Raw genomic sequence first — 72,089 nt, forward strand, 5'->3', positions numbered from 1 at the left:
TTGACAGGGTAAAACGACCAATATCATAATATAGACATTTAATATTCTACATTTAACATAGGTAGAATTATCATGATGCTACCAACCATACATCTGACACACGTGCATACACAACATATGTATGATCGACATAATCCTCCGATTAGTACACACCAAAAATACTCACATCATAGGTATAAATCACCGTGATACCTCCAACAATGCATACCGAACCCGTGTACACATATCAATATAGGTATAATCGACAATACACCTCAAACAACACTCACCTGACATATATACACATATGCCAAGAGTATAATCAACATATATTTCCAATAAGGCATAACAAAACCCAGGTGCATTCACAAATCACACATAATCAACAAGATACCTCAGATACCACACCAAACTCATATGTATATATCACAACACTGATGTAGTCAACAAGATACTTCCAACATGACACTCACACCCATGTGCACATACCACGACACAGATTTAAATCGATAAGAAACCTCCAATATGTCAATCAGGCACGTACAGCTAACTAAATAGCTATAATCCACAAGGAACCTACAATAACCATATCTAGATAGGAATCCCCACACTATTTACAAATGAACTATCCATCATAGAACTTCTTCAACTCATATCAATCATATGTACACTTCATATATATGCATAATCAGCATATTTTAAATCCAATCTACCACACAAACCCTATGTCATCTTCTAAGTTATCCAATTAAGTACATACATTCTAAAATTACAGTACCCATGGAATAGGATACATCGATCCTCTATCAACTGACCAAACCGACAATAGTATATGGCTAATTCAGTCCTTTCCCCGTCAGTACAAGTCATGTACCCAATATACTCAAGATATCCAACTAAACACGAATCACCCAAAGATCAGCATTTTTTTTTTATAAAATAGCGTAAGTCGATCCCCTACTGATCGGACCAACCAAAACAATGAATCAGTAATCGACTATCCAAATCTAACCAGTGTCCGCTAATCTCGGCAATCACTAAGGTATATCCATCCCCGACTACCCAAGTCGACAAACATCAATCTATCTTCTACTGACCGATTTAACAAGAATAAATCAATTATCTACGGATGAAATTAACTAAGATAACATGTTATAATACTGGCTAGGTCAACATAATGATATAGATTATATCCACTACCCAGCTAATAAAAGCAAAGGCTGGTATGTGCCTCAATCTGCTAACCAACTAGTAATAACAGAAGCTAAATACTACTGGTGTATGATACAATAAATCACCAGAAACTGAAACCCTTAATCTCTATCAAGGTCGACCATCATCAGGGTTTTACCTAATACATAAAATATATGCTATATCAACTAGACAGGTACCAGTAAAGAGTGCTAATACAGGTCATAAACAGAAATAGTCAACAGTGCATATACTAACAAAAATGTAGGATAACAGTATACCAACATACCTCCTATAGCTTGGAGATGTCCTGCTGCTGCTAGGTCCCAAAACCCGAAAAGTCACATCGAGAAGACCAAAACAGAAAATCTGAAACACCGGAAAAATAAGACACGTAAGTCGATCTCTGATACCAAATAAATTGATATCAGATAAATCTCGAAAATCCAGAACACATAGCAAGTATCGTATACCTGCTCTGATACCACTAAATTGTCACGCCCCAGAGGAGTGCCTGTCCGAAGAAATTTCGGCAGCACCTCCCCTGTACGGCAGACAATCTGAAACTTTCTACATACACAATATACATCAGCCACAGGCGGCTGGAATATACACACAACCACGCAGTTATATATATATCATCAGCCCACTCGGCTGGAACAAAACCAAAACACAAAGACTGCTAGCCGGCTAGGCTTATACCACCAATAACAAATACAAAATACCACATATCAACATCAACACTCCAAAAATAAAACCGGAGTACAGAGCTAAACAAACTGATACATAAACAAACAAAACATACGTGAAACCGATAAGTTCTCTGATGTGACGTGGGAACCAGCAGACAGGATACTCCAAGCGACACCAAAACCAACCTGGTACCTGAAAAGATAGTATCAACGGGGGTGAGTTCAACAACTCAGCGAATACCAATGGACATGAGTAGTAAGATATATCTAACAGCAACAAACATGGAATACAGCTTCCTAATCCTATATAGGGAATACGCAAAAACTGAAAGGTAACTGAGGAAGCTGTACTCACCAGGAACTCCTATCCGGACAAAAGGGTCGTCAAACCGAAAGTGTCAAAAATCCTGTATGCAGGTCAAAAGTATGTATCCAACCAAAATGCAACAATCAAATGCAGCAAACACAATCATAAAAATATAAATGCATCAATGCATATGATGCTAATGATGCGTCCTGGTCACCCCTGACGCCAGTCAGTCATCTCACACACAAATGGTGAGACCGAGTGGGTAGGGTTGTGACAACCGTGCACTCTGTCGTCACTACTCCTGATGAGTGACCGAGTGGACGGGATGCTGTCGGAGTACTCCTGTCCTGTGACCCCAAATCATAAATGGGGGAGCTCAATGCTCTCATCTCCCGGTACACGATGACGGGGAGGTATCTCTGCCGGCTACCACGCTGAGTCACCTGACCAACGGAGCCAAACAGAGTCCACCGTTTGCCGGTTACTACGCTGCTACACTAAATGCCAGCGGAGCCAAACAGAGCGGAACTGACTGCCGGCTACCACGCTGAGTCCTCAAACCAACGGAGCCAAACAGTAGAGCCGCCACACACCTGTCTGATATACCACTAATCCATGAGTGGTGGTGTGTGCAGTACATGTAACTGGCGATGTGCTCAACCCTAGTAGAGCCGACAATCGCGCAGCATGCAATCATGATGCATGACACTAAGCATGGTCATAAACTTATCAACATAACCATATCCATATGTATAAAATTAGTACGGTAAAATCGATGGTCACATACCAAGATCTAGAGTACACAAGTCAGATAGAATATCAAAAACCTATGTCCTGAACAAAATAAGTATGGAATGTCCTGATCAACATAAAGAAAAATCCATATATACATAATATGGGTACCACAGTATCAGTATGTCAAATCCACGGATCCATGGTATACTGGTCCTCTATGGTATAACAACCTAGATCCTAAACATATCCCCCTTCCATAGCATATGTACCTACAATATGCACAGATCAAAACCACAAGATCTAGGTACACGAATCATATATGATATACCAATAGAAATACACAATCCAAGCATGACATAAAAACCTAAGTATCAGATACTTTGGATATACATGTCAGAAACAAAAATCCAAAGTCTAACCCTAACCTCAGTAAAGCATGGTATGCCACTATAGAAACTAAGATACTCATGGCAATAAGGTACTCATGACAACAAATCACGAGATATAAGTACGGATACTTCACAGGTGACAAATCTAACATGCTATGGATATCAAACAGTGACATACCAAAGGCAAACATATTCATTGCTTGTAGTTATAAAATACTATGCATATCCAATGACAATATCATAAAAGATAAGTCAAGAGGTACCCGCCTCAAATAACAGGTTCAATCCAGTCCAGTCCAACGTCGAGATGCTCGTCTCGAATCAACGTCCTATATCCGTGTACTTGCTGTTAACTCACCGACAAAACACCCACTGCTAGAAAAATATGATCAGAGCTAAAATATCCCATAGTCTCCAAATCTAGCACACTAAATCACAAATCAACACCTCCCCTTTGAGCATCAACCAAATCACTACTCAAATAATATTTTTAAACAACAAATCTTACCTATATCTATGCCAACATATTTCGGTTCATGTGAAGAACCCATCACTGGTAGCTAGGCAGCAAATCTGTGTCACCTTCTCCGTAATGAAGCCATCCAACAACCTAACCATCTCAGGGATGACGTTCTACTGTGAAAGGAAATCTGGAATCCAAGAGGCACTGATCTGGTGATGAACTACAGCAGAAATCAAACAAGAACATAGCACAAGATCAAGAACTAAACCCTCACCTGTCAATCACAATGCCAGATCAATACTGTTCTGAGGAGACAAGGTACGGGAAAGGGACGGCGACAACTAGCCGAAAAGGGAGGAGTAGTGTCGCTGGTGCTTGTGGTGATCCGACTACACTGTGTGGCGTGGCATGGTCGAGGACACGTCGCACCGGTGTTGCGGTGAGGAACCGGAGCTAGGGCTCGGGCAGAGGTTGGATTTGCCCAATCCATTGGTCGGCAGAGGCGCAGAGGGAAAAAAGGAGAGTGGCAGTGACGAAGAGGAGACCGGCTGCCATCTCTCGATCGCTGATCAGTGCCGAGAAGAACATGGAGGAAGAGGAATCGCGGTATCAGTGTTGTTGCCAAACATCAGCAGAGGGGCGGCCGGCGCTAGGGCACAGGCATCGGCGGCGCGTGGTCGGCCTGGTGGCAGTGGCCGGTGGCGATGTCCAACGATCGGCCACGGAGGTTGGCTATGCTCGGCCGGAAGAGAGGAAGAGGGCGTCGTCTGCCGGCTCTAGGGCAGAGGCAGAAGCGCCGGAACGGCTCGTGTCGGCGCGTAGAGGAGAAGAGAAAGGAAGAGTAGAGGGAAAATGGTCGGCCAGAGGAGAGGAAGGTAAGAATCAACGGAGGAAGAGAGGAAAGAAGAGTGATCGACGCCGATTGGGAAGGAAAGTTAGGGCACAAATGAGGGTGAAGAAGAGGCGCGTCGGGTTCGGCGGTGAGGGAGTGAAAACGGCGTTTAGGGGGAGAAAGAAAAGAAAAGAAAAAGAATATAAATAAATAAACTTTTCCTCTCTTTAATGGGGTAGCCTAAACAGGCTTTTCCGGACCCCGTTTTTGTCCCCGTTAACTCGTCCATACGAGCTCCGAAAAATTCTCGAAAAATTTCCAAAAATTCCGGAAAATTCCCTTATTAATATTCGCCTATTTTCCGGTATTTTACATGTTGAGTCGTAGTTGCCGATCCGGTTGACTTCTTATGACGGAAGGACGCTCAACAGATGGAACTCTGCTTTGCCATTTGCTACGTCGGCCTGCTCCTTTTTCGTCCACTGTATTTTTCATTACCCTCCGTGCTATAAAACCGAATTCTATTATTAGAAGTAAATCAAAATCAGTTTTAAAAAAAATACCTACATTCGCTTTTTCCAGCTAGCGAACTCTCCCTTGAACTTTGGCGGGTATATGCTTGGTCCGACCATCGTCTTTGCTTCGATCGACGGTGAGTCCTCCTGAAGCGTCCTTGCTCTGATATCACTTGTTGGGACCGTTGATGGTCGGCTATCGGAGGGTTGAATAGCCCTGCACAATATAAACCAAAATTTCCTTCTCAAACTTTTAAAAGAACACTTACGTAAATTAAATAAAGAAAGAAACTAAAAAGATGAAGCTCACGAATTTGTCTTGGTTACAATCGGGGAGGTTGTTAATCTAATGAATGGATCGCACTAAGTATTTCCTTCAGGCGGAAAAACCTCTTACAGCAGTGAAAGCACAGAAATGAGAAGCTAAACTAAAAAAAGAGCGCATAAGTGTTGAATATCAAATTACTTGTCTGATTGAAAATCTTCTGGACCAAGGCTATATTTATAGCCTTGGTCGGGGCACTTGGAGGGTTCTAGGCGTTGTAAGGGGATAAAACTTTATCCCCTTTGCAACGGATCACGGTCAAACGTGATCTGGTCAAAGTCAGGTTCCGGGCGCTCGGACCACTAAATTCAACACAGTTGACTTTTTTCGGTCCGGACCCTTGCTCCGGTGCTGCTCGCCTCGGTCTGGGTATTTCACTCCGGCTCCACTCGCTTGGGTAATTTCGGCCAACCGAAATAAGGCTCACCCGAACCCAATTTCAGCCTTCTCGAGCAACCTTCTGCTCCGGCTTCTCGTCCTTCGGAAACGCCGGGCACTTCCTTCTCGTCCGCCCGCGTACTCTTCCGCAGCACCTCGTCCCTCGGACGCACCGAGCCCGTTGACTCTTTCCTGTGTCGTCCTTCTCGCTAGCTGCGTCTTTTGCTCGACTTCTTGTGTTCCTAAGCTTCTACACATTTAGACACAAGGTTAAAACACCACAAGACCTAACTTAACTTGGTTGATCATATCAAAATAACTTTAGGATTCCAACAATTAATGTACCTATGGTCCCTTGGAATAAGAAGCTAAGGCTCAATAAGCATAAGTAATAACTCTATTATTTTATAGGCTAGTACCAGTTCGTTTAAAAATTTATCTTGTTAATCATTTTGTCATCATAAAGAATAATAAGATTAGACTCAAATTGTACAATCTATCTTCTTTTTCAAAAACAAATCACAATTACCTTAGATCATCAACATTAAAAATTCACATAATTAAATTTTACATAAGAAAAATATAATTAAACAAATAAAAAAAACTCAATGCATATACTAACCTCTACAATATAACTAATGGCCCTAAAATGTCAATATAACCTCTACATTACGACTTAGGATACATTATGATTTTTCTTTTTTAAAGGATTATTACGTTGTATGAGAAATTTCTATTGCTTTACAATGTACAGTTATTCAATAAATAAATAACTTGATAGCAACTACAAAATTGCTTTACAATGTATAGTCATTCAATAAATAAATAACTTGCTTTACAATGTATAGTTATTCATAAACCATTTTGTCAACTACAAAATTGGAGGTCTTTGTCCTAACTAGTTTCTTATTCTTTTAGAAGGAAGTTGGGATTGAAAGTGCCTTTGACACCACTCAATAGGATCGGAGAACACTTTAGCACCGTTGTAGATTTCATCGTCTCAAATCACACATTTATAAGCTCAAATCCGATGTACAATCCACAAGGCCTTCGGTGGGATCTTCATCTCACTTGGTAGCATAGCACAAACACGCACACATAATAAGGCAAATTAATTTGACAGGGTTTCAAATTTAAGTCCATAATATATCGAGAATAGCATGATTTTTCATTTAAAGAAAAAAAGCTTCCTTTTCCCTTAGCTGATTTTTCTTTGAACCATCCAACCAAAGGTCAAGCAACACTCATATTGGAGGAAAAAGAATATATCCATTGGTTCCCTTCTTTTGTTTCAAATAGGTCGAGTGCTTTTTTGTCTTGAAAAATTATGTAGTTACCTCATGGTTTTATCATTGCTCATGTCAATAACATTTTGAATGGTTTTAATTATATATTACAGCATATGTTGTCTTTCTTGTTGCCAACTCCATCCGTTGGTTCTCCAAGGAACAACACTTTGTTATACGCTCCTCCACAGAAGTTGAATACTGAGCTATAGCTGCCACAATTACTCGGTTGGATTCAAAACTTGCTATAAGAGCTTCTCACATGCATACAAAGCGAACGATGCCACCAAAGCGAACGATGCCACCAAAGAAACAAAATTTGTGTACTTCTTGAGCTGTTTTTCCATTGCTCTCCAAGAAAATAAACCAAACATGGTGTGTTCTTTTTTGGTTTTTGTTTTTGTTTTTTTCTCTCTTGATGTTGTCTTAGTCCAATTTCTTTGTCTTGCATATGTATAGATGATCATCTATGATAGTATAGAAACGATAACACAAGTGCTCACTTGCCACGCGTAATTTATTAACATAGTTAATTTGTAATTCATTAATATATGTAATTGTAAATGCCAAGTATTTGATCATTTTTCTATCTAATACCAATAGTGGATATTATTCATGTGTTTTACTCAATTAATATCTAATTGAATCACTGTAATTCTATAATTCAACTAATGTTCATTGTTAAGGATTAATTAATGTTTAGGATTACGGTTAACTTAACTTCGGCAAACTTTTTTTTTCTTCCACAATTTCTATCTCATATTAAAACTCTTCTTGTTTTATCCAAAATTATAATAATTTTAAAATCACAAATTCAAAAGGTTCATTACAATTAAATTTTAATTATGTCAACTTAATGCTAAATATTAGAGCCTACATTATTTTACAAATCAATCTATGCACCATAAACTTCATGTCTTTACACGTTGTGTGTTGAAATTAAACATGTAAAACACTTATATTTTCTTAAAAAAATGTGCTTTAAAACTTGAAGACCAAGAATTTTCCTTATGCTCCAAAGCATTATTAGAATGTGGGTGCATGCCTTAATGTTTTACTCTCGAATCAATATCATCATCACCTATCCCGTCAAATATATATCATAAGACTCTATATGTAATAATAATAATAATAATAATAATAATAATTATTATTATTATTATTATTATTGATCCTGTTCGAGAGTCGAATCGACGGACACTGGGGAGATGATACTCACGTTGACTGAATGTAGACTGAAGATGACGTGGACCTACAATGAGCTAAGCCTGCAACCACAAGTCATTAGTGCCGAGCCAGGGAGGGGTTCCCCGACGATGGCCCTCCGACGTTCAAGTCAATCACCGGCGGCAAACGAATGAAGTGGAGAAGAGAAAAGAGCAACAGCGTAACTGTGGCTACAGTAGTCATGAACATTCCTCCGTTGAAACCTAGGGGTCCTTATTAGGGGTGGGCATAATTCGGTTCAAACCGGAAAAACCGACCGAACCGAAAAATTTTGGTTTTTTTTGTTCGGTTTTTTCGGTGTTTCGGCCGATTTCGGTTTAAGTTTTTTAAAATTCGGTTATTCGGTTCGGTTTCCGGTTTTGACTCTCAAAAAACCGAAAAAACCGAACCGGCCGTATTATACTTAAAACATTATTTTTATAGATATTTGATCATACAAGTGGATTAATTTCTAATTATTTATAATATAATAGCATAATCAAATTATATATTTATATTTACTTATTGTTATTGGATAACAAAATTTTAATATTACTTTAAATTCATAATTATTTTAATAAATTGATACTTTTTCTTTGTCTCTAAACTAATATTTGTAGTAGTACAAAATCAATTTAATTCATTGTATAAACCGTATATAACCGACCGTATAAACTGTACCGTATTACATAAAAACCGAACCGAACCGTAATAAAATGGTTTGGTTTTGGATCAAAAATCTTTAAAACCGAAACCGAAAAAATAAAACCGTAGTAGGGTAAAACCGGACCAAACCGGCCGATGCCCACCCCTAGTCCTTATATAGGGCTCCCGGGAGGTGCGTGCATGTTTTCCCAGGCGTGCACGTTTCTCAAAGCATATCTGGAAAGACTGTGTCAGAAAAGCGTGTCTGACGCGATACCCTAATAGACCGAGCATATCCTTGACGCGACAGTGGAAACTTCCACTGTACGATTCTCCGTCTGACCATACCGCCAACCATGCCGCCTGTCGGTGACACTGGTCCCTAGGAAGATATCGCCAACTGCTCCTTTTGTCCATTATTGGGCCAAGCGGCCGAGCCGCTCAGCCAATCTGTCGTCCGGGTGACATCATGTCTGGGCCGAGCAGGAGAGTTCGCTCGGCCAATGGTCCGCTATCTCGACTCCATCCTGTCAAGCGAAGGAGCCGTGCTTGCTTGGTCGGGGTTGCGCCCATTGTTCAACCGAGCCGGATAGCCGCTCGGCCTTCATTCTTCCATGCTTGAGCTTTTTGAGAGTTGGAAGCTCGGTATTTGGTCGAGCTGTCGTAGTGTCGGATCGATTACTCTTCATGTCGACCGGGAAAGTGGTTCGCCCAATTGGACGCTTGCCTAGGATGTTGACCACTTTACCTATGATCCTCCACATGACGATGACCTCCTACTAGGTGGGTCCCATTCTTACCACTGGATCAATAATAATAGTAGAATGACCATTTATATTTGAATGATCTCTTTCTCATTTTCAAAATAATAGGATAGGAGTACTTATATGTACAAAGAAAAATCTTAAAAAAATATTTTGAGATAGATACATAAATTCATGGTCCGTTGTTTAATTTTTTATGATTCCCATTATTTTCTATGTCTATTCAATTTTCTCCATGTACATATTATTTTTCTAAGAATTGATTAGTAATTTAATATTCAATAAATACTAAACGCATTCATTAACTAATAATGCGCTTCCCAGTTTTTAAGATATTAAGAATAAATAAATAAATAAATAAATTTTCTCTAATAAAAGGCTCATCGAAAAATATTGTGTTGAAGAACTGTCTATTGACTTCTCAATTAATTTTGTTAGTCGGTGGAAAATTCACGTGGGACTAAATTGCTCACTAAGATTAATCAATTTAATGATTTTATTTTGTGTAAATTTGAATAAGAATTTCTATCAGAAATTATCTGAAGCCCAATCAAACTTCAATAACTCTTCATTTAAGTCCCCGGCTACAATGCAAAGCGTTCGTATAATCTAGTCACGATTCAATTTCAATTTTATAGGATATTTTTCTTAGTAAAATGATAAATCTAATATATTAAATTTTGCTTGGTTGTCCGTTGTTAATATTTTTTAATTTATTCAGATGGTAAGTAATAAATTTTTTTAGACCTGATCGACCGGCTAGAATTAAATTTATCCTAAAGATTAAATATTTGTCGCTAGTTTAAAAAATAAATAACTCTTCATTTTAGAAATTTCACAAATTTTATACGGTAAATTTTACTAACCAAAATTTGACCAGCTTAAAAATTAAGGGCGCGTTTGATTTAGGAGAATAAGAGTAGGGAATAGAAATGAGAATCATTGATTGTCATTGTTAATGTTTGGATTATAGGAATAGGAATACAAATAAGGGAATGAATCCTTGAAATTGGGTAATAACTTATTCCCATGTACCTCCCCTTCAATGAGTCATTACCCTATTTTCATCAATCAAAATATTCCCTTATTCCAAAAATACCCTTGACATAAAACTTAAATTTTTTCCCTTAATATTAAATATCAAAATATATATATTTATTTTTTCTTTCATATCACTTCTCTCTCCTTGTTCTCTCTCATCATTTTATCACACACTTTCTCTCTCCTTAATCTCTCCTATCACATTCTCTTTCCTCTTTTTTCTCATTACACTTTCTCTCTCATCATACTTTCTCTCTCCTCAATCTCTTCCATCACACTCTCTTCCTTCTTTTTTCTCATCATACTTTCTCTCTCATCAATCTCTATCATCATACACTCTTTTATCTTTTTTTCTCATCATACTTTCGCTCTCATCACACTTTCTCTCTCCTCAATCTCTCTTGTCACACTCTTTTTTTTTCCTCAACACACTTTCTCTCTCATCATACATTCTCTTTCCTCAATTTCTCCCATCACACTCATTGTTCTCTTTTTTTTGCTCATCACATTTTCTCTCTCATCATACTTTCTCTCTCCTCAATCTCTCTCATCACGCTCTCTCTCCTCATTTTTTCTCATTATATTTTCTCTCTCTTCATCCTCTCCCATCATACTTTCTCTCACATTATATTTTCTCTCTCATCTTCTCTCATGCTCTCTTCTATCACACTCTCTTTTCTCATTCTCTCTCATCACACTTTCTCTCTCTTTATTCTTTCTCATCACACTTTCTCTCTCATCATACTTTCTCTCTCATCATTCTCTTTCATCATATTTTTTTCTTTCATTCATCTTTCTCTCTCATCTAATTTTTTTTCTTATTTTCCTTTAAAGGTAAAAAAGGAAATTTTGATTTATTCCGATAGAAAATATGCAACTAACCAAACATTACTTTTAAAAGTGATATCCATGCTCATACCCATTCCCATTCCACACTACAATGATTCCCATTTCGATTCCTATTTCTAGGAAAGAACCAAACGCCCCCTAACTTGAGGGTCAACCTTATTGAACACACCAAATTCATCGTCTTCCTCAAACAGAATGGGCAAGTCGCGCCAAACGGCCAGGGGAAGATTCGAAGATGGGAAGCCCCTCCCCTTTGGCACGACTCTCTTTTGACACAAGGTCCATTGCATTGTGAGTGGTGCATCAGCAGCCGCTACACCAAGGACCGCCGGAAGAGAATACAGGCGTATTGGAAAGGGCTCGGGGAGACCAAACGGTATAGCAACAACTGTGCTTCTAGAATGACACTAATGCGCCGTGCAAAAGAAGCCAAGGCTCACATGACCTTGGGCAATCATCTTCAACGCTTCGCCGGTTAGAAGCACCCTCTGGAACTACGACTGACAAAAGTAAACGCTGCGCTGGAGGTTTCACGGTCTCCGGAAACCTTCAGGGTAGTTTCTCCCATGGTCTTCCGAGGCGCTTTCGCCGTGCTGCCGCGGCGCACTCTCTCTTGCGTGAGATCACCAAGCGGAACTCTAAAACCATCTCCAGCGCGACACATGGTCGGAGTTTCCTCGTTGCGCCCATCAAGGGGCTCCAAGACGGAAGCGCAGTGGTCCGACATGCCTGTTTCCGTCGAGGGTAACATCCAATGGGAGCCGAGTAAGGCAAGGGAGGATTACGTACATGTGGTCGTCTCGGAGGAGCACGGGTGGGTCTTCGTCAGCATCTACGACGGCTTCAATGGCCCTGACGCCACCGACTACCTGCTTTCCAACCTCTACGCTTCCATCCATCACGAGCTCAAGGGATTCTGGGACGATAAAGACGACACCTTTCCCGGCTAGGGACTTCTCATCAAATTGATTTCTTCTCGCTGCCGATTCACCGAATTCTGTATTCATAGAATAAATCACCGCCGCTAGCAGAGGTGCGAGCAGAGTCGCTGCCATTAGAAGCACGATTTAAAATGGCCACATTCTAATCATTTAGTATAAAATCTAAATGACAAAGTCTGCTAGTCAGATTTTGACCATCTCGCACTGTCCAATTTTATATTGGTGACTTCATCAATAGACAGATTCCAATTCCAGTTGAATGCGACAAGAAAATTATTATATAAATTTAAATAAAAATAATTTATAAATACTATTCAACGTTGAAATACATTAATTTTCTAAATTACGTTCATAATGAAAAATAAATAAAGCCGTCTAAACTAAGAGTGCTTAACTATTGACATTGCCTCATTGGCTTCAATTGACTCATCAGATTTATCTATCCTGTCAAATAATTTAGATAGATTATATTAAAATTTTATCAATTTAAGTTTACCTCGAGCCAATCCATCTAGACCTGCTATCCATGTGAGTTGACCCATGATAGGCTTGAGTTAATCCGTGGATTGAGAAACACATATAAGATAAATTTTATGTCAATTTATTTGTCATGCCCCGGGGGAGTCCTTGTCAGAAGAAATTTCGACAGCATCTCCCCTGTACGGGTGATAATTTGAAACTTTACTACATCATACAGATACCTCGGCAACACGACCGGAACATACATATAACATAAAAGTAAAATAAGCAAGCATCCACACAGTTAATAGTAAAAAAACTAAACAAATGCAACGATAAGGAAAAATCAAGTAAAAAATCCTACTCAACTACACCCATAAAGCTCAAATCCGATATCCTACTCCACTACACCTATAAAACACAAATCACAACAAACTCACCTTTTCTGTCATCCAGGCAGGCATATAGCAAAACATATCCAATAAAGTCCATCGAAAATAAAACCATAAAATATACAAGTGTCAAAAACCAGAACAAGTCTAGATAGTAATAAGAAAACCAAAAGACAAAAACACACATCCTCGCGATTTGCAGGGGACTAGCGATTGGAACTCCTCCGGACAGCCTCAACCTGAAAATAGTAAATATCCACAGGGTGAGTCAACTCCTCAGCGGGTAACTACTGATATGCATAGTAAGAAATATAACAAATAGCTCTAATCATGCGTACAGTCTCCTGATATAAGAAGGATAAATGCAACTGAAATAAATAGGAGAACAAATGTACTAACTAGGACCTGGTGTATGGATAATAAATCGAGAGGTATAGAAATCCTGCATGCATGTCAAACAAATGCATCCATCCAATATGCAGCATACAAGTGCAGCAAACACAAGCAATAAATGCATCAATGCATATGATTCCAATGATATGTCCTGGTCACCCCTACTGCCAGTTAACCATCTCACACACGATGGTGAGATCGAGTGGGTAGGGCTGTGATAACCGTGCACTCTGCCATCACTGCTCCTGATGAGTGACCGAGTGGACGGGATGCTGTCGGAGTACATCTATCCTCCTACCGCAAATCATAAGTGGGGGAGCGTAATGCTCTCATCTCTCTGAGCAAGTCCAGAGGAGGGATCCCTGCCGGCTACCACGCTGCGTCACACTACCCATGAGCAGACCAACGGAGCTTAACAGAGCAAAACTGTCTGTCGGCTACCACGCTGCGTCTCCAGACCAACGAAGCCTAACAGAGTAGAACTGGTTGCCAGCTACCACGCTGAGTCACCGGACCAGCGGAGCCTAACAGCAGAACTGTCACACACTCTACCTGACATACCACTAACCCATGAGTGGTGGTGTGTGCAGATCTATGTAACTGGCGATGTGCTCAACAATAATGGAGCCGACTATCGCACAGCATGCAATCATGCGAGATGGTCCATGATACTAAGTATAGAAATATCCTGAACATATTCATCTCTACATAATGTGTACCATAGAACAATGAATCAAATCAAAGGTCTAGGTACACAGATCATATAAGGTATAAAAACCTAGGTCCTGAACATAATAAAGCATGGCTATGTCACTACTCCATAAGCATGTATAATCAGGTAGGTACTAACATGAAGTGCATAACAAAACAATCATGTAACACGTATCGGGTAGTGACCAACTGATGCAGATAAGAAACATAATCATTACTATTTGTTAAAAACACTACTATGCATATCAAATGACATATCTAAAAAGATAAGTCAAAGTACCCGCCTCCAATAAGAGGATCGTATCCGAAATAGATCCCTCGTCGAGACACCGTCTCGAATCAAAGTCCTGTATCACAATGTTTAGTTTAGCTAATTCTATCATGCATCCACTAACTAAATTAAATCCTAATCAAATTAAGAAATTCCAAATTGGATACACTATACCTTAATTCAAATAATCAACTCAATTCCAATATAGAATGTATCCCATCCATACTTAACCTAATACTGAGCATAACTTACCCAACTCTGAAACCTCAGTCGGTGATCCACAACCAAAGACAACTTGCTGCCAGTAAACCTAACCGAAGCGAGGTAAATGGTGCTGCCCTCTAAATCAAATACCCTACATCACCATCAACACATTTGTATCTGCATTAGTCCCAAATCTAAATCCACAACTCTTAAATAAGGGATCTTACCTTCAACACCAAACACCACTTATCTTTAGGTGCTATCTGTATCGTCAACACCTGCATTTTAGTGTCCAGATCAGAATGAACTCAAGAATCATCACAACCAATAACCACCTAATCCCATAACAATCTGTGCACCTTACCTATTTCTCTCTTACTGTCTGTGACGACTAGGGATCCGACAATTAGTGGCGCAGCGAGACCATGCTGCTAGGGCACATCTCGGAGAGGAAGGAAACTCACAAGGGGAAAACCCCTGGTGGCCTTCACAACAAGGGTAGAAGAGATGGCGGCTCGGTCGAATTTGGTGGTCGGCGACAGTGCTAGGGCACAAGGACAGCAACAACCGGCGCTAGGGCATGGCGAAGAGGTTCTGTGCGTTGACGTCGGCGCGATGAAGAAGGGAAAGAGGAGGAGAAGCTCGCGTCGGCGCTGGGATCTCCACGGCGAGGGGCGACGGGAAGAGGAGGGAAATCGACAGAGGCTTCGGAGATTTCCCTTGGCCGGGGGTTATGAACGCATGGGAGAAAGGAACCGTCAAGTGGCGGTTAGGGCACGAGTTCGACGGGGGAAGAAGACTCGACGCGAGGAGGCGTCGGGTGAGGGTCGGGCACGCGGGGGAAAAGGGAAACGGAGAAGAATAAAAGAAAGAGAAAAACAAAAAAAAAATACAATAAAAAGGAAAAAATCAAACATTTCCATGCTTAAATGGGGTAACCCAAATAGGCTCTCCCGGGGTCTAATATTTATCTCCGTAAACTCATCATACGAGCTTTGAAAAATTCCCGAAAATTTTCTAAAAATTCTGAAAAATTCCCTTATGGTTATTCACCCTTTTTCGGTATTTTACATTATTAACCCCCAGGGTGTAACATAAAAGGTGAGCGTATAATATCTCTGGTGTAATGACATCAATTCTCAGGAACTGACGATCTAAGGTTTACCTCACTATGGGCCTATGGCCTATGTACCCGCAAGTACCTCTCTCCATATCCATGGGACCGATACAGAAGGCTGCTAAGGTAACATATCTATCTTTTTTTTTTTGTCAATTTATTATATTTTTTTTGTTATAATTTTAAAATACAAATAGTACTTTTTATCAAATATGTGTATTCGTTTGTGTCCATTTACTTTTAAACTATCTAGTTTTGAATATATTTAATTGATGAAATCCTTCCAAAGTAGAATGATGAAGATATGAAAGTTTTTTAATTTTTTTAAAAAAATTGATGGACCCATGAGTTAGCCTGCCTAACATACTATATCCGCCTTAAATTGAGTTGAAGTGGAAATTTTCTAATTCACCAAGATGATGGGTTGATCCGTCTCACCTCGCCAAATAGTTGGCTTGCGACGAGTCAACTTGTCCTGCCACGAATTGACCTATCTAATAGCTCTATTCTTGTAGCCGTTTGATAAAGACGTGGATGGATTTAAGATTTTCAATCGCGAGCTGAAGGTTTAGGTTTTGGGAAGGGCGGATTGATGTGTATCCTAGCTTGCAACATTAAGATGTCGTCGCAGGGCAGCATGATCAACTGACTGACAGTCCAAACTCTTCTTCTTCGGAGTGGATGTGGCCCTACCTAATCCTATAATAGATCCGCCCCTAGATAAAGATCCTAAGACTGGTAGTGAAAGTTCTTCTAGTCGATGGAATTCCCAACTCACTCCCCTAACTACGCCTCATTGTAGATCCGAAGGCGTCTGCCATGGTGGAAATTCCTAAGCCTTCTATCTCATCCTCTTCCTCTATCAGCACGTGATTCTCCTGTCGAAGACCTACTAATCGATGATGGTTTTGTTTGTTTTGGTGGAAAAAAGGTTAGATTTTGAGATGCTTCGCCTAATTTTTTTAGGTTGTAATATGAGCGATGTGGCAGAAGTGGTCTGTTCCTTGGGAAAAGCTGGAGAAGAGTCATGACTTTCAAAATTTTACACCAGTCATTTCTTGATAGTCACTGTGCCCAGTGAAGTATGCTCATAGTAAATTTCTTTAGATTCAAAGAATATTGGGCATTTCTGTAGTGGTAGAACCAACAAAAGTTATCAGACTAACCGATGCACAAAAGATATAGCACATGAAACATTAAAATTAAAGAATCTTAAAGTAAACAATTATTTCTTCTAAATTATTAATCGTCCAATTTTGAAAACCATTTTCTATATAGATACCACCAAAGATGTGTGATTCCATAAAAAAGAAATATTAAGGAGGCTAGTATCAAGCACTTGGTTTAAAGTTTGAAATGCTTAAATTAAATGAATGTTATTAATTATTTAATCATCAATAAAACATGAATTCTTCGTGACAAGGTAGAGGATATTTTCATTGTCGAGAAAATTGATCGATGTATAATACCAATATTTAATTTTGTTATCTACTCTATCGCAGAAGCCAATGATACAAGCCTACTTTCAATTAATAAATTTTAAAGTTGTTCATAAGGAAAAAAAAAATTATTCAACATGAAAAAAGGAACAAATATTGAAATTTATATTAGAAAATCACTTTATCAGTGGGCAAAAGATAGTTGATTGATTGAAGAGGCAGAAAAAGGATGCAGATTGGCCTCCTTCGCCTGCTAACTCAAGCTAATCTGGTGAGGGTGATTACATCTGCTACTTCTCTCTTATTGTTATTGAAGGATAAAAGAAACTGATCCAGCTCCTTCTCGCATTCCATATTTCTTATCCTTTACGAATTGAAAGTCAACTTTCCGATCAAAGGTACTCAAATATTGAAATTCAATCTCATATCCAAAAAAAGAGCCAAGGTTCCAATTTCCTTGGTTATCTCTTTGCTGCAAGTCTTATTCTGTAATAATTTATTTATTTTATTTTTATTCCATATCAAGTTTAATTTAATATATTAGAAAAGATATATTATTGTTTGCTTATTTCTCATTTGGTATGATAATTTATTTATTTCTCTTTGGGTATGATAGTTTAAAAATTTCTCATTTGGTATAATATTTAATTTTTTAAAATTATTTTTTATCCACTTTATAATTTTATAATTTTATTTAACTTACTGTTTGGTATGATCAATTAGCAAGAATTATGGCTAGAAAGCTGAATGACTGAATCATTAAAACTAACTAGAGTAGGAAGGTCATAAAACAGTTCAAAGATACTGGTTCAACAAAAATATTTTCAGATAGAACTCAAATGTAAAGTTTTCATACATCAGGTACATGGAAGAACACACTGAATATTTTCCTGTATCATGAGTTAATCTATATAGGATTTTCTTTATCTTTTCTTTGGTATTGCTTGCAAGAGACTGAAATAACTTATTACTAACACTTTTATTTATGCTTATTACTAATAAATCTTGAAGTTGTTGGTATTTATTTTGATTAAAATCAAGTCATATACCTGATTCCTTGAGCTCAGCCATCAGAGTAAAAATTATATGGCCTCCTATAAGTATCAAAGACATAGGATCTCGCTTGCATTCAGAGCTTCAGGAAGCAATAATTCATGTAAAACCTATTTCTTTTTAAAACATTACTATTATAAAGTTCTTATTTTTTTATGTTTATCTGTAAGTTAACTTATATAAGCTGATTGGCAGACACTGAAAATTGAATCAGTAAACCTAACATTTGTAAGGGCAGTTTTTGAAATGGGGATTGGCAGTCAGACCCTGAGGATGCATTCAGACAATATAGTCTTAATTCAGTAATGAAACAACTCTATTTTATAATATATCAGGTTTTATGGTTCTATACCTTCAATAACCTTTGTTTTATACCTACTTCTGTCATGGAGACTATTTAGTATTTCAAAATTAAATGCAGAATCTTATTCTTATTTATCAGGTCAAGGTTCTTGTGACATTTCCTAGTTTTACTGAGATCATCATCATCATGTACTCTTGCCCAAATCATTTTTTTTACTTTGCAACTCTTTAACTCTGTTCTTATTCCTTTCAACCTCAGGAACATTTATTTTCAGCAACACTTGGCCTCGTATCAGTTATTGTATTTGGTGAGTTTGAAAAGCCTGCACTTACCCAGATGTTGCCTTAAATTGTAAGTTTCAAAGTCAGTTCTGTTTAATTATTACCGGCCCTTTGTTCATAACAGTATAGCTTGATGTGCCTGTTTAATAGATTCATAGTCCTTCAACTCTTATTTTGTTACTCTGTCTTGCATACTAACTACTGACCACTACTACATAGCAAAATGTTACTTGGCCATTTTATTCGCCTACATGACCTCAAAAGAACTTTAAGAATTAAACTGCATAATTATAGCATACTCAAGTTCTAAAAGACCTCAAATTTTTACATGAATTGTACTGCGCTTTTCTTGTTCTCTAGTTATGTCCTGCTTTGAAGGGCTTTTCTTTTGTCCAGAAGCTGCTTCTTTGTTTCTTCACAGTTTCTGCATATATCATATCAGCTCTCCGGGACATTAGGTTTCTAAACACATAACTAAAATCATAAAAGGTGGTTCTTCTTTGCTATTACTAATTGCCATGCTAACCTACTCTTTTGTGGCATCCTTTATATTTTGCACTTTGGTGTCGCACCAATTTCTTCACATGCTCTCGTGCTTTTTGTTGATCAATTAGCTGATAAGTTGCTGATGTCCTTAATTTCTTTGAGTAATAATTTTTCCAGTTAGCTTTATTTTGGATGCGGTTCTGTTTCTGGTGCTTCTATTCAAGTCAATTTTGTCACGATTAGTTTAGATGTGGCTCTTTTACTGGTGCTTCTACTCAAGTCAATTTTGTCACGATACTACTAGTTTACTCTGTGCATTGCAGGTTAGGTTCTGTAATGTCCTTCGGGGACATTGAAGTCCTATGTTCAAATTAGAAGTAGGCCAGAAGTATTTTTTTTTGCTGAAGAGTTTTTAACTGAGTACATATGTTTGGTGAAGGTGTTTGTCCATTTGATTTATGAGAAAAAATTCCTAGTCTTGGATTTTGCTTATAATATGTTGGTTGAATATGATTCATAGTAAATTAGTTGAGTTTTTATTTTAGAAGATTTTATTAGTTATAAAATTTAATATTTTGAGTGAATTTTATTAGTGCGTGGTTAGTTTCTATGTAAAAAACTTATTATTGGTATTGAATTTGTAATTTTGATTCGAATGATTGCTAGATGAATAAAAATTATATGTTAGCATTTTAATTTGTATTTTGAATTTTTTTATTTTATTTTAAGTGATGGATGAATTATGATCATGTGTAAAATTTAAATTTGATTACATATTTTAAATAAATATTAGTGATCATTGTTAATATTATAAATGATATTTATTGGTGCCATTATAGATTTGTCAAGGGAGTCTTTTAAAATGACCTTATAAATTATATTATTGACTATTTTTATTGTTCTTATAATAAATTATAAGACACTTATAATTGTTAATATAAATGAGTTTAGATGATATTTAAATTATCCTTGTTACGATAATAATAATAAAGTATATAAAAATATTCTTGAAACATGATTCTTTTCTAACATTTTGTACTGTCGTTATATCTCTAAATTGACATACTTTTGAAATTGTCATTGATATCTTATAATGATATTACAAAAATGTCACAGGATTTAAGACAACATCACTTTATAGTATATTTATTTAGTGTCACTAAAAGTATATTATAAGAGCATTTATGTGTCCTTTCAAGAACATTATTCTTATAGATAAAGTCAACAGTCAAGTCCAATATTGAATATTATAAATGTCATAGGTATGATCCTTATAGATCAAATTATTATATTAATTTAAAAGAATGTAATATGAATTTAAGAAAAAATGAAGATCGAACGAGTTATCATAGGTATAATTATTATAGATCAAAATGTTATATTAATTTTAAAAAAATAGAATGAAGATCAAACTAACTTGGTAAAAGAAATGTTTTTGATATGACATGAGAATGAAGAAAGACACTAAGAAGATAGTAAACAAAGATGAGAAATACATTTATAGTTGTGAAAGAAGATAGACAACTAAAGATGAAAAGACAAATAAGATAGCCAACAAAAGTAAAAAAATGTATAATTTTTTTATATGAGTAATATATCAAAAATTTATAGATTATATAATCTTATCATTAAGAAAATTGTTATCAGTTATATTTGATAAAAAGCCATCTAATCATATAATCAAAATAGTGTTAAATAATTTTTTTTTTATAAATTTTGATGATGATGATGAGAAAGTGTAACAATCTTTTATGGAGATTTGAAAGAAAATGTATTTATCGATCAACTTTGATCATGGTATAACTATATAAAAACTTATTTTTCGAAGGAAGAATTTAAAAAAATGTCCTTATGAATATACTATTTTCACTAAGATTGAAGATGAAAAAAAAATATTGACTTAATTTACACTAGAAACAATACATTTATGTTTGAAACTTTTAAAAATTCTATGATGACAGTAGTTGAGATGACAATCTTGGTATGATCATTATTTCTTTGATATTCAAGTGGTGTAAACTTCTCATAAATTTTTTATTTCTCAAAATCTTGGATAGGTTTCAAATGAAAAATTATAATCCTATAAATACTTAATCTAAGTTTAGAGTGATGATACACAAAGAGATTAAAGGAAAGAAAGTTGATGCTATATTTTACAAATAAATAATGAGGAGTTTAATGTACTTGATAACAACAAAACATAACATGGTATAATACATGTTGTAAGTATGATTAGCACACACATGAGTTGACTTATTGTAAAAAAGATACGCCCCTTAGTTGCAAAGATTTTTTTTTATATTTGCATGATGCTAAAGAGTTTGGGCTATTCTAAAAAAGGGGGAAAATCAATTTATTTTGTTTTGTGAATAGTGATTATATATATGAGATTTAGATGATCAAAAAATATATTTGAATATGTTTTTATGTTGGGGACAAGAGTTGTTTCATGGTCATCGAAGAAATAATCTATTCGTACATTCTCATTCACTGAAACTAAGTTTGTTGTTATAACATCTCGTGCTTGTAAAGTTATTTGACTAAAGAAAATCCTTAAAAAATATATTTTGAGGAGGATGAATCTCCTCAGATTTATTGTGACAATATTTTAACAATAAAGTTTTCTAAAAATCTAATGTTATATGCTCGAAATAAACATAGATGTAAGATATTATTTCATAAGGAATTTTATAAATGTTGAATCTTGGGTATTGTAGAGGCGAGGATGAAATTATTAATATATTAATCAAGTCTTTTAATTTTTCTATATTTCAAATGCTCACACAACTAGTTGGTATTTCTAGATGAAATTTTAAAATTTGAACTCTTATGAAATTGATTATTACATCAATTTAAAGAAGGGATTATTGATAAAATTTAATGTTGATGATGTAGTGGATAAATGAGTTGACAAAGAAAATTATCATGGGTTAATTAGTGGTGAAATATACTAGTTATAAAAATTATCCTTGTTCAATATATTTGACATAATGGAGTTAGTGGATGAAGGATAATGAGATGATAGTTAAATTGTGGAGTTAGTGGTTAATATTAGTGGTATAAATGAGTTAAGTCGTTCGTGAGTAGTTCGGTCAAAATTTGACTCGAGCTCAAAGTTGATCAATCTCTAGTTGAGCTCGAGCCAACTGGATTAGAAATCAAACTGAGTTCGGGCCTAATTATTACTGACTCGGTGGCTTGTTGAGCCAAACGAGCAATAATAATATATATTTTTATAGTATATAATATATAATATATTAATTTATTTATTAAAAAAATAAAAAAATAATAAAAAATTTAAACTTGAGCTCGAGCCCATAATTAAATATCGAGCTCAAAATCAACTCTATGGACTTAAGCTAGTATAAATTGAGTTGAGCCGAGCTCGAGCCTAGGCTATCTTGAGCTCAGTTCGATTCGTTTAACACCCTAGTTAATATTAATAAGTCAATGGAGTATAATTAAGAGTTGCTAAATTAGTAATTTTTATATGAACTTATAAATAGACGATTTGTTATGAATGAATTATATTTAAAATTATTTTATCCTCCGTGTCTATCCTCCTCCTTTTACTATTGTGTAAAACTTTTGGATTTTATAACACAAGATACCCAATACTATTTACCCTTCTAATTATGATCGCATTGCTTAATCCGTTTAAACTAAAATATAATTCTTTTAATAGATCTCTTAGAAATCTAATGAGGCCTAAAATAATTACATGAAGCGTTTCTTTTCAGCAACGGACTTGGAAATTTGTTATGAATGCTTGCGGCGTTAACGACGCAGATTTAATGAATACCCACATCACTGCCATGGCCAGCTGGAATTTGTAAGCAATCTTATTGGAGGTCCAACCATTTTTAATAATCCAACTCATAAAAAAAAGAAAGACTTGAAGCAGGACTCGTCGGCCTGCAAATTATTAAAGAAAGACTGGAAGCGGGAGTCGCCCTGCAAATTATTGGAGACCCCGACTCTTTTTAATATGTAATCCATCAAAAAGGAAGACTTCATTTATTTATTGCTTCTCTTTTCCTTCTCCTCCAAGCTGCTAGCCAGATCCACACCAAACAACTTGCATCCTTAATTCATCCGGAGCTATGGAAGCAGCTTTAGTAACTGCTGCGTCTCGCTTCATGGTCCAGAATGTGTCAGATCTCCTCCAACTCGACGAGAAACTCAAGGCGATAACTGCAAGTAACAAAACGAAGATGAAGAAGCTCAAGGAGTTGTCCGCGATCATTGACGCGGTGATCCAAGATGTCGACTCCCGCCCTTTTATTGATGCTGCTGTGAAGAACTTGCTGACGAAGCTCAAATACTTGGCCTACGATCTCGAGGATGTTGTGGATTACTATGACACCACAGTCTCGCAGAAGAAGCAGAGATCAAACACTTCTTTAAGGCCGGTGCGTGATTTCTTCTCTCCTAATAATCAAGTTGTGTTTAAGAGTAGGATAGGTGGCATGATAAAAGCCATAACAGAAAGTCTGGATTCTATTTTGCTGCAAAAGTCCGTTCTTCTCGATTTGCCACAAAGCAAGTCGGAACCACGTCTCTACAGAGAGACCCACTCCCGCAATAGCTTTGTTGTTATAGGGAGAGAACCAGAGAGGAATAAGATTGTCGACTTGTTAACAAAGGATGATGATGATGAAAGCAACCATGGCACAGTGAAGGTCATTGCCATTGCTGGGATGGGTGGCTTGGGGAAGACTACACTTGCTCAGCATGTTTTCGATGATGAGAGGGTGAAAGCTCAGTTTGAAAATTCAAGAATGTGGACAGTTGTTGGGGCTGAATTTGACCCTGCAAAGGTAATGAAATCTGTTTTAGAAGCAGCTACTGATGCACCAGTCAACATCTCACAAATAGATTCAGTGAGACAGAACATAGAAAAAGCACTATCTGGGAGGAAATTTCTGCTCGTTCTTGATGATGTCTGGAATGAAGATCCATTAAAGTGGGGCATACTAAAAGCAGCCTTGACATGTGGGGTGAGGGGAAGCAAAATTTTGCTGACAACCCGTAACCAACAGGTGTCTAAAATTATGGGCTCATCCAATACCACCCACCAATTACAACAGTTGTCCCAAGATGATTGTCTGTCCTTGTTTCAACAATTTGCTTTTGGAGACGAAGCAGTGGATCAAAAGCTGGTGAAAATTGGTGAAAAGATTGTTGAGAAATGTGGCGGTGTGCCCTTGGCTGCCATATCTCTTGGTAACATGCTCCGTGGCACTCGAGATGAGACTTATTGGTCCTCAGTATTGAAGAGTGAAATATGGCAACTCCGAGATGAGGAAGATAAAGTGTTAGCTATACTAAAGTTGAGCTATGACACTCTCCTCCCACGGTCAAAGAAGTGTTTTGCATTTGCCTCCCTATTCTCAAAAAATTATAAGATGGCAAAGGATGAACTGATAAAACTATGGATAGCAAATGATTTTGTACGCTCGGACAAGAATTTTATGCTGAGACAATTGGCAACAACGTCTTTGATGAACTTGTAAATAAGTCGTTCTTTCTCTCAGCATCTATTAGGAAGCGTAATTATAGAGATTTTTCCTGGGAACCTTCCAATGAGCTTGATTGTGAAGATGCTTGCACAATGCATGATTTGATGCATGATCTGGCACGATCAGTATCTGCAAATGCATATTGGAATTCTGATCAAGACTCGGTGGAAGATGTTGGAAACAGAACATATCATGTGCAAATACAAGGAGGAGAGGAATCAAGCATGGCTCAGGTCTTAGGCAAGAGACCATTGTACTTGCGCACCTTTATGGCCCAAAATCCATCATCAGGTTTGAGTATCAATCTGCTTGAAGTCTTCTCAGAACTGAAATTTTTGCGGGTGTTAGATTTAAGTTACAATCACATCAAAGAGGTGCCGACGTCAATAGGAAATCTGATACTTTTGAGGTACCTCAACTTATCTAACAATAATATTGAAGTTCTACCCGACTCCATAACCCTTCTCTCCAATTTACAGTATCTCAATCTCAGTTTCAATGAGGAATTTCAAGAGCTACCAAAAAAGTTAGGGAATATTCAAAACCTTCGGGATCTTGATTTAACATGTGGTTTTTTTGAAAGTGATTTTAGATTGACACACATGCCTAGTGGATTATCTCGACTTACTAATCTTCGAAGTTTAAGTCTCTTTGTTGCTGGGGACAGAATTGGTGCATGCTCAATTATAGAGCTTGAGGATTTGAAGCTTCAAGGAGGAATGGCAATTAAATTTTCCAAAAATTTTACAAATTATTCTTGTGGTGGAAGAAAAATCTTGAAGAATCAAGATCTTAATGCACTGTGGATCGAGTTTAATAATTCAGACAGATATGACAAGGACATGTTGGATGATCTTTGTCCCAACACGAGTTTAAAGCAGTTAACCATATCCAACTATGGGAGTCCACAATTTCCAACATGGTTGATGGAGTCACAATTGCCAAATTTGGTTGAAGTTAACCTTCAAAACTGCTTCAGTTGTGAACATATTCCTTCGTTTGGAAATCTGCAGTTTCTTAAGAAGCTTGACTTAAAGTTTATCAGTGACATCACACATATGGGTGCTGAGTTCCATGGGTACGGAGGATTTCCTTCCCTTCAAGAACTCTGCTTGTCTTCAATGGATAATTTAGAGGAATGGTCAGAGTCTCATGGTGTCGATGAGTTGTTCCCTAAACTGCAGCTGCTGCAGGTTTTCGATTGTTTCAAATTGAAAAGTATGCCGAGACTTCCTACAATCCAACACCTTGATATATCATTCTGTAGTGGGAGCCTACTCTCATGTATTGGAAGGCTAACTTCTCTTTCTGTTCTCAGTGTGGATGGTATGAATGACATGACATCTCTTCCAAGTGACTGCATCAGAAACCTCACATCTTTGAAGGAATTAGAAATTATAAATTGCAGACAACTCCAGTATCTTCCTGGGGATGAAATGCAGCACCTAGAAATGCTTCGTTCGTTAACCATTGACAATTGTGATAATTTGGCATCCTTCCCTTCAGAAGTGGGGCGTCTTAGTTCTCTTTGTTCTCTACAGCTCTCAAATTGTCCAATTATAATATTGCAGCCACAAGAACTCATACAAATCTTGAATTCAGTAGATGAGTTCGAAATAGAGATTTGTAACAAGAAAGTCAATTTACTTGGGCAACTGCAATACTTGCACACTCTCAAAGACTTGTCTCTATGCGGTGCACATGATCATAGATCAGATAACTTTACTTTCAGAATTCCAAAATTAAGTATTTGTTGTTGTGATGAATTGAAGTCGTTGATGATAGCAGAAGCAGCAAGTCATACTGTGCTAGAAGGTATATGCATAAATGGAATCTCCAATCTCACGACCTTGCCTGACTGGCTGCCGCATCTCAAGTCTCTTCGTTCACTAACAATCGAGAAGTGCCCACGATTAGAAAGGGTGCCAAGGGATTTGAAGGATCTACCTAAGTTGAGTGAATTGATACTTATCAATTGCCCACAGCTGGAAGGAAGATGCGAAAGGGAGACAGGCGAAGATTGGCCTATCATCTCACATCTGCTAACTATTTTTATATAAGCTCCTCAACTTAGCCGATCATCTCACATGTATCACACATTGATATTTTCATAGGCTCCTTAAAAAAAAACGTAGTACTACTGCCACGTTAGCAGCCCCCTCATGAACGTCCCACGCCATTGAGAGGGAATTCAACAGAAATCCAAATTGACAAGTGCATGAGGTTGAAATTCTCTGTTAAATTTTGATACCCTGACTACTACAGTCATTATCCGTGCACTTACCAACTGAGCCCGCCTGGGACCTATTTTATAGGTTCCTCAGATTCAGCCGAACATGATTCCAAAGGTAATTTTGAAAATCATTTTAATTGAATAAAACAATAGATCATTATATTATATGTATTTCTATAGTTGCATGGCTAAACTGCTTCTTTATTGGGATACAACATGATTTCTTTTTCTTTTATATAAAAGTTTTTTTTTATTTAATTTAGTTAACTATTGAAAAGTGATAGTGTTCAAACTCATGCACTTAAAACTAATCTTGATATGATAATTTAACCGATCGAGCAGGTTGTTCTGTCCGGAAAAAAAAAAGGTAGAATCTTAGAGCTTTCAGAGTTCTCATAAAAAAAAGCCACTTATTTATAATTCTTATATCTTGATAAAATGTACCGTAACAAATTTATAAGCAACACAAATGTATTTGTAATTCAAATGTGATAATACTGATTGAATACTCCTAAAATAATTGGTAAGATGATATTGGATAAACCTCAAATCACTTATATAATATAGTATTGTTACCATCCTTTTTAATAAGATTGAATTATTTCCTGGGAGGCTGAGCATGAGATCATTATTGCTATTTAAAGGTACATCTGTCGTGGATTATGAAGTTGTTCACGTATGTGATTTATTATATGTCACATTATGACTTACTCTGTTGTTGGATATATTATGATTTTTCTCTTTTTAAGGATGTTTACTATGTTATATAGGAAATTTTTATTTTTTTATAGTGTATAATTATGCAATAATTAAATAACATAAATTTTCTGTATAATTATTATGTTTTCTATTTTTTTCACATGCTTATTATTATTATCCAACAAAAACAAAACAAAACCTTATTTTTGGTCACTCATCTGGAGCTTGGTGTTCTTCTAGCTGCTGTGGTAGAGGACAGGGTGCGTGGTTGACGTCTGATTTTTTCTTGGTTCCGGCGCTGCCATTAATAAGGATCAACGCCGTGCCACAGCTGCAAGTAAGGTCTGGTCCTGTTTTTCGTCCGGTGGTGTTTAATTTGTGCAATTTTAGCGCAGTTGGGAACAGGAATCAACGTTGAACACAGAAGCATCCGAGCGTGCTGTGGCTGCGATAGCAGAGCTTGGGGAGAGGGGAGGTGGACAGCTCGATGTGCAGGAAGGGTACGCCTCACAGCTCCTTCCAATGTCTTGCTTTCCGAGAGTGCTGTTATCCTTGCTGTGGAGGTGAGATGGAAGTTTCATATTGAGATTTTCATTGAATTTATGTTCTTCCAATTAATTAGTTTCTTGCACATCATGCTATTTAATAATCAAGCAAAGAATGCACATGTGAGAATAGTTGGGTGAAACCATTTTTTTCAATTACAAAGTTGGAGATCTTTGTCCTAGTTTCTTGTTCTTTTAGAAGGAAGTTGAGAACACTTTAGCACCATTGTAGATTTCTGTCTCAATACTAACATGGGGGAAAAAAATCACCTATTGTGATCCTCCGACACTAAAAATATCTCCCCACGATGAATAAAGTCTCTTGGTCTTTCACAAGTGATCTAATATGTTGCTGAACCATCACAACTGTGTTTCACAAGTGAGCCCTTGTGATGCAGTTTACTCAGAATTTCTCTGGAGCAACGATTTAGGATATATGTGAAAGATGAGAGGCATGTTTTGTATGGGTTGGTGACTTTCACCAGGATAGAAAGGCTTTAGGAACTGCTCGGACAGATTTATTTGACAAATCACCATTAAAATATAAACTTTTTTCCTATAACAATGCTTCCTGTTAGAAGTTACAACTAACATGTGCTTATTCTGTAGTTATGCTGCAATAAACTATAATATTTGTGTTATTTCAATTTAGGAGCTGATTCATAAACTGTAAAGCAACCACAGCTTGCAAGAAGTGAATAACTGTAACAGATTGTGGAAATATCATTATGAAGTTAGCAAGTTTCATGTTTGCAATTTTTTGCTAATGATTCACGCTCCATGTGATAGTCATTGGGTAGACCCTATCAAGAATAGCATGGTTTTTCTTTTAGAGAAACAAAACTTCTTTTTCCCTTTAGCTAGCTAGTTATTCTTTGGTTAAGCAACACTCATATTGGACGAAAGAGTATATATCCATTGGTTCCCTTTATTGATACTATCTTCCTATTTATTTTTGTTTCAAATAGGTCGTGTGCTCTTTTGTCTTGGAAAGTTATATAGTTAACCATTGACATGGTTTTAGCTTTACTCATGCCAATAACATTTTGAATGGTTTGATTACAGCATATGTTGTCTTTCTTGGTGCCAACTCCATCCGTTGGTTCTCCAAGGAACAACACTTTGTGATACGCTCCTTCACAGAAGTTGAATACTGAGCTATAGCTGCCACAATTACTCGGTTGGATTCAAAATTTGCTAATAAGAGCTTCTCGCATGCATACAAAGCGAATGATGTCACCAAAGAAACTGTTATGTGGCTTCACAGTCTAGGAGTCTCGAACGATGCCACCAAAGAAGCAAAATTTGTGTACTTCTTGAGCTGTTTTTCCATTGTTCTCCAAGAAAATCAACAAACATGGCGAGTTCATTTGTTTCCCCCTCTTGATGTTGTCTTAGTCCAATTTCTTTGTCTTGCAATGTATAAATGATCATATATGATAACATAGAAACGATAACACAAGTGCTCACCAGATAACACAAGTGCTCACCAGTGCCGGTGTAATTTATTAGCATAGTTAATCTGTAATTCATTAACATATTTCATTGTAAATTCTAAGCATTTGATCATTTTTCTATCTAATACCAATTGTGGATATCATTTGTATCTAACTGAATCTTTGCAAATCTATAATTCAACTAATGTTCATTGTTAAAGATTAATTAATGTTTAGATGAATCATTTAATATTACATTTGCTTTTTTTATAAAAAAAAAAAAGAAAGAGAAGCATTGATACATCTGTTACACAAGAAACTGTGTCTGGGTTAGGCGCGTGGCCAACGGTCAGCTTCCGCAAACTTTATTTGCTTCACAATTTCTATCTCATATTAAAACTCCCCTTGTTTTATCCTTAATTATAATAGTATTAAAATCACAAATTCAAAAGGCTCATTACAATTTAAATTTTAATTATGTCAACATAATGCTAAACGTTAGAGCGTACATTATTTTACAAATCAATTTATGCACCATAAACTTAATGTCTTTAGAAGTTGTGTGTTGAAAGTAAACATGTGAAAACACTTATACTTTCTAAAAAATGTCCTTTAAAATTTGAAGACCAAGCATTTTCCTTACGGTAAATTATAAAAGGGCGTACTTAAGTTTGTGAATTAAAAAAAGATATTATACTTTAGTATTTATCAAAAGGCACACTTAATTTACTAATCTTTCTATTTTAATCTTCAATCATTACTCTCTTCTCTTTCCTCTTACATATGTATATAATTTCTCTTTTCTTTTCTCGTACATATGCATGCAACTTCTCTTTTTTTTCCTCTTTCTTTTGGATGTATGCACGCATTCATATTAGGCTTGATATTTTTCATTTAGGCCCACGGGCGTTAGGTTTTGCTAATTTTTCTGATACATTTTAATACCTCCGGAGAAGCCGAATATGCAATGGACGACACTGTTGGGTTCTTTACAATCTTATAAATTCACAGGACCAGAACTAGATCCAATCATACATGTCTAAGTCAATTAGTGGATTTTGGCCCACTGATCGATCTAGAGACCTTAGAATGCAACTATTTTAGATTCTATGGATTTTTGAGACGGTAAGAAATTCACTAGTATCGTCCATTGCATAATTCAACTTCTCCAGATGTGTTAAAATTTTATTAAAAAAATCGACTAAAATATAAATCTATTCATATCAAGTCCACGTTAAGCCTGATATTTTTTTATATCAGACCCAGGCTTGATATAAATGGATTAAAACATTTAAACCTTTCAGACAAACTCTTGTTCTACTTTTTCCAAAAATCAAATAAATGACAGCCCACCATCACAAACAACCTATAAAAATTTATCATTTGGCTCATAAAGTCCAAAAGAGAAAAGAGACAAGCTTATATGCATCTTTAATAGGATAACATTGTTGAAAGGTAAAAATTTAACAGAAAACAGATAATAAAGCGCATGATAAAGTGCAGAAAGTTACTGAATTGTAACAACTCTTCCAGATAGCATATAATCAACAAGGATTTCAATTGATGAGGGTTGGTGTAATATTCTCTAGGTTAAGGTTGACTTGGTTGACTGAGCTTGATTTGAGTCAAGCTCGAATCTTGATGTTAGGTTTCGATGTTTGACAGTACATATAGACAACACATGAAGATTGCAGGTGCGATTGTTCATGTGGGGAGATTGTGAAGGAGAGTCAAGTAGGTCAGGATTTACTGGATACTTGACTGGAAATCCTAGTGAGTGAAGCTAGGTGAAAGTCCTGGTGAGTGAAGTCAGGCAGTTTGGAAATCCTAGTGAGTGAAGCTAAGTGAAAGACCTGGTGAGTGAAGCCAGGCAGTTTGGAAATCATAGTAAGTGAAGCTAGGTGAAAGTCCTGGTGAGTGAAGCCAGGCAATTTGGAAATCCTAGTGAGTGAAGCTAGGTGAAAGACCTGGTGAGTGAAGCCAGGCACGAGGAAACCCAGATGGGTCAAGGTTGACCAGACATCTGGTGCAAAGTCCAAGTAAGTCAAAGAGATTGATCGGATACTTGGCATGTGGAGAAAAGTCCAAGTGGGTCAAAGGGATTAACCAGACACTTGGTGAGGGAGTCCTGGCAGGTCAAGGGTGACCGGATGCGAGACATGATGTACCAACAGGTCAAGGGTGACCAGATGTTGGTTTTAAGGGACTTTTGGACTTGATTGGGCAAGTCCACATGGGTTGGATCGATCAACCGATCGATTGGCTCATGCCCAATCGATCGGTTGATCGATTGGGAGAGTGGCATTCGCACAGAACAGCTCTGGATCGATCAGCCGATCGATCCAGAGCCCCCAATCAATTAGCCGACCGATTAGGAGTCGCGATTCTATGCGATAAGCCCTGGATCGATCAGCTGATCGATCCAGGCCAGTTCCCAGAGCACAGAGGCGCTCTGGATCGATCGGCCGATCGATCCAAAGCCTCTCCGATCGATTGAGAGCAATCCAATCGATCGGGATTCGATCGTTGGCGTCGTATTTAGCCGTTGTCGAGCTGTTTCTTCGCGAATATATGCACTGTTCATCTCCGATTTTTACAGCAGCTTCTCCACAGCGTTCTTCCACTCTCATCGCCAGTTCTTGAAGGATCTTGGAGAAACATCCAAGTCAAGAGGCGTGACTACAACAAGAAGAAGAGGCTAGGGTTTTCATTGCATATCTTGTAAGATATTTTTTGTATTTGTCTTCCCTTGCTTTCTTATTGTATTGAGAGTATTGTAGGGCTTCTTCGCCTTCGGTAGTTACTGAAAAGGAGTGTTTACATAGTGGAGGGTGCGTGAGTGTGTGAATCCTTGGATTAGTTACCTCTTCTTGAGGTGGATACCAAGTAAATCCTAGAGTTAGCATTGTGTGATTGTTTCTTTGTATTTTTCGCTACATATCTTTGAAGAAACAAGCAACGACGAGCACGAGATCGCGCTGAGCTATTCTCCCCTAGCTATATTTTGGTCCCAACAATGAGTTTAGATATTGTATATTTGAAGTGAGAAAACTAGCATATTAAAAAGGAAATTAAATTGACTTCCCAGTAATTGTGCAAGATAATTTAGTTCCTTCATAAAAATATATTTATATGGTGTGGCTACAATCACAGTCAACTTTAGCCTTATAATTATTGTAATGCCAAAAGAGACACTAATATAATGTTTTAAATTTTTTTTAAAAAAAATGTATTTCATTTCCGATTATACAAAAGTAACTAACTCCTAAATCTTGAAAAGAAACATTCAAAGGTATCAATTATATGAAGTAATGAAAAGGTAGATTTACAGAGAAAAAAGGTTCTATAAAGCCTTGTAAGCCCTCAAGTACAACACTCCAGCGATATTTTTTAATCATAATTAATAGATAAATGATTAATCCACTATCAAAGTGATATTCTTTTAATCATAGTTAATGTATCATATCAGGTTCAACGTGAGCCTATATAAAATCATATCAGGTCCATATCTATATCATATTCAACGTGAAGATTTTTAATAATTATTTTTTATTATATTTTAACATATTCGAAAAGCTAAAATAAATAATGGATATCATATTTGAATTCCTTATAATTCTAGAAATTTACATAAATTGAAACGGGTGCAATCAGAACTCTCTAGGTCCATTAGTGGATTTTGACTAAAATCCACTAATAGACATAGAGAGCTCCAATTGTACTCATTTCAATTCATGTGGATTTCTAAAGTTGCAAGGAGTTTAAATATATTATCCGTTATTTATTTCGACTTTTTAGAGATGTTAAAATATAATAAAAAATAATCATAAAAAATCTTTATATTGAGCCTGATATGATACATATCAAATCCACGGATCGATTTTCTTACAAGAAAATGAAAAATCCACCTTAGAAGGGACCATTAACCGTATTGTATTCAATCTTCATTTAATAACTTAGAGAAGCTTCCATCTCATGAGTCTGTTTCATTGTGATATTTTTATCGGTCTAAATCTCAATTAGCACAGTACGTAAGTTCGTTGTGTTTATGAAATATATTGACGTTGCAGTTGAAACATTCACACACATCTGCATTGATGCTTGATTGGAGTTTTACATCAACCAACAAAAGAGAGTAAATTAATTAAGTGGATTGCATTTTTAATTAATGAAGACTAAATTAAATGGTGTTTGACTAAATTTATTAAAAATAGCTTATAAATTTGTACAACTTATAAGTTATTTTAGGAGCTTATAAGTTGTTAGATCTTATTTTAAAAATAAGTTGTTAAAGTGTTTGGGTGAACTTATTACAATCAACTTAAAGGTATTGATGTGTTTGGTATTATAAGATCTTTTTATTAATAAAATTACCAAAAAGTATATAATACTATTAATAGAGGATTTTTGAGATTTTTATTAATAGAGGGTTTTGGGTGAATTTTTGCACCGGGGGAGAGAAAATTAAAAAGAGGCATTGGCCGAGAAGCGTTGGAAGAAAAGTCGGCGGAAATAAAAAGATATTAGGCTTATAAAAATTTATGGAGGATAAGATGCGGATTTATGAAATTATATAAGGATATTTTAGAGAAAAAAATTATTAAAATAAGATCTTTTTTAAAAAAGTAGGGTCTTCCATACTTTTTTAAAAACAACTTATAAACTCAAAAATAGCTTATTTTGACAACTTATAAATGTTCGAAAAATTTTTTACCAAATAAATTTGAAGAACTTATAAGCTCCAAAACAACTTATAAACTATTTTAGAGAGCTTATAAGCTTAGCCAAACACCCTCAAATTACTAATCATATTTAAATACATTAAGCATTAATGTATTAATTAATTGGAATGAAAAATCTTAATAGCTATTAATTATTGTAATTCAATTTGTTAACCACATGTTTTTTTTAATAAAATATTGTTATCAAGTAGTGGTAGAAATATTGTTTTAACTCCTTAACACTTTTAATTAAATAAAATATTAAATGATTATATATCAAAATCTGGTGCTAAATTATTAATAATATTTTCTAAAAACAATGTATTAACAATATTTCAGGAAATAAATATTATTTTTTAATATAATAAAATTTGGTCCAATGACTGAGTTGATAATGAATTAAAAAATTATATGCAAAAAATTATTTAAAAATAGAGTTGACATTTTTTATTGATTTAATAATAAAATAATAATTCTATTATACTAAAGTAAATATTTCTGAGGATTAAGAATTTTTACTAAAGATATCCAAAATTAGTTGTTTATAAAATAAAAACAACTAAAAATAATAACTATGATTTTATCTGTACAATGAACAGTAAGTGGATGAATCAATAATAACTTCAACTTTAATTCATCATTAACAATATTAAAATTTGTTTATAAAATATTATAATACTATATAATTAAGTTAGACCTATTTTCTAATTTGGGATGACAAAATCTATATATTTTTTAACCTTATTCTTTGTAAAAGGGTAGAAAATTAAAGAAGAGGAAGAAGAAAGGATAATAGAATTTTATTTTATTAATCGCTAACCGGATCAAACTAAGAATTTAATCAAAGTTCTTCTGGAACCCTCCATCACTTGCTTCATCCCTGCACTAATTTGAAAGTAAAAATTAACATGAAGTATTGCACAGGAAATGAAATAGGCCACGTTGAGTCTGATACATATCAAGCCCAACGTGAAGATTTTTGATGTTTTTTTTTATTATATTTTAGCACATTCGAGAAATCAAAATAAATAATGGATAGTATATTTGAACTCCTTGTAATCTAAGAAATTTACAGAAATTGAAATGGATAAAATCGGTGCTCTTTAGACCTACATTAGGTTTGATATGATACATATCAAGTCTAATATAGAGATTTTTAGTAATTCTTCTTTATTATATTTTAATAATTTTGAGAAGTCAAAATAGACAATGGATAATATATTTAAATTTCTTGCAACCTTAGGAATCCATAAGAACTAAAATATGTGCAATTGAAACTCTCTAGCTCCATTTGTGGATTTTGATCAAAATCCACTGATGGACCTAAAGATCTTACATTACATCTATTTCAGTTTATTTGGATTTATAGAGTTACAAAGAGTTCAAATATACTATCAATTGTTTATTTCAATTTCTTTAAATATATTATAAAAAATCAATTCAATTTTATAAAATGTTATTCATACGTTATGCATACATAAAAAAAACAAAGGGAAGAAAGAGAAGAGAGAAGAGTAAAAATAAATAAGAAGTTGTATGCATAACAGAGAGGAAAAAAAAGAGAGAAAAAATGGTAACGGTTAAAAAAATTAGATTTATCATGAATATAAAATAAGAAATGCGCTTAAAAAAAATACCTCTTTAATAAATACTAAAATAATATACATATTTTAATCAATTAAAAATTTAGATTAGTCATTTAATAAATTGCCGTTTACCTTATGCTCCGAAGCACCCTGTGGCATGTGATATATCATGAGTGCCTTAATGTTCTACTCTTTTTTTATTTAGATATATATTAAACACTGTCGGTGCTTTTATCTCTCTAATCAACATCATCACCACCTATCAAGTCAATTATACTCTCTCTTATAATACATATTATCTCGTGTCTTTATCTTAAGAGCTAAGACTAAATCCCCATAATTTATCCTTGTGAAATCGTCCGAGAGGAGCCGTTAAAGTAACGATACTCTATCTTATAATGATAATAAACAAAAAAAAAAAAAAAATTATGTCTTCTAAAACCTTCCCAAAAATCTTCATAAAATTGATAAAATTTTCATTTCATATTTCAAATTATATGCGTCTGATTTTCAGCCGAGGCAAAGTTGATCATGTAAATTTGAATGGCCAGCAATATTAAACTAATAAATATTATCTTCTAAAGATTCCCATTCAATGGACTTTGTCCCTTCAATGTCACCGCATCTAATTCTTTATTTATTCTTAATTTAAAAAAAAAAAAGAGATGCATGAATTTTATAATATAATTCATCTTTGACCTTATTAGTAAACGAACAAATATGGACCATAAAATTGGCGTGTATTAGTATGCTGTGAAAAAAAACTTTTTAAGTTGACTTAGAGGTAGATATTAAAAGAAAATAATTAATTAATAATAATACTCACTAAATTTAATAAAATACATGTTTTATTTTAATTAACAAATTTATATCGATTTAATCAAACTTTGGAAGTCTCTAAAATGAATAAGAAAATCACCAATTCGCTTAAATACTCTTTCGGTCAAACCTCAAAATTAAAGCAGGTGCCGCCCGCTGCCCGAAACTTTCGGTCACCGATTTCCTTTGTCGGCCACGTTTTCATTTCGTTAATTAATTAATTAATTTTATTTTTTCCGTCTGTTTTCTCCACTACTATAAATAAAGCACGTTCTTGTTACTTCATTTTTTAAAATGTTTTTTACCAATTTTATTATTGTTTTTCTCTTCTCTCAAGAGTCAAAGTCCCACCCACCGCACTGCGATCCAGTTCACCGCTGCTACGACGAAGCAAAACCCTAGGAGGCTTTAAAAGAGATCGAGCAACCAAAAAAAGGGAACATTAATTCGGCGTCGAATTCAACTGAAGGCGAGCTCAATGGTGGAGGAGAATATGGGAAGCAAAGAGGAGTCCAGCTTCTCCAGGACGTGCAGGCTGTTGAGCCGGTACTTGAGGGAGAAGGGCAGCTTGGGAGGCCTTCCGCCGCTCGATCAACGGCCGCAAGGTGAGGCTTTTTGTCACGGATTTGCCACTTTTGTTCGGTTTTCTGTGTTTTCAAATTGGGGGGAAATTAGTTGATTGCTCGTGTTTGGTTTGGGGATTCCCCGCTGAAGCTGTGTTTCGGTGTGATCGCCCAGTTTTATCTTTGAAGTTTCTAATTTGGACAGTGAAATCACCGATCTTACTACTTATCGGACTTGCCTACTTTGATTCTGCAAAACTTTTTACCTGAACAATTGATTCACCCAAACCTACCAAAATGAGCTTTTTTTGCTTCCTTTTTTTATATGGGTCTTTCCCTTTTGTATGCGAGCTTATGAAATTTCGTTGCAGTTATTCTTGTCAAGTTTTTATTCTGCAAATGTTTCGATTTTAAACAACTGATTCAAACTAGTTTATCTGAATGATTTTTTTTTTTCAAAAAGAAATTATTCATGCAAGCTTGTCAGTGAGTTGCAGTTTCTCCCAATAATCGTTTTTTTTTTAAAATTTTCTCAAAGGCGCCCCAAATTTAAATTTCTTTTCTTTTTTATAATTATCTCTTTCTCATTTTCAAAATAATTTAGAAAATTATAAAAATATTTTCACAAAAATATTTTTATTTATTGACATGAACACCTTTGATGATTTTCGACCCTTTTAATTTTTTCCTATTCAACTTTGGCCACTTGATTTTGTCCAAATATTTCTCTTTCACTTTCTCTTTTCCTGATTAGTTTGCCCTTCAAATTAATAAGCAGGCCAGTGGTTCAAAATTTTCTGAGTCAATTTCTTGTACTCGTTATCAGGCAAATCTAGGGAACCCAAAACCATCAACTTGTTTCCAAGGGTAGATGTGCTAGAAGAGATCCAAACACAGATCAACCAAGAGAAAACCTCTCACATATCCTTGAATTTTTTCCCCCGACAATCAACACAAGGACCTGCCAATGCCTTAGAAACCAAGTAAGAGCAAATTGACATCAGTATGTTGCTGAGTACAAAATTGTCTAACTTGATGTTATGATGAATATTTCAGGCAGATGGAGATGAACCAGCTCACTATCTTTTATGCCGGCGAGGTGCTTGTTTTCAACAACTATCCCGCCGACAGAGCCAAGGACCTGATGCAGATGGCAAGCAAAGAGAGTGTTGCAGCTCAAAATTTCAGCTTCTCCACCCCTCACATTGCAGCTGCTGGAGCTGAGTGCAATTCCAAGCCTGAAACCAAGCTGGCTCAGGGTCAGTCGATATCAGTTAACAAGTATAGTTTGAGAACAATTTGCTCAGTGTAACAAGAATCTTTATGGGTTGTAGATATGCCGATAATGAGGAGGAATTCCCTGCATCGGTTCCTCGAGAAGAGGAAAGACAGGTTAGTAATGAAGTTATATGCTGGTGTTGGCACACAATGAAACTAAATAGCTCTCTTTGCTCAAATGTTTCAGAATCCATTCCAAGTCACCGTATCAAGGCAATCCTTCTTCATCGGTGAATGAGGCAAAGATGAAATCTAGCGAACCTTGGCTCAACCTAGGCAGACAAATCTCAGATCACAGTTCAGATGCTAGCAAATGACATGGAAGACTGGTCTCCAGTTTCCGCAAATTTAACCATGTGGAGGAAGAGTTAGATGTGCTATTTGTTGTTTGTGACATCCATTATGATCCTCTTTAGTTTTGTTGTGATAATGAAAGAGAGAATATCACTTCTTTGTTATTGATGTGGCATATACATATACAATTGCAAGATTAAGTTACGTTTTTTCCAATGTTACTTTGAAATTTGAGAAAGGAGATTATGTTTAGCCAAATAATTCTGCGCATAAGGAAATAAAAATAAAAAAAAAACTCAGTGGATTGATAAATAATGGCGACTCTAGAACAAAGTTCAGAGTATATGGCTAGTCTTGATATCCTTGAGATTTATGTCACTTGAGTGTGACACTCTCTGCCCTAAAATGTCGACTTACCTTTTGCTACTGGAGTTGGAATTTCTTGTTAAGAGAATTATAAGAGACCGAAAGAAAACTGTGTTGGGGTAGCATAACAAAATATGTAGTTTAGTTAAATACAATCTTATGCAGATCCAATCCAAGAACAAGTAAATCGAATCAAATTAATACATTATTTTTTGAATTTGGATCTCAAATTATATAACGAATCATTTCCAATTACAATGTATAAGAGAACAGCAGACGATTAAAGAATTGGAATTTATTTAGTAAGTAGAAGAGAGAGAGAGAATGAATCCGGGCCAAGTTGCTGGCCATGGAGCTCATCCTTATTTATTATAAATAAGTAATAAATGAATTAATTAAGAATAAATTAATGGTAATAATGAATAAATAAAGCATTCTTTAGGTTTATGCGCATGTCTGCTCTAAGCCTGATTCCTTCAGAAGCTCCACAGAGACGAATCCACGCCGCCGTGATCGGCGGGAGGCGACTCCGGCTCCTCCGAGACGAAGCCGTACATGAAGCCGTCGTCCATGGCGATGGGGAAGTCGACGCATTCCACGTCCGGCGGAGCTTCCCTTGACGAATCCATGAACGACCAGTCCAGCGCTTCCTCTGATCTCCCCGCCGAGGACTCCCCCGACGGAGAGTCTGAAGCCGGAGAAATGGAGAGACGCGGGGGGAGGATCGGGGAAGGCGGGGTGCTGGCGGCGTGGAGGGCGGCGGCGGCCTGGATTTGCTGGAAGCTGAGGGGCCGGACGGCGGCGATGCGGGGCGGGGGGGATTGGGGGAAGTTGAGGCGGGCGCGGCTGCCGCGGAGGCAGGCGGAGGCGGCGTCGAAGGCGCGGGCAGCCTTCTCCGCGGAGTCGTAGGATCCGAGCCAGATCCGCTCGCGGCTGTTGGGCAGGCGGATCTCCGTCACCCACCGCCCCCATTTCCGCTGCCGCACTCCCTTATAGCGCGGCTCCCCTATCTCCGCCGCCGATGCCGCCGTGGACGGCGATCCACCACCGCCTTCCCTCTCCTTCTTCTCCGACATTGAGTAACCGAGGGCTTCCGGATTTTGGCGTTCGACGAAATACCAAATCGTCGAAATGGCGGGAAGCCGATGCCCGGTTTATATGCATAACACCGACCATGCGAGCAGCCGCATCGATCGAAAACAATGTCCCGTGCCTTATTCAAATGAGAGCAACCTCAATTTCGACCCAACTAGTAGTTTTCATCGTTTAGGTGGGGTCATTGTGGGGAAGGTAGGTGTCTTCTTGGGTGACACTCGAACTGTTAAACGAGACCACATCATATTCTAAGTGGTTCCGCCTCTGTGGTTCTGCGGTGCTTCGTGCGGGCTTCCTTTATATCGCCACGCCGTCCTTGTTTTTCTTATGCCGTCTCGTGTTTTCATTGAGAGACTCCAATCTGTTTTTTATTTTTTATTTTAAATTATAATTCAAAATCAAAATTTAACCCTACCATTTATGTGAGAAATTCAAACACTATATAGCTACTTACTAATTATCAGTAGGATTAACATTTATTATACAAATTTATAATAACTTTAGTTTAATTTTATTGGTTATATTAATTAGAATCCATTACTCATTAAACTTTTCTATTTTCCATTAAAGCATGAATGTGACATTTTGCTAAATCAACAAAGTTATCGTTATAACACATTAACTTTTTCATTATTTAGAATATATTCCTGTCAGAATTCATGTATGAACAAAAGGAGACCATTAGAAATAATTTCGAGCGAGCCCTTATTCAGCTATTTATAGTTAACCCAAGTGATTAGAAGATTAGACGAGTTTTTTTATTTTTTTTTCTGAAAATATATATCCGTCAGAAATTAATTTCTTATCTCATTATAATAAAATCTGGAAAGACTGCACTTTACTGATCCACGCAATTTCAGAATGTGTTCTTCATGTTAATTACCAAGAAGACTTTGTGTGTGAATATCTGCAGATTAAGTTTGACCTATATATCACTGTCCATTGTGGATGCATTAAATAAATGTTACAAAGTTTCCAAGCCGACATCCTGCATCCCGCTCAACAATAGTTACAAGCTTTGCCTTTTCCTTTCCATTAACAGTGCAACTAAACTGCGAAACTGGTGCTGTTCTTCTTAATTTGGCAGTATGCGCCAGTAGATAAAGTGTGGCATCTGCAGTTTAATGCATGCCTTCTGATATACAGAAGTAGATCTTGATCATCAAGCTGAGGAAGATACTAGGAAAGACCAGTATTCATATATGAAGATATTGGAATTCAACGGGGAGTACTTCTAGAGGACAAGTGCTCAGGGAATACTTACGTGAAGGGATTTTAGGTGTGTAAAGCATGTGTAGGATGCTGATAACAAGTTGGCACGAGAGGAGAGAGAACCAAAAACATAGAAAATGATTGATCATTTTGAAAAAAAAAAAGAAGTACGATGGCTTTTGGCACGGAGTGTTTAGTTATTTATGATTAAATAATAGGCGTTATGTTTGGTATTTAATTATTATTGTTATGATCATTACGAGTTGGACAGGTTGAATAGCTCCGATCACTTCATCATTGAGAATATAGTGAAAATCTTGAAGCGAAGTTAACGCAATACAACATAATGCTAATGAGTTTGTTTTACTTTGGCTCATCACCTGCCAAGACGACTACGTCCAAGGCTAATATAGTGTTTTACAACCTCTATTGATTTCCTCCTTTTTGGACAAAAAAGAAGGTGGAGAAATCTTCTACAATAATATTACAACACACAACAAAAAAGATGAAGCAAGAAGAAGTTATAATGAGTTAATTGAGGGATTTGATTTCTTCTTCAAATGGTTATTGATCCTGCCTATAAACATCGACAATTGAATTATCAGTGGGTTGGATTTGTTGTCAACTTAATCGTCAATCGTTGGATGACAATGAGGATATGATGATCTGACTTTCGGAGCTTGAATGAGGCAAACGAGAAGAAGAGGATTAGAATGACGACCAGGGGTTCCCCGACACAGCCACTCCGACGCTCGAGTTAGAGAACGAAAAGGAAGATGAATATTAAGATTTTGATGTACTTAGATGTGTGTTACCAAGGAGCTGGGAGGCTAAGGGGTTGGGAGGCCCGAGAGATGAGAGACCAAGGGAGTTGGGAAGCTAAGGAATTGGGAGGCTTGGGAGCTGGGAGATCAGGGAGGCCTGGGAGCTAAGGAGTCAGGAAACTTGGGAGTCGAGCATCGACTCAACTTCCCTCTAATAGAACCACCTCAGTAGGTCCCTTTAATAGAACCACCTCAGTAGGTCTCGCTAATCTTATTGTATCCACGTGGTGTCCATTGATCATCCTCCGGATCACAAGTCTCCTCTTCAAGTCTAGTCATAGGAGACAAGAGTCTGACTAACTAGATTGTTTTGTAATAGGAAGAATTCTAGCTGCCTTGACTACTTAAGCCACGTGACGGATCTATTGTATAATTATGAAGAGATTACACATTAAACATCAACACACCTCAGTCATTATGTCTTTAAATATAGCCATTCCTTTTAAGCATGTCGCCTGCATTATCCGCCTTGATTCCCTAGCCCAAAATGCACCAATGTGCTTTCAAGATTGGATCACATTAATGTGATATGACCTGCGACAGAGAAGACTAAGGGGGTGTTTGGTTTGCATTTTCCATGTTATTTTCTATTTTTATTTTATGAGAAAATGGAAAACACGTTTGGTTTGTATTTTTCACGTTTATTTTCAAGAAAAAGAGAGAGCATTTTCTAAGAAAACGAAAACATAGAAAAGTCATTTTCTGAAAAAATGATAAAATATGATTTTCTGGAAAATGAAATGAAAATGCAAATAAATCAAACACACCCTAAGTGTCTCTTACTAGGTAATGATTACTCTGGATTTTATTTGTTCCATGTGCTTGATCCTTGATATGCGTAAATTATATATACTTTTATGCATACTTTAACACACATTCATTTGTATTCTTTGAGTATGTTCTATGCTATTATATTTTTCTTTATCATATTTTCAGTATAATTACTCTTTTTGTTGGATATTTATTCATGTTTGATTTTTCTTGACAGAATGCATTTTCGGAGTGAAAACAGAGCTAAGGCGTACTTCAGAGCAATCCTAGAAGAGTAGCAAAGTCCTAGTAGTGCCCTTTGGCATGACCATGTGTCACACCAGCACTTAAGCAGAGTCGGGCCATGCCTGGAGGCACAATCGTGCCCCCTCACTAGAGAGCAAGCAAAGTCTGGTTGTGCCTCCCACCAGTAACCAATCTAGGGGCGACCGTGTGAAACTACATGATCGTGCCTCCCTTCCAGAGCCAGTTCATAGGGCGGCCATGCCCCAAGGCACAATCGTGCCTCTCCACCCGAGCTCATTCATGCTCTGGCCGTGCCCAAAGGCCCGACCGTGACACGGGCAGAGAACATGAGGGGCTCATGCTTCCTTGCTATAAAAGGCAATTTTTGTTGGATCGTGAAAGTCGATAGAAGGGGGGGGGGGAGATGAATATCGATTGAAAAATTCTCGTATCGAATTAGAGTAAGCACAGCGGAAAAAATAGAACAATGCTAACACAAACCAATTTACTTGGTTCGGAGCCTTGGTCGACTCCTACTCCAAGGTCTACACTCGTCGAGTGCTTTCGTTGGGCAATCACTAATAGTTCGTAAAATCAGATTACAATATTGAGTACAGGAACTATTAAAAACAATATCGACAACAAAATACAGGAAAGAAAAACTCTTAGCAGCACGTTGTCGGAGTAGTGTCGCAGGAGCACAACGCAGTAGAGCAGATATCGTTGTTGTTGTTGTGAATTGCTCCAGGACTCACCCTCCTTATATAGGAGGGTCCAAGCGCCCGGATCCCTTCCGGGCGCCTGGACCGTGACGTCGTCAGACCAATCAGCGCGCTCCAAGCTATCGAGGAAAACATTTGTCTTCCGAGCGCCCAGACCACCTTTCTACAGAAAGTCCTCCTGCAAGAAAGAGTTAGTCTGAGGTAAAGTAATAGTTTAAACTACCCTGCAAAACAGAAGTTTGTACAATAGAAAAGATTAGTAATTAGATTCCGTCTCCCCGAGACCGGAATCTAGTCACGATCTCAACTTAGATTTTTAAATAGATCTAAGTTGGATCGACGCCTAAGTTCCCTTCCCTGGAACACGTCCTCACAGTCACTCCCCTCCAATGACTTACCTTAACTTACCTACTAGACATCCGATCATCCCTTCGACCTGTCTGTGTTGGAATGTATACTAAAAGTCTAGCTTTTTGTATAAACATTTACTTAGAAATAAGAATCATATTGGTCAAAAATCTACATTTATAAGCTAAGTGTAGTTGTTTAATTAATTTATATTGTAGATAACATGGTGTGTGGTGTCACATACAGAAGATCATGTTATCAGTTTTTTATAAATTATAAATAGTTGCTCACGACTAAGATGGATAGGAACAAACCATTGGAATAGTCGTAGTGTAATTTGGTATTAGTTTATCTTTACTATAAAATTACACTAGTATACTCAGAGTGTATTGAGCTGGACCATTTAAGGTAAATTCTTTTTATACTAACTGAATAAAAGAACAAGACCTTTGCTATTATGGAAGTGTGTGCTCTTAATCATGATATAATAACAAGCACATATACTTAATATTTATTTCTTTGATTTATCAAAGAGTGCGATTTAGTTTGATAAATCAATAGACCCGATAAGTTGGGAAATGATATTATTTATATGGTATGTTGTTGATTATAGAATGAAACTGTGTCCTAGTAATCTAGGTTGATAATGTCCCTAAGAGGAGCTCATAAGGATTGTCATGTTAAACCCTGCAGGTGGACTTAGTCTGACACGACAATAAGGATGAGTGGTACTACTCTTGGACTAAGATATTAATTAAAGTGAGTTATCAGTAACTCACTTAATTAGTGAACATTCGATATCTTAAACACAAGGAGACTAACACACTCATGATAAGAAGGAGCCCAAAATATAATTTGGGATTGATGCGGTAGTTCAATAATAATTCTTTAGTGGTATGAATTATTATTGATGAAATTAAGTTGGGTGTTCGGGGCGAACACGGGAAGCTTAATTTCATCGGGAGACCAAAACCAATTCCTCCTCTTGGTCCCTATCGTAGCCTCTTATTTATAAAGTATTATACCCACCTTCTTACCCACCTTAAGGTGGCCGACCAAGCATAGCTTGGAGCCCAAGCTAGGGCCGGCCAAACCAAGGTGAGTTGGATCCAAGGGTGGTCGACCCTAGCTTGAACCCAAGCTTGGTGTGGCCGGCCACAATAAATTAAAAGGATTTTATTTTTTAAAAATCTTTCTTATGTGGAAGCCATGATTTTAAAAGAGAGTTTAAAATTTAAATCTTTCCTTTTATAGCTTTTTACAAAAGATTAAGAGAAATGTTTGATATCTTTCCTTATTTGTAGTTAAAAGAAAGATTTTAATTTTTGATAAAACTTTCCTTTTATAAAACCATCCTCATGATTTTAAAAGAGAGTTTTAAAATTAAATATTTCCTTTTATAGTTTCTACAAAAGATTAAGAAAAGATTTGATATCTTTCCTTATTTATAGATTGAAAGCAAGATTTTAATTTTAGAGAAAACTTTCCTTTTTGTAAATCATCCACATGTTTTAATAGAGAGATTTTAATTTATAAAAATTTCATTTTATGAGCAACCATTAAGGGAATTTTCAAAATAGAAATTTTTATTTAAAATTTTTGGAAACAAATTAGGAAGTTTTAATTTTGTGTTTAAAACTTTCCTTGTTTGGAGGGATTAAGGTGGCTGGCCACATATATAGTTTGAAAGGAAATTTTATTAAACTTTCCTTTCATTGGCAAAAAGAATAAGGAAGTTTTTAATAAAACTTTCCTTATTTGACAAGACCAAGGAATATAAAAGAGAGGGTAGAGGTGCCTCACCTCATAACAATATCTCTTTTTTGGTTCCTCTCTTCCTTGGTTGGTGGTTGACCCCTCTCTTCCTCTCCATCTCCTATTCTTCTTCCTTGGCCGGCGACATCTTCATCTCAAGGGTTTTGGTTGGTGGCCGGATTTTGTTAGAGGAAGAAGGAGAGATAGGAGGCTTTGTTTCTAGTATCCCTTGGAGCTTGGTGGTGGTGGCCGAACCTCATCTTCTCTTGGAGTTCTTGTGGTGGTTGAAACTTGCTTGGAGAAGAAGGAAGCTTGGGTGGTTCTCGTCTCGGTAGATCGTCACCCACACGACGTTCAAGATAAGAAGAGGAATACGATAGAAGATCAAGAGGTTGCTGCTTACAAAGAAAGGTATAACTAGTAATTCTATTCCGCATCATACTAGTTTTCTTTGTATAGATTTTGAAATACCAAACACAAGAGACATATGATTCTAGGTTTCAAATTTGTGATTCGAGTTTGTGTTCTTTTTTTTTTTTGATTTTGTGATTCGATTGTTCCTTTTGGTTAAACCTAGGGTTACTATAAGGAAATTAAATATTAAATTTCGTTGAAAGGCTTTGTCTAGGAAGTGGTGGATGCTCTCATACCCAAGAAGCCCTAGTGCCTCGCCATGTTTAACCTGGAAGCCAATCTCTGAAATTAATATTTAATTGAATTTGTAACATAGGTGGATTTGGATCAATAAGGTTAAATATCATTTGCGATCCAAGTCTAAACCTCTAAGAATAGATAAGTTAAATTTGGAATCAATAATGTTAAGTTCCGTTTGCGATTATAAATTTAATTTCTAAAGAACACAATAGGTTGTTAGGAATGGTTCAGGACTTGTACAAACTTTTTGTATAGGGGAACCGGTACGATATTCCCAGTAGCAACCAACAATTGGTATCAGAGCTAGGGTTTGCCTATGTGTGTTTGGTTTTCAGTTTAATTTTGCACATGTCATACATATTTTAGGCAGGATAATAGTAGGATATGCTAACTCTGTGGTTGCAAGCTCCAACTATTATGGCTTAATGTGATTGTGTGTGATTGAGCCCTTGGACATGTCAAGGACATTTTTATGTGTGTGCATGATTGTATTTATTAAATATAATAGAGCTATATTAGTTTTAGGATTTTATATTTTTGTTTCGATCTAGATTACATGTATATTTCTTTGTGGAATATAGGATCGATATATGTAAAATTCTATTTTTGTCGCGGATCGTATCCTTGCGAGGCGTGGTACTATTTGTGGACCAGAGGCGCAGCGGAAAAAGAAGCAAGACAGATGCAGTGACTAGACCCGATTGCGGTCGCTAAAGATGGTAGCAGTTAGGGTTGGTAGCACACGGAGGACAGTGATGGAAAATGCCATAATAGTTGGAAAATTATTTTTCCATATCTGTTGCTTTATTTGCTGTGATGTGTGCTTGCATAGTTAAAATTCCTCACCTTAAATAATTAAGTGGGAGAGGGATTAGTAAATAAATTTCACGGTCTCCATTACTGGTTTGTAAATGATGCGACAAACTTGCGTGTTGGCTCTAAGTGCCTCCCTCCCCATCGGACGAGTTTGTTTGCAGATCACTAGATCAAACTTCCTTTATGGATGGTTATAGGAAATTATTTAGGAGCGTGTGATCTTCTCCATCTAAAGGGGCATAATCCTATTTAATGGACTAAGTATCAAGTAATGGTATACACTTAGGCACATTTAATAGTATCATCCCCATTGGAGTCACTACTATTATTTGTGCGACCGAAGGAAAAAACCAACTATTAATTTTATTTGTCATTAAGTTAGGTTGACAAAAATAAAATTAATGGGTAAAACCTCCTCTTACAAATATTTGATTTTGTATACGTCCATACTATCGTGGCATGTAAAATTCACGGTGTTTGAGGTGTTGGTAAATTTAAATAGTATTGTTTGAGAAATCAATATTATTCTAAATTTAGAGTCTTGACCAAAAGTTTATTTTGTGATTCTTAGAATGTCTTTCAACCCACTGGCTATTATACTGAAAGAGAACAAACTTACTGGTCCCAATTACATAGATTGGAAAAGAAACCTGGACATTGTCCTAATTGCTGAAGGCTATAAGTTTTTACTATTAGAGGTCTGCCCTAATGTGCCTAATAGCGATTCTAGTGAAGAGGAAATTAAATATCATAGGAAATGGGTCAAGGCAGATGAGATGGCGCGGAGTTACATTTGGTTTTATATCAAATGTGCTGCAACATCAGCATCAGACCATGCCCACTGGCTATGACATGATGTATAATTTCAAGGAACTCTTCAGACACTAGAATCGGAATGACAGGCAAGACTGTATGATCTCTAGGTACTGAACTAAAAGCAGGAATGAAGAAGCTGAAAGGCAAATGCTTCATTTGTAAGCAGTCTGGACATTTGTAGGCGGAATGCCCTCGTAGGAAGAGAACAATATAGGTATATCTTATTCTCTAGTAGTTGAAACATGTTTAGTGATGTTATCTACCGATACCTGGTGTGTAGATTCAAGAACCACTAAGAACCACTGATCATGTCTACAAATCATTACAGGAGTTCCAGGAAACCCGACAACTATACGAAGGAGAAATCACTGTTTATATGGGCAATGCTACAGAAGTAGCAGCTATTGCAGTGGGAGATGTTTATAAGAATAAAATATTGGTTTTGAGAAATTATCTTTGCGTAAAAAGTTTTAGAAAGAAATTAATTTCAGTTTCTAAATAATACAAGGATGGATATTCTGTCTATTTTGATAACAAAGGTGTTATCAAGAAAAATAGGGAAGTTATCTATTCTGGTACATTGGTTGACAATTTGTATACTCTAAATCTAATAACTCCCATGATGCAACAAATGAAAATTAATAACACATCTTCTAATTCTAATAAGAGAAAACAACCTTCGGATATGAACCAAACATATCTTTGACATCTAAAGCTTGGTCATATTAACTTGAGTAGGATTCAAAGGTTAATAGTCAATGGACTTTTGGGTTCATTGGTGGTGGAAAACTTACCAACCAGTGAGTCTTACTTGGAAGGAAAAATGACCTATAGGCTTTTTAAGACTAAGGGGTATAGAGCCAAAGATGTGTTGGAATTATTCTGATTTGTGTGGACCTATGACTATCCAGGCAAGAGGTAGTTTCGAATATTTCATCTCTTTTATAGATGATTATTCGAGATATGGGTGTTGGAGTGTATACTAAAAGCCTAGCTTTTGTATATACATTTATAAGAATCATATTGGTTAAGTGTCTACATTTATATATACCAAATGTAGATATTCAATTAATTTATATTGTGGATAACATGGTGTGTGGTGTCACACACAGAGGATCATGTTATCAGTACCTTATAAATTATAAACAGTTGCTCGTGACTAAGATAGAAAGGAACAAACTATCAGTATAGTCGTAGTGTAATTAAGTATTAGTTTATCTTAACTAATAAATTACACTGATACACTTTAAGTGTATTGAGTAGGATCATTTAGGTAAGTTCTTTTTGTACTGACTTAGTAAAAGAACTAAACCTTAGTTATTATGGAAGTGTGTACTCTTAATCCTAATATAATAACAAGCACATATATTTAATATTTATTTCTTTGATTTATCAAAGGGTGAGGTTTAGCTCGATAAATCAATATGCCCGATAAGTTGGGAAATGATATTACTTATAGTGTGTGTTGTTGATTATAGAAGGAATCTGTGTCCTAGTTATCTAGGTTGAGAATGCCCCCAAGAGGAGCTCATAAGGATTGCCATGTTAAACCCTGCAGGTGGACTTAGTCCGACATGACAATGAAGTTGAGTGGTACTACTCTTGGAGTTAGATATTAATTAAGTGAGTTGTCAGTAACTTACTTAACTAGTGGACATTCATAATCTTAAACACAGGGAGACTAACACACTCATGATAAGAAGGAGCCCATAATGTAATTTGGGATTGGTGCGGTAGTGCGGTAATAACTCTTTAGTGGAATGAGTTGTTATCGATGAATTTGAGTTGTGTGTTCGGGGCGAACACGGATACTCAAGCTCATCGGAAGGCCAAAACCAATTTCTCCTCTAGATCCCTGTCGTAGCCTCATTATAACCTCAAGTCCATCCAAATGTAAGGCTTTTCTTGGTGTCCAAGAAGGGGGCCGGACCATTGCTTGGTGACCAAGCAATGGCCGGCCACATCCTCTTTAAAGGGGCCGGCCCTTTGCTTGGTGACCAAGCATGAAGGGGCCGGCCACAATAATTCAAAAAGGGAGGGTTGTTTTGAATTTTTAAAATCTTCTCTTTGTAGAAAACTATAAGTTTTAAAAGAAAGATTTTAATTTTTAAAACTTTCCTAATTTGAATTTGGCCACATGTTTTAATAGAGAGTTTTAAAAGTTTTAAAACTTTCCTTTTTTAACCATCCTCATGGTTTAAGAAAAAAAAGGAGATAAGTTTTAAAATTAAAATTTTCTATTATCATGTTAAAAAAGGAAATTTTATAAGAAAGTTTTTAAATTTTAAAACATGGTTTTAATTTTAGAAACTTTCCTTTTTTAACTCCTACTTTAGGAAAGAGAGCTTGTGAAATTTTATAAGAGTTTATCTTGTAAAATTTTATATAAAAAATTTTTTTTTCCTTGCCTTTTAATGTGGCCGGCCACCTTGCTTGGTGCCCAAGCAAGGGCCGGCCAATAGGATTCAATCCCAATCCTAAAACAAATAGGATTGATCTCAACCATTGATTGATGATTAATTCAATCAAGAGGAAGGAAAAAGGAAAATAAAAAGGGAAAAGGAAAATTATTAAAATCTTTCCTTATTTGCCTTGGGCAAGTAATATAAAAGAAGGGGTAAGGGGGGCTTCATGAGATAGAACTCTTATTCCATTGCTTGGGTGATCTCTTGGTGGCCCGCCCTCTCCCTTCTCTTCTCCCTTTGCTCTCTTTTCTATTAGAGGTGGTGGTGGCCGAATATTGCAAGGAGGAGAAGGACTCTTTTGGGTGGTGTTCATCTTGGAGGTTCGTCGCCCACACGACGTCCAAGGCGAGGCGAGGAATACGGCAGAAGATCCTGAGGTCATTAGCATACAAAAAGAAGGTATAATTAGCAATTGTTTTCCGCATCATGCTAGTTTTCTTTTTGTAAGAATTCTAAATACAAGAGGCAATTAGATCTAGTTTTTCGAAATAGTTTTTCGAGTTTGTGTTTTCTTCTTTTTCGAACTTGTGTTTCGATTGTTCTTTTTGGTTGACCTAGAGTTATTTAAGGAAATAAATATTAGCTTTCCTTAAAAGGCTTTGCCTAGGCGATGGTGGTTGCTCCCATATCCAAGAAGGCAATGTGCCTCGCCATGCAGTCCTGGAAGCCAATTTTGGAAATTAATATTTATGGAATTAATAATCTAGGTAGGTTTGAATCAATAGTGTTAAGTTCCGCTTGCGATACAAATCTAAACCATTAAGAACAGATAAGTTAAATTTGGAATCAATGATGTTAAGTTCCGTCTGCGATTCCTAATTTAACTTCTAAAGAACACAATAGGTTATTTAAGGAAAGGTTCGACACTTGTACAAAAATTTTTGTACAGTGGAACCGATACGTTTTCCTAGGATTAACCAACAATCGAGCTACCTCATGCAGATGTTTGCAGGTTAAAATAGGTCATGCACAAGCTGATGATAGTAGGATGTGCTAACTCTTTGGTTGCAGGCCCCAACTATTATGGCTTATTGTTATTATGTGTGATTGGACCCTTGGACATGTCAAGGGCATTATTTGTGTGCATGATTGTATGTATAAAATACAGCAGGAGCTGTATTATATTTTAGAATTTTATTTTTCGATCTAGATTACATGTACATTCCCTCGAGGAATATAGGATCGATATATGTAAAATTCTTTTCTTGTCGCGAATCGGATTCTTGCGAGGCGTGGTACATTTGGAGCACCAGAGGCGCAGCAAAATAAGAAGCAAGATGGATGCGACAACTCGACCCGATGGCGGTGGCTAAAGATGGCAGCAGCTAGGGTTGGAGCATACCGAAGACAGTGAAGGAAAATGCCATAATAGTTGGAAAATTAATTTCCAAATTTATTGCTTTTATTTACTGTGATATTTATATGCATGTGATGTATGCTAGCATAGGATAAAATTCCTCACCTTAAATAACTAAGTGGGAGAGGGATTAGTATATTAATCCCACGGTCTCCATTACTGGTTTGTAAGTGATGCAACAAGCTTGCGTGTTGGCTCTGAGTGCCTCCCTCCACAACGGATGAGTTTATTTGTGGATCACTAGATCAAACTTCCTTAATGGATGGTTATAGGAAGTTATTTAGGATGTGTGTGATCTTCTCCAACTGAAGGGGCACAATTCTATTTAATGGACTTAGTATCAAGTAATGGTGTACACTTAGACACATTTAATAGTATCCTCCCCAACGGAGTCACTACTATCACTTGTGTGACCAAAGGGAAACCGACTATTGATTTGTCATAAAACAAAATTGGCAAGAAAATAAAATTAATAAACCCCTCTTACAAATGTTTGAATTTGTATACGTCCACACTAACGTGGCATACAAGATTCATGGTGTTTGAGGTAATTTTATTTGTCAAAAAGTTATATTTACAAGATAGTCAATGGGTAAAACCCTCCTCTTACAAATGCTGATTTTGTATACGTCCACACTAACGTGGCATGCAAAACTCACGGTGTTTTGAGGTGTTGGTAAATTTAAATAGTATTGTTTGAGGAATCAATATTATTTTAAATTTAGAGGCTTGACCAAATATTTGATCAAAGACAGACCAACCATTAATTTTATTTGTCATAGGTTGACAAGATAATAAAATGGATAAAATCTCCTTTTAGAATTTGTATACGTCCACACTAACGTGGCATATAAAATTCACAGGGATTTTTGAGATGTTGGTCTTGACCAAATATTTTTTGTGATTCTTAGGATTTCAAATGTTAGTCAATCCCCTAGTTGTTATACTATAGAATAGACTTAGTAGTCCCAATTGTAATGATTGGAAAACTTGGACATTAAGGTAGACTATCCTCTCAGAACTAAGAACAATAACGGTGTATTTTGTTAGTTGTTGAAACATATCTAGTGGTGTTATCTACCGGTACCTGGTGTGTAGATACAGGAACCACTAATTATGTCTGCAATTCATTGCAGGGGTTCCAGAAAATCCGACAACTATATAAATCACCGTCCACATGGGCATTGCTGTAAAAATAGCAGCTGTTGCAGTGGGAGATGTTTATCCTTTGATAGGAATAAAACATGGATTTTAAGAAATTGCTTTTAAGTACCAAGTTTAGAAAGAAATTTATTTCTGTTTCTAAACTATTTAAAGAGTAAATATTGTGTCTATTTTGATAACAAAGTTGTTATCGAGAAAATAGGAAAGATATCTATTCTGGTACGTTAGATGGCAATTTATAAATCCAATAACTCCCATAATGCAATAAATGGAAATTAAATAACACATCTTCTAACTTTAAGAGAAAGCAACCTTCGGAAATGAACCAATTATATCTTTGGCATTTAAGGCTAGGTTATATTAACTTGAGTAGGATTCAAAGGAAAATAACCAATGAACTCTTGGGTTCATTGGTAGTGGAAATCTTTCCAACCTGCGAGTCTTACTTGGAAGGAAAAATAACTAAGAAGCTTTTAAGTCTAAGGGGTATGGAGCCAAAGATATGTTGGAATTGGTTCCTTCTGATTTGTGTGATCCTAAGACTATCCAGACAAGAGGTAGTATCGAATATTTTGTCTCTTTTATAGACAATTATTCGAGATAAGGATACATTTACTTGACTTGCCACAAGTCTTAGTACTTTGATTAGTTCAAAGAATACTAGGCTGATGTGGAATAACGTCAAAGTAAAAGTATCAAGATACTGCGGTGAAATCGTAGTAACAAGTACCTCTTAGGATAGTTTAGGAGTCACTTATCAGAAGTCAGGATTTAATCCAAACTAACTACACCTAGTACACCCCAACAGAATGGTGTAGTAGAAGGTATAAGACTCTTAAGGAAATGAGTAGATTGATGATGAGTTATTCAGAAAATTACCAAATTCATTTTAAGGATATACTCTGGAAACGGAAGTCAACATAGTACCTTCCAAAGTCAGAACTCTCTACTCATATAGAATTGCTGAATAGGCGTATGCTTATTTTGAAGCATATTCGGATTCGGGTAGTCCAGCACATATGCTGAAGAGAGATAATGATAAGTTGGATAGGAATTCACTTGTTTGTAGGTTATCCTAGAGAAATGAAAGTATGTTTATAGTCCTAAAAATCAGAAGGTCATTATTAGCATAAATGACCAATTTTTAGAAAAGGACTATGTAATAAACCACGAGCCCATAAGTAAATTGTTCTTAAGGAAATAATAAAGGACACGTTTAATCTAGTACCAACTGTACAAGATGAAATATCACAAGAAACTGCAACACGTATCACAAATAATACACAGTTATAAAAAGTGCCTCGTCGTAGTGGGAAGGTTGTTAAGCAACCTAAGAGATTCATGTTTTGGGAGAGTCTTTGGACCTGATCCCTAGTGAACATGAACCTGATTCCCAGATATATGACAAAGCACTCCAAGATAAAGATACAACATCTTTGTAAAGAGCAATGAATACAGAATTAGAATATATGTATTCTAATAAAATCTGGGAGCTTATAGAACCACCAAATAGTGTAAAATCCATTTGGTGTAAATAGGTCTACAATAGGAAAAGAAGGATAGACAGGAAGGTGGAAACTTTCATAGCAAGGCTTGTTGAAAAAGGAAACTTTTTCGCTGGTAGCCATGCTTAAGTCTATCCAGATTCTTTTATCTATATGGACTATGAGATTTGATAAGTGGATGTCAAGACAGTTTTCCTTAATGGAAGTCTTGAAGAAAATATCCATATAAAGCAACCAGAAGAGTTCATTGCAAAGAGCAAAGAGCATCTTGTATTTAAGCTCAATTGGTCTATGGACTAAAGTAAAGCTTCAAGGTCTTGGAACATCCGGTTGTAATCCAGTCTTATGGATTTAGTTACCGGATAAGTCTTGTGTATACAAGAACTGTGATGGAAGCGTGGTGGTATTTCTTGTACTATACGTAGATGACATTTTTGGTAGTTGGAAACAATATCAAAGTGTTGTCGGAAGTAAGGGTATGGTTGTCCAAACAACTTGATATAAAGGACTTGGGAGAATGCATATATTCTTGGGATTAAAGGGATCGCAAGAAAAGAATATATTTTACTTATCCCAAGCTTTATAAATCGAAACAATCTTAGCTCATTTTAGCATGCAGAACTCCAAGAAAGGTTTCTTACTTTTTAGGCATGGAGTAGCTTTATCTAAACAGATGTCTCAGAAGACATCAAAGGAAATAAAGGACATGAAGGTAGTTCCTTACGCTTCGGCTGTCGGAAGCCTAATGCATGCTATGCACGAGATCGGAGATCTGTTTTGTCGAGGGCATAATTAGTAGATATCTAAGTAACCCTGGACAAGGACATTGGACTGCAGTAAAGCATATATTAGTACCTTAGAGGCACTTGAGATTATATGCTAGTTTATAAGGCAGTTAATTTGGTCCCTGTGGGTTGCATAGATTTTGATTTCCAATCGGATAGGGACAATAGTAAGTCGACCTCAGGATTTTGTGTTTACTTTAGGAGGTAAAGCCATAATTATGAGGAGTGTTAAGCATTGGTGCTTTCTCAGACTCCACTATGGAAGCTAAGTATATGGCAGCCTCAGAGGCAGCTATAGAAGCTGTATGGCTCAGATACTTCAAGATAGACTTAGATATGATTTCTGGTTTGTCCAAAGATTATTACAATTTATTGTAATAATAATGGTGCAGTAGCAAACTTGAAGAAACCATAAGTCTATAAGGCAAGTAAACACAATAGAGCGCAAGTACCACCCAATACGAGAAATCGTATAAACGAGGAGAAGTTGTTGCTGCCTAGATTGTATCAGGTGATGACCTATATGTTGGATGATCGGTGGCCGCTTAAAGGGGGGATGGATAGCTAGGCCACCCCCAAATCGATTTCTTCTCTACAATACGTTAGTTTGCGCAAGCGGAAATATAGAAACTAAAACAATGAAACACAAACGAGAATACAAACGCTAACACGCTCGATGTAACGTGGTTCGGAGATTGCTTGCTCCTACTCCACGACGTGTCCTTGAGGTGGACGAGCCCTTGATCCTTTGGTGGATCAGTCCCCGACAATCTCCGGCTAAAGCTTCTCTTTCTCGGTGGAGCAAACCTCTCACAAAGTTCTCTTCCTCTTTACAAGATGAAACTTTGGGCTAGAAGGAAGAGAGTTGGCTTAGAAGCTTTGGGCAAGATTCAGAAGGTTTACAATGAGTATCAGTAACCTCCTCAATGCCCCAAAGCTCCCCTTAAATAAGAGGAGAGAGTTGATCACAAATCAACTCAAACCCCGACACCAATCGACTGGTCCAAGCACCAGTCGACTGGTGTGCCGTTGGACTCAGCCAACGGCTCTTTGCAGAACCCCAAATTCTGCCAACAGCTATGTACCAGTCGACTGGTCTCAGGACCAGTCGACTGATGCTCGCAGCCGACAAGCACAGAACCATTCTGTGCATTCTGTGAATTGGGATCAGTCGACTGGTCTCATTACCAGTCGACTGGTCCCAGTACATTCACTCCTTTCATCCTTTCCGGAGTCGCCTTTGAAGTCCTCTTCCTCGGCCTTCATCCCTCAGATGCACCTGAGCCCGCGGCTCCTCTCCGTGCCATCCTTCACGCTGCCTTGAAGTCCACTTCCCTCGGCTCCACTCCATTGCTCCTCGTCCGACGGTCCCTCGGATGTCTTCCACACCATCCTTCACCGACTCAAGGATCCGAGCCCTTGGATGAGTTTCCCATACTTGGCCGCACCAAGTTCATGTGTTCCACCAAGTCCTGCAAGACTCAAACACATATCAAATACATATGAAAGCCTAACTTAAACTCTTTGACACACACATCAAAACCTAGGTCGATTGCACCAACAATCTCCCCCTTTTTGATGTGTGGCAATATGTTTAAGTTAGGCACCAATAACAACTTTGAAAAGTACAAGCAATATGTAAATATAAAGCATAAAACCCAAGCTCCCCCTTAACACATGCTCTTAATCTTAATTTTCAAAGATTTGCACCCAAGTAGATTTCTAACTTAAACCTACCCATTTCTCCCCCTTTGACACCATCAAAAATATTGTACCAGATACGTACACATACTATGGTATCAGTTCCAACCAAATTTGAACCAAAAATTTGATTTTAAAAACCAACAGAATGCTGAAAGGCTGGTACCAGTCGACTGGTATCTGCACCAGTCGACTGGTACAAACTGAACATCAATTTCAGCCTATGGCAGCCAACTTCAGAAATCCATAAAAAATGCTAGAAAATTCGAAAAATCATGAAATTTTGAACACATATTTCTTATAATGTTCTTTAACTAAGAAAAATATGTTTTCATGAAAAGTCAACCTGTTTTCAAAATTTTGACCAAGTTTCAAAAATATCGAAAACATGCAAGTTTGTATCAATTTCAAGCTCAGTTTTGCAATCATATGTTTTTAAAATAGCTAGACCACAGTAAATAAAACATAGAATTGTTTTCAAAATATTTGAAATGTCCAACTATGATCTATAGGCAAGATGTTCATTAATTAAACATTTGCTTTCCCCATAGTTGGCCTATGATCACTAAACATTGATACACTTCATAACTCATCAAAATGCCATAAGCATAAGTGAATTACTTGTACCATCCTAATATCTCACATTCATGGTTAGAAAATAATACAACTCATTGTGAGATAAAGGTAACCTCTACTTAGCCCTCTTGATAATAAATTTCTATCAAGGCTAAGTCCTCCCCCTTAAGGTCTCAAGTCAACCATATAGGAAAATTTTGAATTATTGACTTCCATGGTTGACTTGCCATAAAATCCTCTTAACCCTTGAGGATTGATTTTGGCACCCAATAGAAATTCTTTCTAATTGGGTTGACCAAGTACTCTTTGGGGATCCATTTCCTATCTATGGTCTTTGTCTTGGATTGCCCCCTAGCAAGTAGACAATGATAGGTCTTTTCATTATTTTGTTCATTGTATCCTATGCCATTTTTCTTAAAACTTGCCCTTTGGCTCCCAATGATCATATTTAGGGTTTTTGAGCCAATATCAAATTTTCTAAGGGCTATGGTGAGGTATTCTACTTTTTCCCTTAATTTCCTATTTTCCTCTTCTAAACATGAATCATTTGAACTTGTAGAGGAAGCATGCAAATCATCATCCCTAATAGGCAAGGATTCTAATTTTTCTTTAAGCATGCAAATGTCATTTTTCAAAGATTTGTTCTTTCTTTTTGCCTTAAACAAATTATCATTTGTGCTTGAAATAATTTTAATTAAAATATGGGGAGGAAGATTATGTACCTCACTTATCGAGAAGTCCGAATCCGAAGTTTGACCTCCCCCTTCACTTGAGCTCCCCTCTTCATCTTCACTTGAGCTCCTTCCTTCTTCTTGCTCGGATGAGGTGGAGGCTACATCATCAATCCCCATGAGAGCAAAATTGACTATGTGATGCTCTTCTTCCTCCGATGAAGATGAAGGATCATCCCATGTTGCTTTTAGGTTTTGAGCCTTCTTCCCCTTTTCTTTTGTCTTCTCCTTCTTCTTCTTCCCTTCCTTCTTTTTCAAGAGAGGACAATCATCTCTTATGTGTCCTTCTCCTTGGCAATTGTAGCAAATTATCTTCCTTGTCCTACTTTTGCTTCTTGAGCTTCTCCTAGCATAAGATTTGTTAGATGAAAAATTTCTAAAAGCTCTTCTCATTTTCCTTACCATATACGCCTCTTGGTCACTATCCATTGAGGCACTTGACTCCTCGGAATCGGAAGATGATGGAGATGGAGTTTTCTTCTTCCCCTTTCCCTTGTTTGCCACAAGGGCTATTCCTTTTGATCTATGAGCTTCTCCATCCAATCCCTCAACTCTTGTTTCATGAAGCTCCATTGTTGAGAAGAGTTCATCTAGAGAGGATTTCTCTAGGTCCTTTGAAATGTAGTATGTATCTACAATGGAACTCCAAGTTGTGGATCTTGGAAAAGCATTTAGAGCTTTCGTAATCACGTCTCGATTTGAAAGTGTCTCACCTACACTTGTTAGTCCATTAATAATCTCCTTAATTTAACAATGTAAAATTGATACCTTTTCTCCTTTCTCAAGCTTGATATTATTGAGTTGAGTTTGAAGGAGGTCTCTTCTTGCTAATTTCGCTTCCGATGTTCCTTCATGAAGCTCCACTAGCTTTTCCCATAACTCCTTAGCGCTTGAGTAGGTTCCAACCCTTGTTATTTCTTGTTGAGGAAGGACACTTTGTAGATGATGTATGGCTTTAGCATTTGCTAATGTTCTTCCCTTTGCTTCTTGGACCACCTTGTTTTCTCAAGTATCTTATTGTCTTGATCCCTAGGCACTTCGAAACCATTTTCCATGATTAGCATTATGTCAAAATCGGTTTCGAAGAATACCTCCATTCTCCTCTTCTACCAAGAGAAGTCTCCTTCGAATTTGGGTGGATGAATGTTTGAGCCGGCCATTTGATGATGTTGTTCTTCTTGGCGATTAGTCCGTTGAAGAGCTTCCTTGCTCTGATACCAATTGTTGGATGATCGGTGGCCGCTTAAAGGGGGGATGGATAGCTAGGCCACCCCCAAATCGATTTCTTCTCTACAATACGTTAGTTTGCGCAAGCGGAAATATAGAAACTAAAACAATGAAACACAAACGAGAATACAAACGCTAACACGCTCGATGTAACGTGGTTCGGAGATTGCTTGCTCCTACTCCACGACGTGTCCTTGAGGTGGACGAGCCCTTGATCCTTTGGTGGATCAGTCCCCGGCAATCTCCGGCTAAAGCTTCTCCTTCTCGGTGGAGCAAACCTCTCACAAAGTTCTCTTCCTCTTTACAAGATGAAACTTTGGGCTAGAAGGAAGAGAGTTGGCTTAGAAGCTTTGGGCAAGATTCAGAAGGTTTACAATGAGTATCAGTAACCTCCTCAATGCCCCAAAGCTCCCCTTAAATAAGAGGAGAGAGTTGATCACAAATCAACTCAAACCCCGACACCAGTCGACTGGTCCAAGCACCAGTCGATTGCAGAACCCCAAATTCTGCCAACGGCTATGTACCAGTCGACTGGTCTCAGGACCAGTCGACTGATGCTCGCAGCCGACAAGCACAGAACCATTCTGTGCATTCTGTGAATTGGGATCAGTCGACTGGTCTCATTACCAGTCGACTGGTCCCAGTACATTCACTCCTCTCATCCTTTCCGGAGTCGCCTTTGAAGTCCTCTTCCTCGGCCTTCGTCCCTCAGATGCACCTGAGCCCGCGGCTCCTCTCCGTGCCATCCTTCACGCTGCCTTGAAGTCCACTTCCCTCGGCTCCACTCCATTGCTCCTCGTTCGACGGTCCCTCGGATGTCTTCCACACCATCCTTCACCGACTCAAGGATCCGAGCCCTTGGATGAGTTTCCCATACTTGGCCGCACCAAGTTCATGTGTTCCACCAAGTCCTGCAAGACTCAAACACATATCAAATACATATGAAAGCCTAACTTAAACTCTTTGACACACACATCAAAACCTAGGTCGATTGACCTATAGACCCTTTCACTAAGGTCCTTAAGGCAAGAGCTTTTGATGGGCATGTTGAAGGGTTGAGAATCAGATGTATGGCAGCATTTATGGCATCATAGTCTTTTAGTATAAGTGGGAGATTGTTGGAGTGTATACTAAAAGCCTAGCTTTTGTATATACATTTATAAGAATCACATTGGTCAAGTGTCTACATTTATATATACCAAATGTAGATGTTCAATTAATTTATATTGTGGATAACATGGTGTGTGGTGTCACACACAGAGGATCATGTTATCAGTACCTTATAAATTATAAATAGTTGCTCGCGACTAAGATAGAAAGGAACAAACTATCAGTATAGTCGTAGTGTAATTAAGTATTAGTTTATCTTAACTAATAAATTACACTGATACACTTTAAGTGTATTGAGTAGGATCATTTAGGTAAGTTCTTTTTGTACTGACTTAGTAAAAGAACTAAACCTTAGTTATTATGGAAGTGTGTACTCTTAATCCTAATATAATAACAAGCACATATATTTAATATTTATTTCTTTGATTTATCAAAGGGTGAGGTTTAGCTCGATAAATCAATATGCCCGATAAGTTGGGAAATGATATTACTTATAGTGTGTGTTGTTGATTATAGAAGGAATCTGTGTCCTAGTTATCTAGGTTGAGAATGTCCCCAAGAGGAGCTCATAAGGATTGCCATGTTAAACCCTGCAGGTGGACTTAGTCCGACATGACAATGAAGTTGAGTGGTACTACTCTTGGAGTTAGATATTAATTAAGTGAGTTGTCAGTAACTTACTTAACTAGTGGACATTCATAATCTTAAACACAGGGAGACTAACACACTCATGATAAGAAGGAGCCCATAATGTAATTTGGGATTGGTGCGGTAGTGCGGTAATAACTCTTTAGTGGAATGAGTTGTTATCGATGAATTTGAGTTGTGTGTTCGGGGCGAACACGGATACTCAAGCTCATCGGAAGGCCAAAACCAATTTCTCCTCTAGATCCCTGTCGTAGCCTCATTATAGCCTCAAGTCCATCCAAATGTAAGACTTTTCTTGGTGTCCAAGAAGGGGGCCGGACCATTGCTTGGTGACCAAGCAATGGCCGGCCACATCCTCTTTAAAGGGGCCGGCCCTTTGCTTGGTGACCAAGCATGAAGGGGCCGGCCACAATAATTCAAAAAGGGAGGGTTGTTTTGAATTTTTAAAATATTCTCTTTGTAGAAAACTATAAGTTTTAAAAGAGAGATTTTAATTTTTAAAACTTTCCTAATTTGAATTTGGCCACATGTTTTAATAGAGAGTTTTAAAAGTTTTAAAACTTTCCTTTTTTAACCATCCTCATGGTTTAAGAAAAAAAGGAGATAAGTTTTAAAATTAAAATTTTCTATCATCATGTTAAAAAAGGAAATTTTATAAGAAAGTTTTTAAATTTTAAAACATGGTTTTAATTTTAGAAACTTTCCTTTTTTAACTCCTACTTTAGGAAAGAGAGCTTGTGAAATTTTATAAGAGTTTATCTTATAAAATTTTATATAAATTTTTTTTTTCCTTGCCTTTTAATGTGGCCGGCCACCTTGCTTGGTGCCCAAGCAAGGGCCGGCCAATAGGATTCAATCCCAATCCTAAAACAAATAGGATTGATCTCAACCATTGATTGATGATTAATTCAATCAAGAGGAAGGAAAAAGGAAAATAAAAAGGGAAAAGGAAAATTATTAAAATCTTTCCTTATTTGCCTTGGGCAAGTAATATAAAAGAAGGGGTAAGGGGGGCTTCATGAGATAGAACTCTTATTCCATTGCTTGGGTGATCTCTTGGTGGCCCGCCCTCTCCCTTCTCTTCTCCCTTTGCTCTCTTTTCTATTAGAGGTGGTGGTGGCCGAATATTGCAAGGAGGAGAAGGACTCTTTTGGGTGGTGTTCATCTTGAAGGTTCGTCGCCCACACGACGTCCAAGGCGAGGCGAGGAATACGGCAGAAGATCCTGAGGTCATTAGCATACAAAAAGAAGGTATAATTAGCAATTGTTTTCCGCATCATGCTAGTTTTCTTTTTGTAAGAATTCTAAATACAAGAGCAATTAGATCTAGTTTCGAAATAGTTTTTCTTTTGTTTTCTTTTTTCGAACTTGTGTTTCGATTGTTCTTTTTGGTTGACCTAGAGTTATTTAAGGAAATAAATATTAGCTTTCCTTAAAAGGCTTTGCCTAGGCGGTGGTGGTTGCTCCCATATCCAAGAAGGCCATGTGCCTCGCCATGCAGTCCTGGAAGCCAATTTTGGAAATTAATATTTATGGAATTAATAATCTAGGTAGGTTTGAATCAATAGTGTTAAGTTCCGCTTGTGATACAAATCTAAACCATTAAGAACAGATAAGTTAAATTTGGAATCAATGATGTTAAGTTCCGTCTGCGATTCCTAATTTAACTTCTAAAGAACACAATAGGTTATTTAAGGAAAGGTTCGACACTTGTACAAAAATTTTTGTACAGTGGAACCGATACGTTTTCCTAGGATTAACCAACAATGGGTACATTTACTTGATGCACCGCAAGTCTGAATGCTTTGATAAGTTCAAAGAGTACAAGACTGATGTGGAGAAACGTCATGGTAAAAGTATCAAGACATTACAGTCTGATCGTGGTGGCGAATACCTCTTTGAAAAGATTAGGAATTATTTATCAGAGGCTGGGATTCAATCCCAATTGTCTACACCTGGTACACCCCAACAAAATGGTGTGGCAGAATGAAGGAATATGACTCTTATAGAAATGGTTAGATCGATGATGAGTTATTCAGAAATACCAAAATTCATTTTGGGGATATGCTCTGGAAATAACAGTGTACATTCTGAATATGGTACCTTCTAAATCAGTACCCTTCACTCCCATAGAATTGTGGAATGAGCGAAAGCCTAGTCTGAATCATATTCAGATATGGGATAGTCCAGCACATGTGCTGAAAGGAGATACTGACAAGTTGAAATCATGTACAGAAGTTTGTCTATTTTGTAAGATACCCTAAGGGAACGAATGGTGGTTTGTTTTATAATCCTAAAAATCAGAAGATCATTGTTGACACCAATGCTCGATTTTTAGAGGAAGATTAGATGGAGCATTGCTAACGTTACAAGAACCTATAGGGTCACACACAAAGGGCAATTAGATGGAGATTAGGTTCATATGATGGACCAAGAGGATTAGGTTCATATGATGAACCAAATTAGATTAAGAGTAATCCAAATTAGACTAATTGAGTTGGATTCAATTTGATTCATGTGTTGAATAAGTCTAATTTTGACTATGATTCATTGAGTCATTTAATACAATGAATAGAGATTCATTAAATTAAATTGATTTGAATCAAAGGTTAGATTTGATCGACCATGGGAGATAAAAAGGTCAAGTTTGACTTGACTTGAGAGGGAAGATGAAGGGTCAAGTTTGACTTGACCAAATGCCACCTCATTTGTGACTTGACATGGACCAGCCAATGATGGTGTTCCATATCATCAAGGCCACATCATTGTGTGCCACCTCATGAGGAAGACCAAGAGCTATGACTCTTGGTATTCCATGGAGGTATTAAACCTTCATTAAGTGGCCGACCACTTTAGGTGTGTGAAGGAATTGCATGGTGTGCTCATTCACTTCTTCTTCCTCTCTAGTTTTTCTCTCCCTCTCATCCTCCATTGCCGAGACTTCTCAAGGGTGCTAGCACACTCTAAGTTGTTCTCTCCACCTTTTTGTCCGTGTGGATACGTATAGAGGAGTGTACACTTGACACTCTACGAGATCCGACAACCTTTGGACGAGTGGGAGAAGCGAAGGGCATCGCTACAAGGGTAACGCTCTTATCATGTAGATCTAAGGTAGATCTAGTGTAGACAAACATGTACAAGATTATTTTATATATTTTTGCACGGATCCGTGGCTAGCTTCGGGGGTTCCGCAACGCAAAAAGTGATTTTTGCGGCTTGAATTGCTAACATTCCGGGCGCCCGGGCCAAGAAAGTCAACAAGGTTGACTTTTCTCAATCCGGGACCTCTGCTCAGGTTCAGCTCGTCTCAGTCTGGGTCTTTCGCTCCGGCTCCACTAGCTTGGGTGATCTCGGTCATCCATAATAGAGCTCACCTGAACCTAAGTTCTGACCTTCTCCTCGAGCAGCCTTCCTCCCCGGTTTCTCATCCCTCGAACATTGTGTACGTTCTTCTCGTCCACCGGTGTACTCTTCTGCGGTCACCTCGTCCCTCGAACGCACTGTGCCCGTCGGCTCTCTCCCGTGCCGTCCTTCTCGTTAGCCGCATCTTCCGCTCGACTTCCTGTGCTCCTAAGCTCCTACACACTTAGACACAAGGGTTAAAACCAACATGACCTAACTTAACTTGTTTGATCACATCAAAACACCTTAGGGTTCCAACAATAGGTTCTTAAAAAGCCCTGTAGTAAAATTTCTAGCTCAATGGGGAGCTTAGGTATAGGGGAGCCTTGGGATAGGTTCCAATGCATGTTGCATTATATTTTTGTTTCAGTAGTGTAAGTCCAAGTGTGTAGCCTTGGCAATGTAAGTCCATTCGGCAGTGTAAGTCTAAGTGTGTAGCCTTGGCAACGTAAGTCCATTCAACGATGTAAGTCCAAGTGTGTAGCCTTGGCAACGTAAGTCCATTCGGTGGTGTAAGTCCAAGTGTGTAGCCTTGGCAATGTAAGTCCATTCGGCAGTGTAAGTTCAAGTGTATAGCCTTGGCAATGTAAGTCCATTCAGCGATGTAAGTCCAAGTGTGTAGCCTTGACAACGTAAGTCCATTCAGTGGTGTAAGTCCAAGTGTGTAGCCTTGACAACGTAAGTCCATTCAACGGTGTAAGTCCAAGTGTGTATCCTTGGCGACGTAAGTCCATTCGGTGGTGTAAGCCCAAGTGTGTAGCCTTAGAAACATAAGTCCATTTGTTTTAGCATGTTTATTTGCTATATATTTGTTGGTGCAATATCCCTAAGTCAAGGTTGACCTGGTTGACTAAGCTTGAGTCGGCTCAAGCTTGAGTTTTGATGTTTGAGTTTCGATGTTTGATAATACATGGAGATTGTAGGTGTAATCGTCTGATTGGGGAGATTGTTGGTGTAATTCTCCTCTGGTTAGGATTTGACCAGAGTGATGTGAAGAAGAGTCAAGTAGGTCAAAGGATTGACCAGATACTTGACTGGGAAAGTCCTAACTAGAGGGTAGGCAGTTGAAATTCCTGGTGAGTGAAGCCAGACAGTTGGAAAATTCTGGTGAGTGAAGCCAGGTGAAAACTCTAGTGAGTGAAGCTAGGTAAAATCCCTAGTGAGCGAAGCCAGGCAAATTAAAAATCTTGGTGAGTGAAGCCAAGTGAAAAACTTGTTGGTTGCTACTCGGAAAGCCTATAGGTTCCACTGTACAAAAATTTTGTACAAAGGTCTGAACCTTTTCCTAGCTACCATGTGTTCTTTTAAATTAAATTTTGGATCTCCTGCGGAACTTAACACGTTTGATCCAAAACTTAATCTATTTGTTCTTTTAGGTTTTGACTTGGATCTCCTGCGGAACTTAACACGTTCGACCCAAGTCTCCTTAAGTTATTAATTCCATTAAATATTAATTTCCATAAAAGGTTCCCAGTACTGACGTGGCGAGGCACATGGCCTTCTTGGATATGGGAGCAACCACCACCGACTAGACAAAACCTTTAATAGAAAGCTAATATTTAATTTCCTAAAATAACTTTAGGTTTGTAACGACCCAATTTTCCCTATTTCGAGTCCTAAAAGACCTTATTAAAATTTAGAAATGCTTTAGAAAAATTCTAGAGATTTTTAGAAATTTTTAGAGTATTTTTATGGAATTTTTGGAGGTCGTTTGGTATTTTTACCAAAAGAAAGAAGTGGTGACAAAAAAATGTTGAAGCCGGGTTTTGAACCCAAGACCCCGGACCCGAATCCGGACTTAGCCAACCAACTGGTCTGGAAACGTTTTGTTAATAATAAATGAGATGAAATGTATATGATGTAGAACATGGTAATGGAGAATAATAAGAAGGAAAATAAGTTGAAGAAGCTGGGTTTCGAACCGAGCTCCTCGGCCCGAGCAGAACTCGGCCCGACCAACCGAGCTGTGCTCGATTTGTTAACTAGATAGGAGAACAAATATATTTAAGCATAAGTTGGAATATTTAAAATAAAATGGTTGCAGCTGGGATTCGATCCCTCGAGTTGGGCTTTAAGCAGAACGCAGCCCACCAACAGACTAGCCGCTGGTTTGTTAATAAAACCCGAATCAAGTTGTATTTAAGCAATAGTTAGTTAACAGAATATTAAAGTTATAAGAAGAGAACTTAGGTTTTCCCCGTGACAAAAATCTTCTCCTCTCCTCCTCTCGTGACGGCGTTTTTCCTCTCGGGCGAAAACAGAGACGAAGCTAGGGCTTCGTCTCCGGCGGTCGGCGAGCGTCTTCTTCCGTGAGTTCTTCACCGATCCAAGCTCCTCTCGTAAAGGAGAACTCGAAGACGCGAGGAAGAGACCGAGATCGTGAGTTTCTCCGAAGCCCTAGAAGCTATCTTGCTCGGTTGTAAGTCCAAGAACCGAAGGTGAGTTGCTACTCACCTGCAGTAGGAGTAGTTCCGGATTCTCGTTCTTCTTGCTTTCGAAGTTTGCTGTGAAGTTTTTGGTTTTTGGCTTGTTGCCGTGTACCTCAAAGAAAGGAAATGGAATTTGTTTGTTTTGGTTTACGTTTATGTGACCAGTTCGATAAGGTGAGGATTCGGATTTATAAGTGGGGTTCTGTTCGCGATTTTCATGGCTCTCACATGGCTAGGAACGAATTTGGATTTGATTTCTTTTATGTTGTTGAGGCTGTGAGATTCCTGCATAATACCTGTTTGATCAAATGCCTGATCGAGAAGTTATTTGGAGGATTGAATGGTGTTTTGAGTTCAGTGGAGCTTTGAATTTTAAGGTTGATTTGTTTTATTGGAGTTCCGATGGAGTAAAAGAGTCCCTGAAATGATGGTTTACCAGGATAATATAGCGTCAGCTTAAACAAATTGAGAATCAACACCTAAATCAATTTAAGTTTTAAAGGCATTGGAATAGTTAGATGTTTCTGAGTAGCATGGGTTTCTTGTTTCCTTTGCCTTGGATTATACTGTACAGTATTGAGTTAGCTAGAGGTTTAGGAGTAACATGCCTGTTTTGATTTCTTTCTTTTGATCTCAGTTTTAGCATCTCAGCTGTAGCATCACATTGTCACTGTAATATATATGTAATCAGCATTCCGAATTCTCAGTTTAGACCCCAGCATCTCAGTTTTTGCATCTCAGTTGTAGTATCTCAGTTTTTGGTATGCCTCGTGAATTTCATATTAGCCTTGAGATCTTGTTGTTGGTTGCTTAGTAAGAATAGTTTTTTTAGCATTGGCATATTTCTTTTCCATTGCTAATAGAAGTGCAGTTTTCCTTTTCTAGCTTTACCTTAGTACGAACTCTCAGTATTTCCTGATGAAGCATGATATTCTGTTAACTCCATGCAGCAACGATTCCTTTATTTTCTAGATTCTATTGCATGCCTAGTAGTTGAATTTGTTTTACTATCACAGTATGCTTAAGTTGTTCTAGTTTCCTAATTGCTATTGGAATAACGTGAGCAGTTCTATTTGTATAGCATGCAGTTTTTTATAAGTAAAGTATGCAGATTTTGATAGGCTTAATATGCAGATTTTTGTTAGGCTTTGCATGCAGATTTATGTTAAGTTTTGTATACAGATTTTCAGTACGTAGGGTGTGTTCTAGTGCACACCAAGTGCTTGATAAAATGTTTAACTCAATATAATGGTACAGTAGGCATTTTAATAGCTCAGTTAATGCAGTAGAAGCATTTAAAATAACTTATTTAGTCTTGCTACAGCTTTTATGGACTAGATGTCCAATGGGTGGGCTCCCACAGTCGCCTCTAGGTTCAGATAACCTAGTTTTAGGTTCAGATAACCTAGTTAAAGCAAGATAAGAAAATTAGTTATGAAATCAGTATTTTACTGTACTGGATTAGATATCCATTGGGTTGGGCTCCCACAGTCGTCCCTAGGTTTAGATAACCTAGTAAACCCTACTAGACTTGGAACTTGCAATCCCGGGTTTAGTTAGGGATGCGCGCACAGCAAGTACAGTTGCCGGGCCCATCAGCAGCATGATTATTATTTTAATCTATTATGTAAATAGTTTTCAAAACTTCACAAATTAGTTATGTGAATACAAGTTAGACTCAGTTTAGCATTAATTAGTTTAGCTTAGGTATCAATTCAGCTTCTTATTGATACACATGATAGTTCTATGATTAGTTTTACATGTTAGCTTTTCAGTTAGTTTCTTCGCTGTTTATGAGCATGATTAGTTGTACATGTTTAGTATTTCAGTTAGTATGATTCCTTTGCTATTATGAGCATGATTAGCTATACATGTTTAGTATTTCAGTTATTATGATTCCTTTGCTATTATGAGCATGATTAGCTATACATGTTTAGTATTTCAGTTAGTTGATTTCTTTGCTATTTATGAGCATGAGTAGCTTTACATGTTAGCATTCAATTTTAGCATGTCTTTATTTGTATACATGCATATCGAGTTTTTTTGTGAGTAGATAGCGCTCACTAAGCTTTATGCTTATAGACTGCATTTCCTCCTACTGCAGATAAAGGAAAAGCTAAAGTATAAGGAAGAAGGCGACAAGGAGATGCTGTGACGGTGTGTGATGTGTGGACTATGGAGATCCTTGAGACTTAGCTAAAGAACTTACTTAGTTTAAGATTTGTTATGTTTCCTTTTCTTTTCTCCTTAATGCTATGATGAAGTTGAGATTGTAATTGAGTCTATTCCGCACTTTGTTATGTTTTATTGTTGGAGTATTATCTGTTTACTATTGCTAGAGTAGTTTCATTCTTTTTATTGAGTTATTATACTGCGTGGTTGAGTGATTATATGTTCCAGCCGCCTGTGGCTGAGTATACTCTGTATGTATTTACGGATATGGTCACCGGTATAGGGGAGACTTTGCCGAAATTTTTCGGTAGGGTTTCCATGAGATTTTTAATCATACCGGTTAAGTAGAGTTAGTAGTCAAGTAACGGTCATCCTTAGAGTGTAGTAGTAGTAAGAAGGGTGGACGTTACAAGGTTAACCAAAGAGAACAATCAAATCACAAGGAAAAGAAAGAAACAAAAGAACACAACTTCGAAAAAACATATTCGAAATACTAGAACGTAAGCCTCTTGTATTTGGTATTATTTCCATAAATAACTAGCATGATGCGGAAATAGAAATTACTAGTTATACCTTGTAGAAAAACCTCTTGATCTTCTACCGTATTCCTCGTCTAACCTCGGACGTTGTGTGGGCAACGATCTTCCAAGATGAGAAACCACCAACCACCTTCTTCTCCTCCAAGCAAGGTTCGGCCACAAAAGAAAAGCTTCACCAAGGAGAAAAACCAAAATACTAACCAAGCTCCAAGAGATGCTAGCTTTCTCTCCTTCTTCTTCTTCTTCTCCGAGTAGTATCCGGCCACCACAAGAGCTCCAATAGAAGGGTAGGGTTCGGCCACCACAAGAGGAAGAGATGGAGAGGTTGGCCGACCACACCAAGGAACAAAAGAGGGAGAGGAATAATAGATGTTGTGTCTTGTGAAGGCACCCTCACCCCTTCTTTTATATTCCTTGGCCAGTAAATTAGGAAATTTAATTACAATAAATTTTCCTTAATTTCCTTGACATGATTTAATTGAGAGAAATAAAATAAAATTTCCAATTAATTTGTGTGGCCGGCCACATCATTGGAATACAAAGAGGACAAGTTTTAATCAACAATTAAAACTTCCTAATTTGTTTCCGGAAATTTTAAAAAATAAAATTTCTCTTTAAAATCTCTTCATGGTTAATAAAAGGAAATATCTATAATTTTAATTTTATTAACATGTGAATAATTTTAAAGATAAAATAAAACATCTCTTCCAATCTACAAATAAGGAAAGAGATCTAATCTCTTTCTTTAATCTTTTGTAGATCTTTTACAAGAGAGATATTTTAATTCTCTTTAAAATATATCTTCCACATAATAATAAAAATTAAAATTAAATTTCTTTTTATTTTATTTGGCCCTACTAGCTAGGGCCGGCCACCTATAAACCAAGCTTAGGTCGGCCCTAGCTCGATTCCCAAGCTAGCTTGGGTGGGTATGAAGGTGGGTATAGGTGGGTATAGACTTATAAATAAGAGGCTACGATAGAGACCGAGAGGAGGAATTGGTTTTGGTCTCCGATAAAATTAAGCATCCTGTTCGCCCTTAACACACAACTTAATTTTATCAACGATAATTCATTCCACTGAGAACTATCATCAACTACCGCACCAATCCCAAATTACATTTTGGGCTCCTTCTTATTGTAGAGTGTGTTAGTCTCCTGTGTTTAAGATATCGAATGTCCACTAATTAAGTGAGTTATCGACAACTCATTTAATTAATGTCTAAGTCCAAGAGTAGTACCACTCAACTTTATCATCTCGGACTAAGTCCACCCGCAGGGTTTAACATGACAATCCTTATGAGCTCCTCTTGGGGACATTATCAACC

At 37.0% G+C, this 72,089-nt stretch overlaps 4 protein-coding genes and 1 long non-coding RNA gene across 5 annotated transcripts; 4 read left to right on the forward strand and 1 right to left on the reverse strand.

Moving 5' to 3' along the window:
• The first annotated feature begins 16,719 nt into the window (after positions 1–16,719).
• Positions 16,720–20,241, forward strand: LOC121994527. The gene is made up of 3 exons (XR_006115760.1): positions 16,720–17,019; positions 19,143–19,235; positions 19,975–20,241. It is a non-coding gene; the product is annotated as an uncharacterized LOC121994527 (long non-coding RNA).
• A 3,399-nt stretch (positions 20,242–23,640) lies between these two features.
• LOC121998466 (putative disease resistance protein RGA3) lies at positions 23,641–25,167 on the forward strand. The gene has a single exon (XM_042553410.1). It carries the CDS (start codon positions 23,755–23,757, stop codon positions 25,165–25,167), a length of 1,413 nt encoding a protein of 470 aa, XP_042409344.1. The 5' UTR covers positions 23,641–23,754.
• LOC121998465 (putative disease resistance protein RGA1) lies at positions 25,133–30,219 on the forward strand. Its single transcript, XM_042553409.1, has 3 exons — positions 25,133–27,521; positions 28,346–28,668; positions 29,716–30,219. Exon 1 carries the CDS (start codon positions 25,266–25,268, stop codon positions 27,231–27,233), a length of 1,968 nt encoding a protein of 655 aa, XP_042409343.1. The 5' UTR covers positions 25,133–25,265; the 3' UTR covers positions 27,234–27,521; positions 28,346–28,668; positions 29,716–30,219.
• A 7,304-nt stretch (positions 30,220–37,523) lies between these two features.
• LOC121998467 (protein TIFY 10a-like) lies at positions 37,524–39,576 on the forward strand. Its single transcript, XM_042553411.1, has 5 exons — positions 37,524–37,817; positions 38,602–38,758; positions 38,832–39,034; positions 39,110–39,167; positions 39,241–39,576. Exons 1-5 carry the CDS (start codon positions 37,691–37,693, stop codon positions 39,368–39,370), a joined length of 675 nt encoding a protein of 224 aa, XP_042409345.1. The 5' UTR covers positions 37,524–37,690; the 3' UTR covers positions 39,371–39,576.
• Positions 39,577–39,962: 386 nt separating this feature from the next.
• On the reverse strand, positions 39,963–40,940 carry LOC121994528 (ethylene-responsive transcription factor ERF018-like). The gene has a single exon (XM_042548531.1). The coding sequence runs from the start codon at positions 40,787–40,789 to the stop codon at positions 40,190–40,192; it is 600 nt and encodes a 199-aa protein (XP_042404465.1). The 5' UTR covers positions 40,790–40,940; the 3' UTR covers positions 39,963–40,189.
• Positions 40,941–72,089: the final 31,149 nt, after the last annotated feature.

The sequence above is a fragment of the Zingiber officinale genome, chromosome 6A, assembly GCF_018446385.1.
Source record: "Zingiber officinale cultivar Zhangliang chromosome 6A, Zo_v1.1, whole genome shotgun sequence".
Lineage (NCBI taxonomy): Eukaryota > Viridiplantae > Streptophyta > Magnoliopsida > Zingiberales > Zingiberaceae > Zingiber > Zingiber officinale.

What these genes read in the sequence shown, in the direction of transcription:
- LOC121994528 (XM_042548531.1), bottom strand. Translation starts at nt 40,789, where the DNA reads ATGTCGGAGAAGAAGGAGAGGGAAGGCGGTGGTGGATCGCCGTCCACG.
- LOC121998465 (XM_042553409.1), top strand. Translation starts at nt 25,266, where the DNA reads ATGCATGATTTGATGCATGATCTGGCACGATCAGTATCTGCAAATGCA.
- LOC121998466 (XM_042553410.1), top strand. Translation starts at nt 23,755, where the DNA reads ATGGAAGCAGCTTTAGTAACTGCTGCGTCTCGCTTCATGGTCCAGAAT.
- LOC121998467 (XM_042553411.1), top strand. Translation starts at nt 37,691, where the DNA reads ATGGTGGAGGAGAATATGGGAAGCAAAGAGGAGTCCAGCTTCTCCAGG. An exon ending in GCCAATGCCTTAGAAACCAA is followed by an intron (nt 38,759 to 38,831) that starts GTAAGAGCAAAT and finishes TGAATATTTCAG; the next exon opens with GCAGATGGAGATGAACCAGC. An exon ending in CTCGAGAAGAGGAAAGACAG is followed by an intron (nt 39,168 to 39,240) that starts GTTAGTAATGAA and finishes CAAATGTTTCAG; the next exon opens with AATCCATTCCAAGTCACCGT.